Raw genomic sequence first — 72,089 nt, forward strand, 5'->3', positions numbered from 1 at the left:
AAGAACTTGATTACAAAACATCACATAAGTCTTCATAATTATAAATGGCTCATTATAGGTGCCTGCGCCGTGGACTCGGATTGCGAGTACGGAGTAACTTGTGATTTGACTACATTGATGTGCATGTGTGCAGCTGGGTACACTGGTACAACCTGTGGAACAGGTAAGCTTTCTTCAAACCTCTTACCTCTCAACTCAGGTTTTGCATCTCCCTTCGATCACCAAATAAAAGACACGGTGTAAATTAAGGGGATTGGCCTTGATTATTTCATTCCTATAACGAACCGACGAACATGCTGTCGTTAAGGTATTTCGCCTTTTTGGCCTGACGTTATTTCAATATCTCAAAAAACGGGAATGCTACTCGATTAGAAAATTAGAAGAGAAAATTAAACTTGGTATATTGACATTATATCCATCATTATTCATCATCAACATCTGGATCATTATCCTCATAGTCATTATAAATACTGTTATCTCTAAAATGATCAACATCATCGTGTTATTTTACTTCATCGTCGTCCTCATTGTCCTTAAGAGAACTTGAATACAAACCATCACATAAGTCTTCATAATGATAAATGGTTAATTATAGGTGCCTGCGCCGTGGACTCGGATTGCGAGTACGGAGGAACTTGTGATTTGACTACATTGATGTGCATGTGTGCAACTGGGTACACTGGTACAACCTGTGGAACAGGTAAGCTTTCTTCAAACCTCTTACCTCTCAACTCAGGTTTTGCATCTCCATTCCATCACCAAATAAAAGACACGGTGTAAATTTAGGACTGTGGCCTTGATTATTTCATTCCTATAACGAACTGAAAAAGAAACTCTATTTTTTATAAAACATTTTCTCGTTCACTCTTACAAAAGTGTGAATAAAGCTTAATTGTCGAACAAAAGTGCCATGGACCAGTGATGGCCTGGTGGTAGAGTCGCTGCCCGGCAAGCAGTAGATGCAGGTTCAAGTCCCGCTGGTTCAATGATTTGTTTAAACTTGTTTTTCAATACAGATCGATCAATCGATCTTATTTACTGGGTGTAAGCCACAAATATTTTTAAATAATTGAAATTTCTCCCAGAAAGCATTACATTTATAAAGGTTATTGTCCTATGGCGGACTAATAAATATTAATGAGTCAGAGAGAATCAGGAGAGCTTAGGTATTTGTTCTAGTTCATTGTGACTGTGCCATGGACCGGTGATGGCCTGGTGGTAGAGTCGCTGCCCGGCAGGCAGGAGATGCAGGTTCAAGTCCCGCTGGTTCAAAAAAAAAATTAAAACTTGTTTTTCAATACAGATCGATCAATCGATCTTATTTACTGGGTGTAAGCCACAAATATGTTTAAATAATTGAAATTTCTCCCAGAAGCATTACATTTATAAAGGTTATTGTCCTATGGCGGACTAATGAATATTAATGAGTAAGAAGGAACCAGGAGAGCTTAGGTATTCGTTCGTGACTTCATCGTGACTGTTCCATGGACCAGTAATGGCCTCGTGGTAGAGTCGATGCCTCTCTAAAATGATCAACATCCAGTGGCGGATCCAGGGGGGGGGCCGGGGTGATTTGACTACTTTGATGTGCATATGTGCAACTGGGTACACTGGTACAACCTGTGGAACAGGTAAGATTTATTCAAACCTCTTACCTCTCAACTCATGTTCTGCATCTCCATTCGATCACCAAATAAAAGACACGGTGTAAATTTAGGACAGTGGCCTTGATTTTTGCATTCCTATAACGAACTGAAGAAGAAACCCTTTTTTTAGAACATTTTCTCTTTCACACTTACAAAAGTATGAATAAAGCTTAATTGTCGAACAAAAATGCAAAGGTTAATCATTATAAATCTTCCTCGGGTCCTATCGCTATACAAACTTCATGCTGTCACCAAGGTATTTTGCCTCTTTGGCCTCACGTTATTTGAATATCTCGAAAGAAAGGTCGATACTCGATTAGAAAATTAGAACAGAAGACTTAACTTGGTATATAGACATTATATCCATCATTATTCAATATCACCATCTTCATCATCATCATCAGAGTCGTTATAAATACTGTTATCTCTAAAATGCTCAACATCATCGTGTTCTTTTACTTTATCGTCGTCCTCATTGTCTTCAAAAGAACTTGAATACAAAACATCACATAAGTCTTCATAATTATAAATGACTCATTATAGGTGCCTGCGCCGTGGACTCGGATTGCGAGTACGGAGGAACTTGTGATTTGACTACATTGATGTGCATGTGTGCAACTGGGTACACCGGTACAACCTGTGGAACAGGTAAGATTTCTTCAAACCTTTTACCTCTCAACTCAGGTTTTGCATCTCCTTTCGATCACCAAATAAAAGACACGGTGTAAATTTAGGGCAGTGGCCTTGATTATTTTATTTATATAACGAACTCAAGAAGAAACTCTTTTTTTAGAACATATTTCTCTTTCACACTTACAAAAGTGTGAATAAAAATTAATTGTCGATCAAAAAGACAAAGGTTGATTATTATAAGTCTTCCTCGGGGCCTATCGCTATACATACTTAATGCTGTCACCAAGGTATTTTGCCTCTTTGACCTGACGTTATTTCAATATCTCGAAAGACGGGAATGCTACTCGATCAGAAAATTAGAACAGAAGATTTAACTTGGTATATAGACTCTAGACATTATTATATCCATCATTATTCATTATCACCATCTTCATCATCATCATCAAAGTCGTTATACATGCTGTTATCTCTAAAATGATCAACATCATCACGTTATTTTACTTTATCGTCGTCCTCATTGTCTTTAAAAGAACTTGAATATAAACCATCACATCAGTCTTAACCATAATAAATGGCTCATTATAGGTGCCTGCGCCGTGGACTCGGATTGCGAGTACGGAGGAACTTGTGATTCGACTACATTGATGTGCATGTGTGCAACTGGGTACACTGGTACAACCTGTGGAACAGGTAAGATTTCTTCAAACCTCTTACCTCTCAACTCAGGTTTTGCATCTCCTTTCGATCACCAAATAAAAGACAAGGTGTAAATTTAGGGCAGTGGCCAAGATTATTTCATTCCTATAACGAACCGACGAACGTGCTGTCGTTAAGGTATTTTGTCTCTTTGGCCTGACGTCTTTTTAATATCTCGAAAGACGGGAATGCTACTCGATTAGAAAATTAGAACAAAAAAGTTAACTTGGTATATAGACATTATATCCATCATTATTCAATATCACCATCTTCATCATCATCATCAGAGTCGTTATGAATGATGTTATCTCTAAAATTATCAACAACATCGTGTTCTTTTACCAATATCGTCGTCCTCATTGTCTTTAAAAGAGCTTGAATACAATCCATCACATAAGTCTTAACGATAATAAATGGCTCATTATAGGTGCCTGCGCCGTGGACGCCGGGAACATAGTGTAAACATAGCATAAGAAAGTCTATAGCTCTTAAACTATTCTGCATCACAACACAATCACGTCTGGTGGATTAATCCTGTGCTGAAATATACATTTCTTTCTCCTTCCCTTTCCATGACATTAAATTATCTCTCCCAGTTCTATGACACTCGGACCACATTTTTTTCTCTTTCATGGGTGATGAAATGATTAGTAGCCAACTAGTGATGTAGAGATAGTTTCTATATCTCTAAATACTTTAACTCTAAATTTGGGAAGAAATTGAGAAATAGAGAAAGGTGTAGCCATGGTACGGAAACTGTTTTATTGTAATTTTTTCTCATTTTTATTCCATTCATAGGTATTTCAGATACAACAACTAAGGCAACAATCGTGAGTTATCAATCTCCATATCATTATATCATTCTAATTCGTATAGTGTGACGATGTTATGCAGTGCAAAATGCAAATATGAAATAATAATGACTACCATGAAAAATTACATTTTTTGACGTATCAAATAAACCAAGAAAGTAAAAACAATAACAAATTATCAAAATCATTACACACCATCCTCCAACCGTGAATAATTCGTAAAAATCAAACTTTTAATGATTTTCATGAATACTATAATAATCTAAATGACTTTATTGGACTATAGAAACTTGATTTAGTAAATGAAATATCTGTAATACTCGTTTCTCTTGAATTTCAGGGACCTACTAGTCAAGCTCCAACGTCAGGTAAAAGATTATATTCTTCTTTATAATACATGCACACAGAAGCTTGCGGACTCACACAAACACCAACCTGCATTTTTGTATAATTAGAGTAAAATCATGGAGTAAAGTGCATTTTATATCAGATTGAGACCTCCCATCGAAATCTTTAACATGGAAGCCAGTAAGTTGCCAAGTAGGCTTTAATGACCTAGGACCTAGTTGCAAACTAGAACGTAGTAAGGTTATAAAAACTTCTTGCATTAGCTGACGGAGAGCATTTCAGTTGCCAACTTGGCTGATAGGGGATTTATGAATATGGGCCTGGTCAAATCCCTAGAATAGAGAAATGTGTAATCATGGAACGAATACTGAAATATTATAATTTGTTCTCATTATATCTCATTTTATATAATGTTATCCCATTCACAGGTATTTCAGATAGGACAACGGAGGCAACAATAGTGAGTCATCAATCTTCTTATCTTTGTACAGTGTATCATTCTCATCCGAATAGAGTGATGAAATAATGCAAATATATTATTCACGTTTTAATTGTCAAATAAAAACTATATGTTTTGACATATCAAATTAAACATCAAGCTAAAGTAAAACAATACAGAACGATTACCGATATAATCAGTACATGATCTCCTCCATTGAGAACAATTTGTAAACATAAAAATAGGTAATTTTAATAATATCCACGTATGCCATGATGATCGCAATGATTTTCTTGGACTGTATAAATAAGATGAAGTAAATGAAATATATGATATTCGTTTCTCTTAAATTTCAGGAACCTTCGAGTCAAGCTCCATTGTCAGGTAAATGATAACATCCTTCTGAAGAATACATGCACACAGACGCGTGCTGGAAAACTCAAGCAATCCCCCACAAATGTTCCTACATAAATGTAATTAAAGTCAAATGAGGGATGTCAAAGTGCATATGATATCAGAATGAAGCCTCTCATCGAATTCTTCAACATGGGGGCCTTTTAGTTACCAAGTAGGCTTCATGACCTAGGACCTAAACGTAAAAACCTAGTGAGGTTTGACAAATACTTCTTTATCTAGCTAACAGGGAGTATTTTAGTTGCCAACTAGGCTTAGGAAGGCTACATAAAATACAAATACCAGTACTTCTTAAGTTCGTCTTGCTTAGTCGCACTGTATCCATGTACGAAGTTTTTATGTCAAGAATGAAACAAACAATCCTCTTTCTCTACAGTTCTTTCGACGCTTGCGATCATCGGAATATATGGGGGATCGGTACTTCTGATCGTTCTGATCGTTTTGATCGTGCTTGTCGTCGTTCTGATCTGCGGACTGAAGAAACGTCCACCACCGAGGTATGCTGCATTTATTTTGTTGGCGCCAAAGACACCTACAAAACATATTCGCACGTTTCAATTGTTGATAGACAGAGCTATTGACAATGCCTTAGGTTGACTTTCAAGAAGTCTTTGCCATCATGGGATTTCAGCTATACCTACATTTATGTGTCCTTGTACAGGGCCTTTTAAAGAGGGTGCTCCGATATGTGGAGGTGTCATGGTATAATGGTTCATTAACTTGTCATCTCTCTCAATCCAAGGGTTGAGGGGCCGAATCATAGCCAGGCACTAACGTCCTATATAGCAAGAAATTAATCCACATTGCTACCCTCCATCCAGTAAATAGATTGGTGTCCGTAACGATGGACATTCATTGTAGTTTCCTGAGACCTGTAAAGGGCATAAAGACATCGTAAGTGTTTTAAGCTCTTTGTCAAACCAGAATATTATTTTCCTTAAAGTAGAGGGTAGGGGTTAGGGGTGTAATTGGCTTTTAGGTTTGGTTTCGGATTAGCGTTAAGTTTAGTTTGTTGGGTACCGTGTTAAGGATAGAAACTCGTAGGAAATTACCGCAAGGGATACACATGGTCACCCAGAAAAATTGTCTTGTAATTATCGCGAGCTTCACCCAACTCCATCACATAATTATTTACTATTATCCCGTTTTTTTTGTTTACTTCATTTTCATTATTATGATAACCTTTCCTTTCATCCTCAAACTCCTAATATCGCTCTTACTTTTGTTTTCTTGTATTAGGAAGGTAAACCCTTCAACAGACCAGGCTGAAGTTCATGACAACCCTACCTACGTCGAGTAAGTTCTTTTAGACATACAGCTGAGAACTGGTGTCAAGCAGTGGCATTGTGAAAGGTTGAATATAGTTATTAGATGATAGTTATAGTAATGAAAATATTAATTATAATAATAACAATAATAAAAATAATAAAACAAATAATGATAATACATGTACTAATATATAATGATAATGATAACGTTAATAAGGATGCGCTTATCACTACATCTAACACGGAAATGGGTATACGGGACTACACGCACATTCGTCATAACCGTTTGGGTCGAACACCTTAGCTATTACTAGTCATCTGCTATTATTATTATCAAAAAAAAATAAAAATAAAAAAAATAAAAAAAATAAAAAAAAACGGAGTGTTGGCTCAGTCAGTAGAGCGTCCGCCGCACAACCGGGAGGTCGTGGGTTCGAACCCCGGCCGCGTCATACCAAAAGACGTTAAAAGATGGGAGTTGTTGCTACCTTGTTAGGCGTTCAACAGTAAGGGATAGAGCAACGTCGATCTGGCGCTGCTCAGTGGCTGCCGGGCTCACGATCAATTGGGCAAAAAAAAAATCCGTTTCGGTTCAATAAAATTTGGAGTGGACTATTAGGCTATTATTATTATATTATTATTATTATTATTATTATACGGGGGCACATTTCTTCTACGTGGGTATTGTTCTAGGTTGAAATAAAGAGGATTAGGAAGCTCACACATTAATCTTCGTCTTTACCGGAACTCCTAAATCTCATTAAACTTGATATAAAAGCTGAAAAGAATCGACTATTCCTTAAAGGTACTTTGTCCCCATTTGCAGGCCCCAGAAAATGAAAAGATTAAATTCCAACGGCATTTGAATGGTAATACTAATTTAGAACTTCCCTATAAAAAGGGGGCTTGAACATATCTTTAAGTGGGAAAATAACGACTATTAGTTGTCGAATCTACTTAAGAGCTATAGATCCATTAAGTAATATTCTGATTTTCAGACCATTGTACCGCATGGTCGTATGTTTTATGCTGCGCAAAGATTCAGTCAGTTTAATTTTGGCCATTACAAGAAGTGGGTTATTGATGTAGACAAATGCTCATGTACCCTTTACAGATCATGTTATGTATGTTATTACCAAGGAAGAAAAAAGCCTGTCAGTCACTCAATAGTGTCTGACAGTGAAGTCTAGCGAGTAAACAGGTTTCCTTGCATAATTTGAATATTAGGACACTGCTAACGTTTAAATTTTACAGATAGGGCATACATGAGGAATTCATAATTCCTGCTAAGTTCTACAGAATTTGACGTTGGCTGCAAAAAGGACATAGTATATTTAACATAAAATCTTTACTAATAAAAGTTTTTTTCTTCTCCATTCTGCACTTGGCCGCTCTGTAATTTAATTTAATTTAAGATAAGCAATGTCATGAAAGCTATAAATTGTTTCTTCTGAAATGAAACTGTGTACCATGTTGCATTTTGAAAGTGTATGCAGGTGTTATATCTTTATGATACGCCCTACTCAATTATAACTGGTCATTTTTCTTCGTCTCTCTTTCTCTTTCTCTACAGTGCTTAGTCTCGGCAATAAACTTCAAAATGGCGAGTGGAACGAAGAGTGAGGACATAGCTACTGGGTTATTTTAATCTCGTGCATGGGCAGATAAACTTGTCGATACTTTTGGGGAGCTCTTTTACTTTTCATAATTTGTATTTCTTTTTCCTTTTTTTGATTCTAGAAATCGTTTCGTTGCTATTAGACAATTTTTTTTAAATGTTCTTAAGTTTGAATGAAATACCTACATCTCGTGATACGGTGGTATCGATATCTTGTTATTTATTGTTTCCAAGTTAGGTTTCCGTCAATGATAACTCGGAGAAATGTTGAACTTGTTTCTTTAGATTAAGCTATTCCATCAATTTTGTTCCTGCATGTGAAATTGTTCCTAATGTTAATTTAATTTACCGGTGCATCAAGCTCGGAATAAACAAAATAGAGTAGTATGATAAGCGTATATATGTCAGATAGTGGAGAAGTTTGAAGTATTATTGATGTATTAATGAGAAATAGAAGTGGGCCTAGGATGGATCTTTAGGGGTGTGGCACATGTTATGTGTTGATAGTATTAGGATTTAGAGTTGTGTCATTCGAATTGTTTTCTATTAGATAAGTAGTCTTGGTACCAGGGGAGTGTGTTGTCTTTGATACCATAATGTTTGTAACGTGTGTATTAAAATTCTTTAATCTTAAGTATTAAAGGTCTAACTTAGGTCCATAAGTAGACATGTTCACCATTGCATAAAGTATTCTTAATATTATCATATAATTGGGGCAGGGCAAGATCGGTGGAGTAATTGTTTTCTAAAGCCCAATTGATTTCCATTTATTAGGTCGCATTTAGTTAGAAATGCAAATATTACATTGTTTATTATTTATTTCAAAATATTTTGGAATGCTCGGTTACAATGATATTAGACGGTAAATACTTAATTTTAAAGGTAAGGTCATCTTTCTTTGCAAATAGGAATAACCTTCGCAATTTTAAGCGAATTAGGAAACATTCCAGAGGATAGAGATAGAGCAAAAATATATCCAAGAGAAGGACTATCAGGCCAATAATTTTCTTAAAGCCCTACTGCACTACTTATAGCTACTTGCGGCCTCTATAAAGCAAACAATGCCTAAGTGGTGACCGACCCCCCCCCCCCCTCATGGTCCCCTTTTATTATGTTGATTAAGGGCTGATTTGATGAGATAACCACTTGTCAGTGACCATGCAGGAAGGTCTAATACCTCCTGGCCAAACTAGTGCAGATAGGCATTAAAGGCTAAAGCCAATCCAAACATAATTTGCTTTTAATAGATGCAGAAAAACAAGAGAAACAGAGCAAAAGAATTTGAATAAAAACGGATAACTAATATGGAATATATGATTTTTATTAAAAGTATGAACAACTATAGAACATAGAAAATCACTACACAAATTGCAAACTTGGTTCTCAGTTTATAACGTCTTTGCCTCACTATTTATCAATTGCTTTATATATGTTTATCCCATTAAGTTCCCTTTTTATCCCCCACAACTTGATTTCCTCATGTCTTTGCCCAGTTTATATGATTTGTTTCATATTACGTGCATGACATTTCACACAATCTTTTAGGAACTTTTAAGAATTGATACTATTTGAAACTATTGAAACTATTTTATCATTGATTTTTGGTTAAAAAGTTCATAAAAATTCACATTTTTAATGATTTTACTAAAAAATTACTTTATATTAGTGTACTGATATGTTATCGATATAAAGAAAACAATAAGTGAATAGTAATGCAATGAAGTCACAGACTCATGAGTGTGTTGTAAATTTATCTCCTGATTTTTAAAGTTTTTCATGTTATTAAAAATTCAAAACTTCCTTATTTGTTATCCGATTTTGCTCAAACTTGTTATGCTTGGTTCGTCTGATTTGTATACTTCTTTTGAAAGTAAATTATTTTTGGAGTGGACTTGCCCTTTAAGGGGATTTGTACAAATTTCGTCGTAACCGGATGGAGTTGCTAGGCTTTATTGATTAAGCTCTATCGAATGGTTCAATAAAAAAAATACTCTTTGCAAGTGGGTTAAAAAGAAATCGTTAGGTCGTGAGTTATCGCTATCAATTTTGGCAGATAGCTTAGGCCAATGTTAATAAAGTATGAATTAACAAATTTGCTGCCTCAGTAGGGTCCAATAGTTCACGGCCATTTTCAAATAATGTTGGAGTGCTCGAGTGATTAGTTTTCTTCCCTATAATTCCATTCATTATATTCCATGTTGATTATATATTCCATATTCATTAGTGGATGTAATACATGAGAAACTGATGCATTAATCAGGGTTGCATCAGTGTTGTTTTGTAGTGAAGGCAAAATGTCTACATTAAAACCACCCATTATGAAGTATATTTTATGTGTTGGACAGATAATACATTTTGTTGACCTTTATATTTCCAATTTCGATAAAAGTTGATTTGATTCCTTCAATGTGATTGGTCTCCCCTTACGTAGCAAAACAGTAAAATATGAATAAAAATCACCTTTGAATACTGAAAGTAAATACATAAACTATGGCGATATAAGGATTACAACAAATATTAGACGGCGAGTGGTATTTCCTGATGTATTTCCTAAATTTCGATACAACATTTTCTAGAGTATGATTTTGGCAATCCTGGTTATTACCAACGCTCGCGACGATGAGGGAACTTCCTTTTATTTTGGTGAAAAGTATCTCACTGAGGGTGATAGTATTGCAGAAGGAGATTAGCTGTGCAGAATGAAGGCACGTGTAGAAGTACATAGATGAAGATGAAATGAAGATGAAAAGTGAAAAGGCCTAACTAAAATTCAAAAAAGGTATTTCCTGGATGTTAACATTTTCAATAGTCTCCACTTACGTAGCAAAACAGTAAAATATGAGTATAAATCGCCTTTGAATACTGAAAGTAAATACATGAACTATAAAGATTACAAAAAATATGAGACTGCGAGTGGTATTTTCTGATGTAAAAGTCAGCATAATTGGAAAGAGGAAAAGGGCATTTTTCGAAGAAAATGAAGACGGAGGAGGAAAATAATTTGATTAGTCAAGTTAACATTTTATTCACCACTCACAATATCAAAGTGTCGAGTTAGTTATACAAAAATGGCGAGATCGATTACAAGCGAGTTTAAACCAATATGTTCTATTTAAAAGTTAAAGATTACTCGATGCATTACAGTGTAAAATACTGAGTGAGGTCTTTCTACTGGGATTGTTAATGAATTCCGATACAACATTTTCTAGAGTATGATTTTGGCAATCCTGGTTATTACCAACGCTCGTGACGATAAGGGAACTTCCTTTTATTTTGGTGAAAAGTATTTCACTGAGGGTGATAGTATTACAGAAGGAGATTAGCTGTTCAGAATAAAGGAACGTGTAGAAGTACATAGATGAAGATGAAATGAAGATGAAAAGTGAAAAGGCCTAACTAAAATTCAAAAAGGTATTTCCTGGATGTTAACATTTTCATAAGTCTCCACTTACGTAGCAAAACAGTGAAATATGAGTATAAATCGCCTTTGAATACTGAAAGTAAATACATAAACATAAAGATTACAAAAAATATGAGACTGCGAATGGTATTTCCTGATGTAAAAGTCAGCATAATTGGAAAGAGGAAAAGGGCATTTTTTTGAAGAAAAACAAAGACGGAGGAGGAAAATAATTTGATTAGTCAAGTTCACATCTTATTCACCACTCACAATTTCATAGTGTCGAATTAGTTATACAAATATGGCGAGACCGATTACAAGCGAGTTTTAACCAATATGTTCTATTTAAAAGTTAAAGATTACTCGATGCATTACAGTGTAAAATACTGAGTGAGGTCTTTCTACTGGGATTGTCAATGAATTACGATACAACATTCTCTAGAGTATGATTATGGCAGTCCTGGTTATTACCAACGCTCGCGACGATAAGGGGAACTTCCTTTATTTGGGTGAAAAGTATCTCCCTGAGGGTGATAGTACTGTAGAAGGAGATGTTAACATATTCATTGGGGCCCTCTTACGTAGCAAAACAGAAACATATGAATGTAAATCGCTTTTGAATACTGAAAGTAAATACATGAACTATGGCGATACAAGGATTTCAAAAAAATATGAGATGACGATTGGTATTTCCTGATGTAAAAGTCAGCATATTTATATTTAAATGTTCGTCTATATTGTGTGTGAAATGTGGAAAAATAAAGAATTGAAACTTGAAACAATATTTATATTTGCCTAAGACCCCCGGCCCACAAGATAACATTAACTATTTTAAACAGCCTACTAACTTATTGTCACATTATTATCTAAGTTCTCTTTGCTCACTTGTTCACTGCCCTATTGCTCTTATTCTAAAATTGTTATGAAGGTAATTTTAGACCCTACAATGTGTGAAATTTAGCCAAAACGATTACACCAATTTAGTTATTTTTTTAAATCAGTGACCGTTAATTAATCTATCAATTAATAATAACAATACACGGCCAGCTGGTTGTGTGTATTATAACGAACACGAAAAAGCCAACACACAGCCAACATCGGCATTGACTGAAATAAAACTTATAAGGCGCTATTTAGTTTTTTTCAACGGCTGGTTCAAATTTTCGAATGTTTGTGGGGCACCACAAAATCAAAAATCGTTATATTTATAGATATTTCAGCCGTCTCTAAACTGATTTAGATCGAGCAAAGATGATTTTGTATGTTCTTTCAAATTTGACACACAGTTTGTCATTATCTCACAAAAAAAATATTTTGGGTAGCGCCCCCTGCAACAAAACTCAGCTATCCCGTTAACGCTCTTTTCAAAGTGCCTAATAGTCAATGTAAAGAAATGAGCAATGCAAATCACACAAATGTAATGACTTTTGACCCACATTGATTCAGACATTGAACAAAAGAATTTTGACAATATTTTTTAAAAAGTCTGCTCTTCAGGCATGCTTGATAGCACAATTATAAGAATGGTATTATTAGACAGGGTATACATTCGATTTTGCAATAACATATGATTCAAGGTCACATAGGTTTATATCTTTTTAATTAGAAGCTACCAAAGTAGTGTATACTTTGTTTTTATACGCACTGTATGGTCGTTAGTATTTATATTTTAATACACATAGGTGCGTAACCAAAATTGTCTATGTCACATCATTTTTTCATTGAATTTTTAGTGCATAATGCTCAGCTTTTATGTTTGTGTTTGCGGTTGTTTATATAGAGATTGACCTCGTTCTCAAGATTATTGTTTAGCGTACTCGAAAAAGGATGGGTATGCGCGCGAGACTCTCTTGTACATTAAGCTTGTGTGTGAGCGGGCGCGCACGTTCTTATGGCGTCCGAACCTAAAATCAAGGACAGTGAGAATTATATAGTCCAGGCACTGGTCTAGAAAGAGGCCAGAACTTGTGAGAGGAAGAGCCAGGGAGTTGAGCAAGGAGAAAATCACAGAAAGACACACTAGGATCATTAGACCACAGAAAAAAGGAGAAGAAGATACAAGATTGAAGCAGAATAGTCGTTACTACTTAGGACAAGGAGAAGAAGAGGAAGAGGATTCTGATATAATTGACAGACCTGTCACTTTCTAGAATGATTTGGAAAAAGCGAGTTGCTATTTTCTTTTGCGTCGCTTTCATCTGTGGTGTACCAAAGCCATCAGAGGCAGATCAAAGTAAGATCATAAAAGATATTTATATTCAATTTACCGAATTTGAAATATTTACATTTTACTAAGGTTTCTGTTCTTGGCTTTCGAAGAATGATAATTTCTTTTCGGTTCTACAACACAAATTTTTACCCCCTCTATTAATTGCTATAACTTTAAGGGATTTGGTTTGGTAAGAAATTCTACCGAAAAAAAAATGTTGTGGTCATCATGATGAAAACAAAACTTACACAGGTGGAAAATATTGCCGTTATATTTCAGTTTTAATGTTTTTTTCGTAGTTGCTGAGCACCGTCCGCGATGTTACTTTCTATTCTATTTTTTTCGTTTCGTGGTCTTTTCCTAAAGGTACACACTAATTACAACATAATCATGATAATAAAAATTTAAAAATTCAATAAAAACATAATCAACGTATAATACTTACATTGTATTATAATACTAACATATGATTATAAATAATCATGAAGAAGGATTGCCACATAACTTTAGCTTAAATGCGTGATAATCCTTTATAAAAACTAAATAATACCTTCATACAAACTTGATGTTGGGTATTGGAGTAACATGATACAGTATATGATTAGATGACAGGAGATAATTGTAAATAGAGCGATAAAGGTGATGGCAACGCTGAAAAAGAAATAAAGAGAAGGCAGAAGTGAGGGGTGAAATGCGAGAATTACATATTCAGAGGACGGGGTAGAGAGGGGAGGGAGAGGGGAAAAGATAGACAGAGAGAGAGGGAGAGAAAATTCATGTAATGTTTAATTTCGTATCAGGACAATTACCCCCTGGGCAATCACCCCCCGGAAAATTACCACCCGGAAAACTACCCCCCACGGACAATTACCCCCCAGAAAATTACCCCCCGGAGAATTACCCCCCGAGGACAATTACCCCCCAAGGACAATTACCCCCCAGAAAATTACCCCCCGGAGAATTACCCCCCGAGGACAATTACCCCCCAAGGACAATTACCCCCCGGAAAATTACCCCCGAGGACAACTACCCCCCGAGGACAATTACCCCCCGAGGACAACTACCCCCGAGGACAATTACCCCCCGAGGACAACTACCCCTGAGGACAATTACCCCCCGAGGACAACTACCCCCGAGGACAATTACCCCCCGTGGACAATTCCCCCCAAGTACAACTACCCCCCTTTTCCGAGGACAACTATCCCCGATGACAAGCACCCCCGAGGAATTTGTAACACTGTGACAAATAATGCGAGCTTCTCTCCAAATTGCTCTTTATAGAAAATCTCATAAACTTTCAATTTCTATGTTATTTGTGAAGTTCATTTCAGTGTTTTCAAGTTATTCACTTCGATGTGGGGGGGGGGGGGGGTGGGAGTTGCCCAATTCCCCCGAAGTTTTGCTACCGAGTAAATAACAGAAATTACATTTTTTAAAGAAATTCAATAATACATTGCGCGCAGATGAGTACGCCTTACAGCCTTTCTCACCAACAATGGCAAAACAAAGAAATTAGGATGTAATATTTCATTTATGCATCCTCTGTCACTTTTTAAGCTGATCGTGTATTTGTCTTTGTATAATGGGCCCTCGACCATGATCCGAAATTAAGGTTTTCTTCACGTTATCTATATATTTCTGTTATCTATATATTTATGTTGTCATGCGGGAGTATGATATGCGCAGGTCGAGGGTTCGAATCACGATACCGGCACTAATATCCTTTTTCAAGATATTAACCTGCACTTGCTACTCTCCACCCAGGTGTTAAACGGGTACCCGGTAGTATGTGACCGTCATTGTTGGTCACAACGGTGTTGATTTTTATCCGTGGTTGGGGGGGGGGGGGTGATAGGTGCCAAAATAATTTCGGCGATGGATCAAAGCAACCAAGAGGTAGAAGTGTGTGGCAGGTTGCACCCCCTCCCTTACAAGTTATTAATTTTTTCAAGTCACCCTCAATAAAGATAACATTTCAGAGAATATGGGACCCATGTTTATTTTAGGGGGGCGGTAGTGAGCACGCGAAGCGCGCTCCCTAAAGGGGTGGCTGCAGGGAGGGGGGTTTTCCCCGTCCCACGCGAAGCGCGGAAGCTTTGATGTTTCATTTAATTATTAGAGAAAGAAGACGATTCGTTGTACCGTTCTCGACTCTTAATCCTTGTCTAAATTCAATTTCTTTTGACCTTTAATTAAATTATTAGAGAAAGAAGACGATTCGTTGTACCGTTTTCGACTCTTAATCCTTGTTTGAATAAAGTTCCCCTTCCTCCGCGCGTAGCGCGGAAGCTCTGACATTTCATTAAATTGATAAAGAAAGAAGACTATTCGTTGTACCATTCTCGACTCTTAATCCTTGTCTGATTTCAGTTCCCCCCTCCCGCGCGAAAGCTTTGACGTTTCATTAAGTTACTAAAGAAAAAAGACGATTCGTTGTGCCATTCTCGACTCTTAATCCTTGTCTGAATTCAGTTCCCCACCCCCCCCCCCCCCCCCCCCCCCCCCCCTCCCGCGCTAAACTTCGACGTTTCATTACATTATAAGAGAAAGATGACGGTTCGTTGTACCGTTCTTGATTCTTAATCTGTTTTCTTCCTACGTCCTCTTCCTTTTTTCTTTCTCTCTCTCTCTCTCTTTTTGGCCGGCGTTTTTTACGCGCGCCTGTATACGCGCCTGTATTATCTCTCTCTCCCACTCTCTACTTCTTTTTTTGCACTTTTGCGCTTCGCGCTTGATATTTAGCTCGTTGCTTTTTAACGCTGCGGCTTCGCATTTGGCGCACTGCATTTCTATGATGCTGTTGATTGAATAAATTGATCAATTCCTGATGAAGCCGTATGAGCGAGAATTCAATTTATTCTTGTCTCATATACGGATGTCTCATTTACGTATGTATTATGAAAATGAGATAGCAAAATGTGTATATTGATGGTCATCTTGCGAGTAATAACCATTAACTACTCTCATCGGGCTCTCATCATTAATGTTTCTCTTCCTTTTTTTTTTGACGGTGAATTGTTGGGGGGATGATTGGACAGGCCACCACCCCCCCCCCCCCCCCCCCACCTGGGATCGACACCCATGAACATAGCACTTGGCGAGTGCCTGAGTCATGCAAAATAGAATTTGGGATGAGGGAGAAACTTTTCATTTTTTAAGAGGGTACCATGACTCAAAAAGTTGAAATAACGCTGCTCAAGTGAAATGTATTTCTATGCATTTTGAGAAGCGCTTGACAATTACCTAAAACTTACATCCTTCGTGGAAATCAGCAGCCGCACTGCCGTTGTATAACTTATATGTATTAAAGGGAAGTGTTTAGTAACGAGGAAGACAACGTGCTAGTATTTGAGCGAATATGGGTTCATGAAGGGGGTCTTATAGGCTCGTAGCCATCTCTCAATGTATCAGATCGTCTTTTGCTATTGAATCCTGATTGTCCACGGGGGGGTAGTTGTCCTTGGGGGGTAATTGTCCTCGGGGGTAGTTGTCCTCGGGGGTAGTTGTCCTCGGGGGGTAATTGTCCTCGGGGGTAGTTGTCCTCGGGGGGTAATTGTCCTCGGGGGTAGTTGTCCTCGGGGGGTAGTTGTCCTCGGGGGTAGTTGTCCGGGGGGTAATTTTCCGGGGGGTAATTGTCCACGGGGGGTAGTTGTCCTCGGGGGGTAATTCTCCGGGGGGTAATTTTCCGGGGGGTAATTGTCCTTGGGGGGTAGTTGTCCTCGGGGGGTTATTCTCCGGGGGGTAATTTTCCGGGGGGTAATTGTCCTTCAGGGGTAGTTTTCCGGGGGGTAAATTTCCGGGGGGTGATTGCCCAGGGGGTAATTGTCCTAGAACCGTTTAATTTGCGTCTATATTTATCATACTGATTAAGGAGGTACTTTTTAAAGAAAAAATGAATAGAGAGAAGGGTGACTTCACTACATCTGGAAGTGAGTTTCATATGTCAGGGTCGGTATGTTTGATACATCTGTGTGCTAATAAAGTTTTTTGATTATTTAACCGGCAGTTATTAGTGTTACAGGATAGGTATGAATAAATAAACTACATATTAACCATGAAACAGTGGTTTGGGTTTGCTCTTTAGTGTGAGCCGGTGCAGAAACGTAATGCTTTCTTCTTCAAGAGAATAATTTAATCTGTCTTTTAGTTCGAAGAATTTGCCCAATTCATATTGCAATAATGTAGGGAGTATTGCCGTAATGAGTTATACAGCATAAAGAGGGTATCATTTGTTACAAATTATTCTTAAGTTTGAATCAAATACATACAGCTCGTGATACGGTGGTATCGATATTTTGTTATGTATTGTTTCCAAGTAAGGTTTCCGTCAATGATAACTCGGAGAAATGTTGAACTTGTTTCTTTTATAGATAAAGCTATTTCATCAATTTTATTCCTGCATGTGAAATCTTTCTTGTTGCTCTTAAACCAAAATGAGACCCTTTGGAGTTCATTGTTAATTTAATTTACCGGTGGATCAAGCTCGGAATGAAAACAAAAGGGAATAGTATGATGAGCGTATATCATATATGTGAGATTAGTGGAGAAGTTTGAAATATTATTGATGTAAATGAGAAAGGGAAGTGGGCCTAGTATGGATCTTTGGGATATAGAGTACCGAAGCTGTAACATCATAACACTTTCTTTTTGGAATTTCTGAATTTTGTCTTCATTTTACGAAAGAGCATCCAGAATAATGTCTAAATGTCATAAATTCAATTGGATATGTTAAGTATGGGCTGAGATATGATCATCTGAATAAATAGATTTCTTATAGGAATTCAGTGTTATATTGCTCTGGTTAAGAACATTACGAGCCAGAGCAATATAACACTGAGTTCCTGTAGGAAATGTATGTATTCAGATGGTCATATCTCAGTCAATACTTAACATATTCAATTTGTTTTCGATTTTTGGACATCTTGTTTTATGCTCTTTCGGAAAAAAGAACAAATTGAGAAATTCCAAAAATAGATTTTTGATGACGTCACACTTCATCACTCTTTATGGCGCATGTTCTCTGTTGATAGTATTATGATTGAGAGTTGTGTCCTTCGAATTGTTTTCTGTTATATAAGTAGTCCTGGAACAAGGAGAGTGGGGTGTCTCTGATACCATAATGTTGTAACTGTTGAAAAAAAAAAACTTTAATCTTAAGTATTAAAGGGCTTAGGTCCATAAATACACATGTTCATCATTGCATCAAGTATTCGTAATGGGTGGAGTGATTGTTTTCTAAAACCCTATTGATTACGATTTATTTGTTTGGCGTTCAACAATAAGGGATAGAGCAACGTCGATCTGGCGATGCTCAGTGGCTGCCGGGCTCACGATCAATTGGGCAAAAAGAATTTCCGTTTCGGTTTAATAAAATTTGGAGTGGACTATTAGGCTATTATTATTATTATTATTATTATTATTATTATTATTATTATTATTATTATATTAGAGTGTTTATTATTTGTTTCAAGATTTTGTTTTAATGCTCGGTTACAAAGATATTTGACGGTAATTACTTAATTTTAAAAGTAAGGTCGTCTTTTTTGCAAATAGAGATAACCTTCGCAATTTTAAGCGAATTAGGAAAAATTCCAGAGGATAGAGGTAGATCAAAAATATATTCAAGAGAAGTACTATCAAGCCAGTAATTTTCTTAAAGCCCTACTGCACTACTTATAGCTCATTGAGGCCTCTATAAAACAAACAATGCCTAAGCGGTGACTACCCCCCCCCCCCCTCATGGTCCCCTTTTCTTATGTTAATTAAGAGCTGATTTGATGAGATAATCACCTGTCAGTGACCATGCAGGAAGGTCTTATACCTCCTGACCAAACTAGTGCAGATGGGCATTAAAGGCTAAGTCCAATCTACAAATAATTTGCTTTTAATAGATGCAGAAAAACAAGATAAACAGAGCGAAATAATTCGAATAAAATTGGATAACTAATAAAGAATGTATAATTTGTATTAAAAGTATGAAAAAGTATTTCACTACACAAATTGCCAGCTTGGTCCTCAGTTTGTAACGTCTTTGCCTCACTATTTATCAATTGGTTTAAATATGTTTAATTTTGTTTATCCCATTAAGTTCCCTTTTTATCCCCCAAAACTTAATATATTTATGCCTTTGACCAGTTTATATGATTTTTTGCATATTGCGTGCATGACATTTCACAAAATCTTTTAGAAACTTTAAATAATTGATACTATTTTCGGAATATTTAATATTCATTATCATTGATTTTTGTTTTAAAACTTAAAAGTTTTTAAAAAATTAAAAAATTTCATGATTTTAATGAAAAAAATTCCATCATATGAGGGCACTAATATGTTATCGATATAAAGAAAATAATTATTGGATAGTTAGGCAATAAAGTAACGGACTCATGAGTGTGTTGCAAATTTATCTTGTGATTTTCAAAGCTGTTCATGTTATTACAAAAATCATAACTTCCTTTTTTAATATGAGTTATCCGATCCAAACTAGCGTTGATTAGTTTGTCTGATTTGTATGCTTCTATTGAAAGTAAATTATTTTTGGAGTGGACTTGCCCTTTAAGGGGATTCGTACACATTTCGTCGTAACCGGATGGAGTTGCTAGGCTCTGTACGGCCATGCATTATGGCTCAAGGCATGGGCACACAGAAAGTTTTCTTCTTTTGGGGTCCGGGGGGAAACTCAAAGAATTATTGATAATTTATTGCATTTTCTTTTCTTGTTTTTTATTTGTGGGAACTGCCCCCTACCCTAGCCCCCGCTGAAAAGAGTCATGGTTCAGTGACAAAGCAATGTCCTCGTAACTGCAAGGCCCCACTATCAAAACCGTGTCGTTGTGCTATATTAGTGCCCTTTTGTGGGGCATTATTCATCATTTCTGTCATTTATGACTTAAGGGCGTAGGTCCCTTAGTTGATAAGCATAGTAGCATACACATGCTTTAGCAGTCACGCAAAACAAACCCCGGCAAATTATTATTCAATAAAATCTGAGAATGTATACTGTTATCTAGATCTATTAGGAATCAATCATTTTTAGAATAATTCCATAAATTTGGGTGAAACAAAAGATAGTCCAACTTTATGAGCAACAGTGTATATTTTTTGTGTTGGACCGATACTAATTTTTGTTGCCCTTTATATTTCCGATTCTGATGAAAGTTGATTCGATTCTTTTAATGTCATTGATCTCCCCTTACGTAGCAAAACAGTAAAATATGAATAGAAATCACCTTTGAATACTGAAAGTAAATACATAAACTAAGACGATATAAGGGTTACAAAAAATATGAGACGGCGAGTGGTATTTCCTGATGTAAAAGTCAGCATAATTGGAAAAGAGACAAAGAAGAAAAACAAAAACGGACGAGCAAAATAATTTGATCAGTCAAGTTCACATTTTATTCACCACTCACGATTTCATAGTGTTGAGTTAATTATACAAAAATGGCGAGACCGATTACAATCGAGTTTTAACCAACATGTTCTTTATTTAAAAAGTAAAGATTACTCATGTCTTACAGTGTAGAATACTGAGTGAGGTCTTTCTACTGGGATTGTCAATGAATTGCGATACAACATAATCTAGAGTATGGTATTGACAGTCCTGGTTTTTACCAGTTTCCAGTATCTTATTTGGATCAACGCTCGCGTCGATAATATTTATTTTGGTGAAAAGTATCTACCTTAGGATGATAATGTCGCAGAAGGAGATTGGCTATGCAGAATGAAGAGGCACAGTACTAAAGGCACGTGTAGAAGTACATAGATGAAGATTAAAAGTGCAGATGAAAAGTAAATAACTACAATTCTAAAGAAATTTCCTGGATGTTAACATTTTCATTGGTCTCCACTTACGTAGCAAAACAGTGAAATATAAATTAAATTCGCCTTTGCATACTGAAAGTTAGTACATGAACTATGGCGATATAAAGATTACAAAAAAATATGAGACTGCAAGTGGTATTTCCTGATGTAAAAGTCAGCATAATTGGAAAAAGAAAAAAGAAAATTTTGTGAAGAAAAAAGAAGACGGAGGAGGAAATATTTTGATTAGTCAAGTTCACATCTTATTCACTGCTCACAATTTCATAGTGTCGAGTTAGTTATACAAAAGTGGCAAGACCGATTACAAGCGAGTTTTAACCAATATGTTCTATATTTAAAAAGTAAAGATTACTCATGCCTTACAGTGTACGATACTAAGTGAGGTCTTTCTACTGGGATTGTCAAGGAATTGCGATACAACATGCCTTACAGTGTAGGATATTGAGTGAGGTCTTTCTACTGGGATTGTCAATGAATTGCGATACAACATTGTCTAGAGTATATGTTATTGACAGTCCCGGGTATTACCAGTTTGCAGTATCTTAGTTGGATCAACGTTTGCGTCGATAAGGGGAACTTCCTTTTATTTTGGTGAAACGTATCTCCCTGAGGGTGATCGTATTGAAGAAGGTGATTAGATGCGCAGAATGAAGGGGCGTGTAGAAGTACATAGGTAACAATAATAATAATAATAATATTTAGCTCTTATATAGCGCTTAATATAATGTCTATCAGCGCGTTACAAATATACTGTATAACCTCGGTCATTGGATTCAGCGCTTGCCCGCACACACTGTTTGCACAATCTCCACTCCCTGGGGAGTATTCCAGCCAAGCGTTACTTGACGTTCAAAAGCTATTTGATCAACAATGACGGTCGCATCCTACCGGGTACCCATTTAACACCTGGGTGGAGAGTAGCAAGGGCAGGTTAATATCTTGCCAAGGGATATTAGTGCCGTGTCGGGTTTTGAACCCTCGACCTCCGCACATACAGTCAAGCACTCAACTACGACACTCCCACGAAAATGAAAGGTGAAAAGGCCTAACTACATTTACAAAGGAATTTCCTGAATGTTAACATTTCATTGGTCTCCACTTACGTAGCAAAACAGTAACATATAATTTGCAATCGCCTATGAATACTGAAAGTAATTACAAGAACTATGGCGATATAAGGAATACCAACAAATATGAGTTTTCGATTTGTGTAGTGATTTTCTAAGTTTTTCATGTCATCAAAGATTGATAACTTTCTTATTAGTTATTTTGCTCAAACTTGTTTTGATTGGTTCGTTTGATTTTTCTGCTTCTATTGAAAGTAAGTTATTTTTGGAGTGGAGTTGCCCTTTAACTACTGAAAGTAAATTCATGAAGTAAGGCGATATAAGGATTACCAACAAATATGAGACGGCGAGTGGTATTTCCTGATGTAAAAGTCAGCATAATTGGAAAAGGAAAAAAGTGCATATTTTGAAGAAAAAAGAAGATGGAGGAGGGAAATGATTTAATTAGTCAAGTTCACATCTTATTCACCGCTCACAATTTCATAGTGTCGAGTTAGGTAGACAAGAATTGCGAGACCGATTACAATCGAGTTTATAGCCGAAATGTTATATATTAAGAAAGTAAAAAAAAATACTCATGCCTTATAGTATAGAATACTAAGTGAGATCGTTCTAAAGTATCTCCCTGAGGGTGATAGTATTGCAGAAGGAGATTAGATGCGCAGAATGAAGGAGGTATAGTACTAAAGGCACGTGTAGAAGTACATAGATGAAGATGAAATGCAGATGAAAAGTAAATAACTAAAATTCGAAAGGAATTTCCTGGATATTGACATTTTCATTGGTCTCCACTTACGTAGCAAAACAGTAAAATATGAATGTAAATCGCCTTTAAATACTGAAAGTAAATACATGAACTATGGCGATACAAGGATTACAAAAAAATATGAGAAGGCGATTGGTATTTCCTGATGTAAAACTCAGCATCATTGCAAAAATAAAAAGTGCAGATTTTGAGGAAAAACAAAAACGGACGAGGAAAATAATTTGATCAGTCAAAGCGGATTTTATTCACCACTCACAATTTCACAGTGTCGAGTTAGTGTCGACTTAAAATATGTTTTAATAATAATTTTAACCAACATGTTCCATATTTAAAAAGTAAAGATTACGCATGCATTACAGTTTATGATAACGAGTGAGGTCTTTCTACTGGGATTGTCAATAACTTGCGATACAACATTGTCTAGAGTATGTTCATAAACGCATGACTTTACGAACGACTTGAATATGAAGTGCCAGATAGGATGCCCAAAGTGTTTCCTTATGTTTTAACAAAGTGTGACTATACCTGCAAAAATAATAATAATAATAATATAATAATAATATAATACAAAATTGTTATAATAAAAATATCATCTGCCTTAACTTAAGTTGATGCATTAAAAAACGAATGAGCATCTCATTTGGCTTCTCATATTTAAGTGCTTCGTAAATTCATGCGTAACTTTACGAACAACTTCATGAAACACAACCCCCCCCCCCCCCTGGTTATTACCAGTTTGCAGTATTTTAGCCTTATCAACGCTCGCGTTGATAAGGGGAATTTTCTTTTATTTTGGTGAAAAGTATCTCCCTGATGAAGATATTATTGCAGAAGGAGATTGGCTGTGCAGCATGAAGGAGGTATAATACTAAGGCACGTGTAGAAGTACATAGATGAAAATGTAGGAAATCGGGTCCCATGAATATATAATTCAGATCACTTGTTAAGAGGCCCTCAGCGCAATCGCCTCGGTTCTCTGGTTCGTTTTGCTCGCCAGAATTTACGGACTCCAACACAGCGCCAGGGCCATCGACAAGAGGCTAGGCAGTGACCGACTGATGACCAACCGATACCCGGGCGGCCTTCCACCGACCACCGGTTGATTTAAAAGGAATTGCCTGGTGGCCGGCTGGTGGGCGGAGCATCTGCGGGTGTCTCGTAGCCGAAATACGCTTGGTCGCCGCCGGGGCACTGTCTTAAAAAACCGTTCGCCGTCGAGCGATTTAGGTCAAAAATCGGAGACACTAGGTCAAAGGCTGCCGAGATGTCGCTGCCCGGACGCCGACCAATTTTGAACTCGCGGCCCAACGACCAATTGATATCCCAGCGACGACCGGCGGTGACCGGGCGGCGACTGCCCGGGCACCAAGCGTATTTTGGGCAGCGAGTGAAAAGTGAGCAGGCGCCGCCCGAATTTTAACTCCGCGCTAAAACTTCTGCGGCGACCAAGTGATGCCCTTAAAACAAGCGGCTATACCCGGCCGGCCGCCGAATGTTACTTCCGTTTGTATTGAATGGTAGTGGTTATTAGGCTGCTTTTTGGGGTTGTGACCATAGCATTAGGCACGTGTAGAAGTACATAGATGAAGATGAAATGAAGATGAAAAGTAAATAACTGAAATCAAAAGAAATTTCCTGGATGTTAACATTTTCATTGGTCTCCCCTTACGTAGCAAAACAGTAAAATATGAATGTAAATTGCCTTCAAATACTGAAAATATTTACATGAACTATGGCGATCAGGCGCGTACGCAGACGGGAGGGGTTTTGGGGTTAACCCCCCCCCCCCCCCCCCACAAAAAAAAAGATTAATGTGTGGGTATTGGAGGATAAAACCCTCCTCACTCAGAAAAAAATGACCTTACCCCACCCCCTCCCCTCCCACTGAATGAAATATCGGTCGGCCCAATTTTTCAATTTCCGGGACAAAAAAACAAATGTACCCACGATGTATAAAAAATAAACATGCAACAACTCTTCATGGAATGTCAAATATATATATATATATATATATGACAATAATGAATATTCAGAAATAGAACGACAGGCGCCATCATTCCATGTATTACCAATGATTACATAGTGACGAGTAAGTTATACAGAAATGGCGAAACTGGTTACAAGCAAGTATCAACCAATATGCTCCATAGTAAAACGTAATGATTACTTTCTCTTTTTTACTATTTCGCTTTTTAATCTAGTCTCTTTTCGACCTCTGTCTCTCTTCTCAATCTTTAAATGTCATTTATATTTATGCTTTTTTTTAATGTCATGACTCTCGTGTGAATTTATGTTTATTATATGACGTGTAAGGTGTTAAGAAATTATCTTGTAACTACATTGTATTTTTTTTATGTGCTGCCAGTGGAGGTCAATTTTCTATGTTTTCATTATCAGTTTCAAAACAAAAAAAGTATAGTGGCCATGGTAATATCCTATGTCAACACTTCTATTTATCCTCGTTGCAGGAACTTATATATATATACATAGGCTTTATGAATAATTTTCCATCAGCCTAGGAGGCTAAACAGCAAACTGACAATGTTAACCGAAGTGGGAATTTACCTTTTGACAAACACAATTACATCTACAATTAGGAAAGTATTTTGCACACATGAGAAATATAAATACTGAATCATTATTATATCACTATTTTCAAGAAAAAATAATAATGGTAAAATACAAATATGCATGATTGCTAGGGAAAGTGCAATAACTCTTCATGGAAGATAAATTGTATGTAATATGATAATAATGAATATTTAGAAATAGAAAAATAGGCGCCCTCATGCCATGTATAACCAATGTTGATCGATTGAATGTAAAGTAGATTAACTGTCCTTAGCTCGATAGCATTACAGTTTAGACAATGCAAGAGTTTCCAAACTCAAGGGCACTGCATTTACTATACCTAATGTCATTCATGTTTAAAGACTGAGACATAATGAATATTCGTGCTATATGTAACATGTTCTCATCATCCCTCATCTCCCCAGAACAATATATTTTCCATACCCTTCCTAATAAGTGTCCCTAATTAAAAGCGACTATTTTAAAAAGAGTATTTTTTTCTCAAATTTCCCGCAAATATTTTATCTCGTCAAATTTATCTCTTTAAGTATTATATTGAAGGTCTGTATTCATGTTCTCATTGTCCTTAATCCTCATCATGATTTTCTAATGATGGGAACAATATCGGTCTATATGTGACCTCAACAATCGTTCTTTTCTTCTTTTTTTGTGCTCGGTCGCGTTGCTCGCGCAGCAGTTAGGTACGGTGCTGAAGCTGTTTCGTATATTTCCCTTTTATTTTCCCGATTATTTAGGTTTGTTCTTTCCATTTGGATTGAACGAAGGGGACGAATTCCTACCGGCTAACGATGATGGTTCCACAACCGAGCTACCAATCTCCGTCACCTTCCCGTTCTTCGATCACGACCATACTAGTCTTTTTGTAAGTCACTCGTTGCTTGAACCAAATATTTTGTTTAAAAGAAATCTGTCGATCCCGTTACATGACATCAAATTTATGAACACATATCATAAATTAGGTTTTACAACACATTTAGTGTAACTTAACACAATCGATGTACCATGAACATGATAAAGATATCAAATCAAACAATTATGTAACTTATTTTAAGTTTTAAAAGGAAAGACATGATTTTAATAATCCCAGCGTATTTGACATCAGAGACTTGCTGCGGTTGTAACCGCTTAGGGGAGCCTTCCAAAGTTGCGTCTGTGCCGCGACGCGTCGGGGCGCAGAGCAGGATATGAGAACAAAGGAGGCGCCTTATTGCGCCCATTTGCGCCTTTTTGCGTCGGATACGAGAGGACTTCAGATGGTTCCCAGCTCATTAAAATCTGGCTATTGTTTGGAGTCTCATTGTTACGAAATTACCCCGCCGGGGCGCGCCCCGGTGAAGCACTTGACACTTGTGAATGGGAGCTTAAACTTTGAAAAGCTTTCGCGCCCTTTCGCGCCCGGTCCGGCGCATTAGTTATTCATGTATAGTGCCTGCTTGTGTGTCGCTCTCGTCTTGCGAGATTTGACTCTGTAAAGCATTACTTTGGCTACTGATTTGTTTTAATATTATTTTACGTACATGACATTGGTTACAATGTTTGTTCTGATTGTTTATTTTCCTCTCAACATCGGAGTTCTGTAGGCGTTAACGTTGGCATGATTGTTCATTATTTCATCTCCTCCTGTTCTGTTCATGATTGTGTTCAGTATATTAATTTTAATACAAATTGATTGGTTTACGACAAAAACAACTTTATTTTATACTTACCCCACTCTCTCTGACATTGTTTTCCTCGTGCATGTTTTGACACTTTATTTGATTCATATTACATTAAAATTGTGTATATTTCCTCTAGCGATGTTATCGCATGTTTTGTTTTCTTTAATTTTCGTTGCATCTTGTAAACAGTTCTGTCGTATGATCATTATAAATCGTATAATTATATCATCAGTCTGTTATTTCAATACATAGATCCTTTGAATCTTCTTAAAATTAGATAACGTATTTTTAAATCCTTGATGTTGAAAATGATACTTAATCAAGAATGTCGTAGTTTCTCCTTGAATTTGATTTAAAAAGCGTTTTATCTGTATTACGATTTTTGTTTATGCATATGATATCCGTATTGTCGGGAACATCATCAATATGTTTCGTTAGAAGGAAGACGCTCATGTTCAGAATGTTCTTTCTTTGCAAAACACTAATGTTACGAACAAAATTGAATACACTGTATCCGTATCATCGGGGATATCGCAAAACTCCCAGGGAGATTATCAATTGCAAATCAACATAGTAAATTATGCCTAAATCGTAAGAATAGAACATGCATCAAAAAAGAAGAGCGTTACCAGGAAATAATGTTTGAAATTTCACCTCGAACATATCTCAAGAAGAAATTAGTTTATTATTCTGTTCCAAAGAATTTTAACGAATATTTCTTTACGAAGAAGGGGGGGGGGGGGGGTTACAGCCGCGGCCAGTTTTAGATCTAGGTCATTGTTGAGAAGAACTGAAATACGTATATATTGTGCTTAATTGGGGCCACGTGGTATCGAAAGAGCGTAGTGCGTTCTAAAACAAATAACACAAGCCATGGCAATTCGTTCAATTGCTTCTCGTAACAGAACTGTCTCACTAGCTGTCTAAATAATGATCCATCATGCGCGTGTTGGTATCAAGTAGTAGACGGAATTTATAATGATTGCGTTGTTTTGGACCATTTTTTCTTTAGGGGTGGGGGGGGGGGGGCTAGCCCTTATTCTTCTTCTACTGGGTCATCACGAAACACAAATAGTGTTTAAATTTTCCGCAATCCCTTTAGCAGGCGCGGATTAGTTGGGGGGGGGGGAGGGGAGGGAGGGGGGGGGGGAGGGGGTAGTGAGCACAATTTTTTTTTTTTTGCTCCCGAAAATTTGAAAATCGCGCCGGCCGAAAAGTCGCTCAGTGGGGGGGGGGGGGGGGGGGGGGGGGGTAGTGAGCACATTTTTTGTGTTGGCCCTCGAAAATTTTAAAATTTGCACCCCCCTCCTCCTTGAGCGCCAGGGGGGGGGGGGGCAAACCCCAGAAAATGTAAAAAAATAACCCCCCCCCCCCCATGGATCCGCCACTGCCCTTCAGCGCCGAGGGTAGAAAAGCCTATTGAAAAGTCAGCTGGACAATAGCAATTTAATGTTGGTCGAACAATCAGGGAGAAATACTGGGCACACATGTACACAATATTAGCCCACGTCTTCAATATAACCAGGAAATCCCGATATAACTATTTAAGCACATGCTCACAATATGAATTTCAAATCTGGCTATTGTTTGGAGACTTATTGTTATAAAGGGGTACTTTTCACGCACCAAAGTCCGGCTCGTCTAGTACACACAAGTCCGGCCCGTATTGACTTTACACACCGGACTTAGGGGGCTGTTTTCAAAAGGAGGGAACATGCATATGCGTACCCTACATAACACTCAGTGGGGGGGGGGGGGGGGGGGCGCTTAACGGCGAAGCGCTCTTTGTGAATTGTGAATTTGTGAATGGGAGCTTAACTTTGAAAAGCTTTCGCGCCCGTTCCAACGCATTAGTTATTCATGTAATCCCCGCGTGTGTGTCCGCTCTCGTCTTGAAAGATTTGACTCTAAAATTTTCACTTTGGCTACTGATTTGTTTCATTAAGACATTGATTTAGATTCTTATTCTGATTGTTAATTTCCCTCCCAACATCGAAGTGTTTTAGGCGTTGACGTTGGCATGATTGTTCATTTCTGTTCATCAATGTGTTCAATACTTCAATTATATTAATTTGTCCACGAACAAAACAGAAATGATATGTATAATTGTATTCTTTCTGTATGTTTTGGCACATTATTGTTTCATATTGCATTATTTTGTTCTGTCATCCGATCAAAATAGGTCATATATCTATATCATCAATCTGTTCATTCTCATGCAAGATCGATTTAAAAAATAGAAACGTAGGTTCTCTAAATCTTCGCAAAATCAGCTATTGTATTTTAACACCGTGATTTCAAAATGATACTTATAATCAAAGACATTGTAAGATTCTGCTTGAAATAAGATTATAGGGCGTTTATAAATATGTCATACGAAACGAACAAACATCTGCAAATTAAAGATATTACAGAAATGATAATCGTATTGTCGGGAGCCTGCATTATCAAAACGTTTCGGTAGATGGAAGACGCTCTTTTTCGAAATGCACTCACCAAAATTCTGCTCGAATCATAAGGAACACTGTCTCCCTGCAAAATTATAAAACTAATTTTACGAAAAAAAAACGAATATCTGCATTATCGGGGAAATCGATATACTCCCAGAGAGATTATTATTTGCAAATAAACATTGTAAATTATGTTTGAATCGTATGGGACCTTGAAGAAAGAAGGAGTGTTTATCGGACACGATATTCGTTATTTTCACCTCGAACCATTCGAAATCGCCTATATATGTTCCAAACATGAAATTTGATTGAATATTTCTTCGCGAAGAAACTGTATTGGTGGTGGCATTTGACGTAACAATTTGTTGTCATCAATTGCTCGTGAGGTTTTGACGTTTCATATTTGTTAGCTAGCGCTAGTAAAGTCTCTTGTTTTAACGTGCACTGCATTGGTGCACTGTATTTAGTTATAAGGCCTGAACACGTCATGTTCACATTGGGTGTTATATAGCATACGGATATTATAGTACATGTAACTTTTACAAGGACATTGTTATTGCAACGCAATGACAAAAGACAGCTCATTGAGCAGCTAATAGTTGGTGCGCCCATTGTTCCGCTCATAGGCGGCTATCACCAATTACCGGGCATTATTTGTTATTGCATCATTAGTTTTCTATTTATTTATTTAGTTTTGGGGAGGGGGATATCGTATTACGAATTCATGACCCTTATGCATAATGACCATGTTCTAAAATTACAAATAGCGGTCTTCATGAATAGTTGTCCAATGAATAGCGGTCCTTATAACTAGCGAGCGGAGCCCTCCTGATGGGCCTCTGCCATTTACGTCCGGCCGTTCACTTCGCCGCCCCCCTCCCTCACACACACACACACACACACACACATAATACGCAGCCTTAATAGTGTACCTAAACAAGAATCTATAGCAAGTCGGACAATTATAGCGATCAAACAATAGCCTTGCTCGGCCGCGTGAAATCCTGCCACAGCATTCGAACTTTTCTTTTGTATTCGTTCCATAGAACTCTACTTTATCTTAAAGCGAGGTGAAATGAAAAGAGCGTCATCATGAGTAGATCTTTTGTTTGATGTTATCCTTCTTCTCCCTAGTTAAGTCAAACCTCAATTTAGGCCTATCCATAAAAGGTAGTTTCCTGTACCGTTTGCTTTTTTTTTTTTTTACCTGACTGCTACATGAAGCATATGCTCTGAATTAGGCAAACAGGGGACCGGCGGCTTTAAGACCTCTCCGAACGAAATGTAATGTTGAGTTATGCCTTACCAAAGGGCACTAGCATATCGACTTGGTTTCTAACCAGGGAGCTCCCGGTTACGAGCTGCTCTGCTCTACCACTGGGCTCAAGCGCCTCCCTCCTTTTAAAAAGATCTTTTAAAATTTGCGTTTTTTTTTTTTTTTTTTTTTTTTTGGATTAAGAATCAAAACATGTTTGGTATGTTTTTGTATCTGTGCAGTATGATTTCAAAATTTCACTTTCGCCACTTAATTATACAAATCTACGAATAAATGATTCGAATGTTAGAGCAGAACTCGATGTTTGTATTTGTGTCCCTGCCCGTTTTGCGATCATTTAGTACATATAGCGCAAAGTAGAAGTCGAATGATAAATTATCACCATGAACTGCTTAATGTTTTGTATGGCATTTCCATTTGCTGCTCAACTTTATCGCCATCAAGCTACGCTTTTTGTTTACATCTTCATGACACACATGTTTTATAATCTCGATATAGTTCCTAGACTCTTTTTTCTATTCATTCCACTTTTAAAAAGAGCTATGGAATTATTATGATTTAAAACGCATTATGGACGGGCAATTTTCGAAGGCAAATCTCTGGCGTGATATCCTGCCACAGCATTTTATGTTTTTTCCTTTAAAGCTACAGTCCCATATACGTCCCGGACCGTCCCGGACCATCCCGGACCCCATCCGGGGTGATCCGGGATTCGGTCCGTGTTGACACCGTGTTGGCACCGGGGTGGTCCTGGATGGTCCTGGATGGTCCTGGATGGTCCTGGATGGTCCTGGGCGGTCCGGGAGTCGACCCCGGATGTTTTTGACTGTCAAAAACTGCCGGGGTGGTCCGGGACGGTCCGGGACAAAAGTTTGATCCGGGGTGATCCGTGTAGCCACCGTGTTGGGTCCGGGGTCATCCGTAGTGGCGCCGGGGTGGTCCGTGTTGATCCGTGGCAGTCCGGGAGTGAGTTATTGACCGCCCAGGACCATCCAGGACCATCCAGGACCATCCAGGACCACCCCGGTGCCAACACGGTGTCAACACGGACCGAATCCCGGATCACCCCGGATGGGTTCCGGGATGGTCCGGGACGGTCCGGGACGTATATGGGACTGTAGCTTTTAAAGCATGACACTTTTTTGAACAAAACATCCCGGACCATCCCGGATCACCCCAGACCATGGTCCGGGATGGTCCGGAGTGGTCCGTGCTCGTCCGTGCTCGTCCGGCTTTATATGGGACTGGGGCTTTAGAGCGAACTTTTCTTTTGTATTCGCTCCATACAGAACTCTACTTTATCAAACAGCGAGTTGAAATGAAAAGAGCGTCATCTTGAGTAGATCTTTTGTTTGATGTTATCCTCCTTATCCCTAATAAGCAAACCTTCAATTTATTAGAACCAAGTCAAGGGAGGAGAAGAAGAAAAAAGGAGGATTTTACTGACAAATATATATATTCTTCCAAGCTCAGGCTGTGGCAACGCATAGCGTGAATATGAATGACGGGAGAGAAAGATAATTCCTTTGTCCATTATTAGGACGCTAGAATAATATCGCGATGTGGGAATTATACAAATATGTTGATAATCATTCAAATTACAAACATAACAAGCGTCCTAAACAGTAATCAATTTGCCGACTATAACCGCATACATTTATTCATTCACATCATTCGCCTTTTATTTTTTGTTGTTGGGGACAATCAAGCTCGCAATTAAACAGCCATTAATCGTACATAGTCATCTTTATTTCACATTTCATACAGTCGTCACAAAAACTAAAAGGAGGCGTATTAAACCCAACAAAAATAAAATGTGTGTTGATTGCCCCCCGAAACAAAGACGCTCCCACCAGACAAGTTCATGCTGTGCTGTAGCAATGTACATCGCAAAGCTTCCACAATGATTGGAAAGATAATACCCCGCCCGTTACGACGCAAAACGGCGCAAGAATAGATCGCGACGCGAGAAGAATACATCAAGTTTTTACAAACAATGGAATGTTTATCAGAACGAGAACCGGAGGAGGGGAAGACAGGCTTTGGCCGACAAATACTTGCTATATATCAAGTTTAAGCTGTACCGCGCATCCCGAGCGAGAACAATGACGCGAAAGATAATCTTCCATCGCCTGGTAGGGCGCAAAAGGGCGCAAGAAGAATAGAGCGGGTTTATACCAACAATAGACAGTTTCTTTTCATATGCAAGAATCAGATGAGGGTGACTATTGCGCCCCTTCGCGCCCCTTTGCGCCTCAATGCGTCTCTTGAGACGCGACTGTTCTATTCATCGCGCCCCGACGCGTCCGGGCACAGTCGCAACTTTGGAAGGCTCCCCTTAGGGCAGTCAAAGGACTAAGGCATCATCACCAACCTCTACTTTGTGTGCGTGTGTGTGTGTGTGTGTGTGTTTGTGTGTTTTGTCTGTTTATGGATAATTGGATAATTGAAGAAAAAAATGGCTGTTTTTGTTCAAAACACTATTTTATTCCTCACCTAGCAACTTGGCGCAAGTGAGATCTGGCAGTCTTGTAAAGATTGTCCGATGTTCAGTCATGCATGCAGAGATTTAAATAAAAATGGTACCTAATTGTATTGGGACGATAACTCTATCAAGACATATCATGAAACTCATGATTAAATATTCATACTTCAAACAATACAACTTTTAAAACGTGGGACATTTTTTCTGACTCACTTTGTATGTGTCCTCTGGTATCCACACCTCCTGTATTAAATCTGCGTTGTACATTTCGAGATGCCGCCGTGAGGGACCCGCACGGGCAATATTCATGTTAAATGGCCCCGGACGGCAGACGCCTGTGAGGGAGTTTTAGGGTACACGTACGGACAGGCGCGCCGGAAGCATTTTGGTATTGGGGGGGGGGGGGCAAACGTTCCAGGGGGCTCACCTTCCAGGGGCAGTGGCGTAATGAGCACAAAGGTTTGGAAGCCCCGGCAGGGGCGTCAAGGGGCCAACCCCCCGAAAGCTTAGGGTTTTTAGGCATTACATTGGGTCAGATAAGCATATTGATATACCTTATTTGCGGTTAAAATACATCCAGGTGCCTTATTTAAAGCAATTGATATGATTCGGAAGCTAAGGAGTTTCAGGTATTTAATAACGGTCAAATGAGCATTTAGGGGCCCGCCTTAGGGCCCTTGGAGGGGGTCCAGCGGGCAGAGCCCCCGAAAGCTCAGGGGTTTTAGGTATTTAATTACGGTCAGATGAGCATCCAGGGGCCCTATTTAAGGCAATTGATGTGGCCCGGAACCTAAGGGGTTTCAGGTATTTGATTACGGTCAGATGAGCACCCATGGGCCCACCTTAGGGCCTTTGGTAGCGGTCAGGGGGGGGGAGAGCCCTCGGAAGCTCAGGGGTTTTAGGTATTTCATTACGGTCAGATAAGCATATTTTGATACCTCATTTGTGACATTGGCAGGTCTCTATTTTTTTCTCTCTCTCGTTTTTTCTTTATCTCTGTAACATACTTTTTCAAAAAGTGAGGGGGGCTCGAGCCCCCGAGCCGAGCCGTTTCTTCAGGCCCTGATTTAAAGGCTTCTAAATAAGCATATTTGTCGCCCGACTGTAAATTAGGGAATTTCTAATTTTCCAACAAACGCATAAAAAGATATATAAAAGGTATCGGAAAATCATATCATTTCAGCAACATTTGTAAAGCAGTGGCATCGAATAAGAAATACCCCCCCCCCCCCCCCATCAGTAAACTAGTGTTCGGGGGCTTATGTCTTATCACCCCTATAACAAAAAAACTCACGCTTTTCCATCCTCTCACAATATTTCCACGATATGCGCGTATCGCTATAATAAAAACCTCTATTGATAAATATAGGTGGCAGGCGGAATGTTTAGGAAATTGAATTCCTGTTAACTTTCCTTTTCTTTGAATGAAATTTTATATGTGATTTAATTCCAGTTTTTATTATTGTTCTGTTCTTTTGGGTAAAAAATAAAAACCATCTTTACTCCTATACTGCATTTTTTTTGGAGGGGGGGGGGGCGTTTATTTTTTTTATTTTTTTATTAATTTTTTTTTTTTGGGGGGGGGGCAAAAATGCCCCCTGCCCAACCCCCCCCCCCCAACTTTCGGCGCCTATGCGTACTGAACCCTTGAGCACCGCAAGGCGCCAGAAAAGATTTTTCATGAGAATTGACCCCCCAAATCGTGATGGGTCCATCCGGGCACCGTCCGGAGCCCGCATGGGACCCGTAAGCTGCCCTACAAGCCCTTTACGGGCTTTCTACGGTCTCTCTTTCTCTCTCTCTCTCTTTCCTTTCTCCCTGTCTTTCCCTCAATTGCTCTGTCTTTCTTGGTCTCGATCCTCTCTTTCTCTCTTCGTCTCGATCCTCTCTTTCTCTCTCTCTCTCTCTCTCTCTCTCTCTATTTCCTCCTCCCTCTCTCTCTCTCTCTCTCTCTCTTTCTCCCTATCTTTACCCCTCTAATTCCTCAACCTAGTTTTCTTCTTGCAATTTCTCTGTCTTCCTTGGTGTCTCTCTCTCACTCTTTCTTGATTTCTCTCTCTCTTGTCCTTGATTCCCCTGTCTCTCTTAGTGTCCCTATTTCTCTTTTTCTTCCTCTTGCTCTGTCTTTCTCTTCATTCCTCTGTCTTGTTTGATCTCTCTCTCTCTATCGTTGTCCCTCTCGTTATCTTATCCTCTAGTTCTAGCTTTCATTCCTTTTTTCTTCTTGTTTTGTGAGTATGTCTCTGTCCCTCTCCTTCTCTCATCCTCTTTTTCTTCATTCCAGGGGGCCGGGGGGGGGGGGCTCGGCCCCCTTCCCTAGGAAGTTTATCTTTATTTGTTAATAAAGAAAGGCCCCCTCACCTGGTGCTCAAGGGGAGGGGTGCGATTTTAAAATTTTCGGGGGCAAAAATAAATATTCACCGGCTGGCTGTTTCGTCGCTCATTAATTTCTCACGAAGTGGGCCCTCTCTTTGGCCCCCTCCCCTGCCGTCGACTGGATCCGCCCCTGCCTCTATTCCCCTCTCTTCAAAGATGTCCTCTCTCTCTCTCTCTCTCTCTCTCTCTTTCCCTCCATATATCTCCCCCTCTCTCTCCCCCTCTCTCTCCCCCTCTCTCTCCCCCTCTCTCTCCCCCTCTCTCTCCCCCTCTCTCTCCTCCTCTCTTTCTCTCTCCGTGGTCAAGTTAGTGATGACTGGTTGATACAAAACGATCAAAATCTAAAAGTTTATTGTACAGATGATATGTTTACCGCAGGCTGTACCTCAGTGAATGATACAAGAAGCATTAGAAGGTATATCAGATATTTTGCATTAAGCTCGAGAATATTACACGATTCGGAGACGAGTGCAAATATTAGCGAGCTGAATGCACTATCTGATATATCACGAAATGAAGCCATTATTATTATTATTATTATTATTATTATTATTATTATTATTATACATTAACAATTGAACTACAGTGGAACCTAAAGGAATGAAAAGATCACTGTTTTCAAAAAAATTTATATTCTAAAAACAGTTCTATAATTAAAAATAAAGATTTAAAGTAATGAAGCTTTAGATTTAACAGCTGCTCGAGTATTTCATCTACAAAAATAATTTTTAAAATATGAAAAGTGTCTCTTACTATACGCGCCTTGTAAGATTTGAGAATAAAGCTGAATATACAAAGTCTCAAAAAGAATATTTCAGAAAGTAGAAGTTTCAGCTCAAAGGTATTTGGAGTGCTTACGTCAATCTAAGCATATTTATGACTTCGGATATAGAAAGAGTCATTTAACAAAAATAAATACATGATAAGAATGAGCACGGAAGAAGGCAAAATGTAAGGTATTGTACTGTTTATGTAATGTCAACGAATCTAAAATTCAAATTGTTTTAAAATAACATATACTAATTTCAATGATGTTTTGTTTTGTCTTCTTTTTGTTAATTTCTGTCTGTTGTACTTTTGTATAATTCGCCCTATAAATCAGTTCTAAATGAAACAGAAAAATGCAGTAAACACAGGACACAACTTAAATTACCCACCTTATTGTTGTAAAAGGAATCTTTTCCCTTTTCATTTGTTTTCTTGTTTCAAAATTTGACCTGTTAATGGCACTCTGTTTTGCGTTTCAGCCACTTAACAACGATAATTCATTGAAGGTTTTGTACAGAATTGCTTTTGTATTTAGTTTAGATTATGAAGTTATTTGAACTATCATACCACGTACGCATTGATTTATCTTATGTTTAGAATTCAGCAAAGATCAATTTCACACAATTATCTGAAATTATTTACACTTTAAATCATCTTTTGTCTTAAATTCTCATCGATCTTCGTCAACTTAATTAATTGACGAATTGATTACTTCCAAAATGACAGTCAAAAGATCGAAAGGCACAATATTAATATATCATCAGGTAAACAAATATACACCGGTAATTGGATATATTCCACTACACTTCAGGCAACTAGAAAAAGGCTACTTATTTTCAAGGTTATAGGGATACTGAATCAACATACAAACAAACGGTTTGTATCTATATCGAAGTAAAATAAATTTTTCTTCAATTTATTTTATTACAATTTAAAATGTTCTTGTTTGGTCCTCTGAATTAACATTTTGATGATTTATAAAGCAGTTAGGGAATATCAGCCCATTTAGTTTAAATGCAGTATGCATAACTTTTCGTCTACAAGTTGGCTGGTTACATATTTTTCGCACTGTGACATTCAGCTGTTTTATGCTGTTAATGTTATTTGTTGTTGATATCTTTGTTCTTTTCACAGATCTTTCTGTGCAGTCATCAAGAGTATTCAATTGAAGCCCAGCCGCTTAATAAATAGTAACAAAAAGGGTTCTCTATTTCCCAAGTTGGGTGGAATGATGGGTGAGGGGGGTTTTAGCTTCACGTGATGAAAAGAGGACACTTATTTTACTTTCATACCACATATTTTTGTATAATATAGTTTGCTATGTTATATCATGTAAGGATAACATGTTTGTTTTTCTTGACTTTATGCGTAGCTATCAAAAAAGATCAGCCATTATTTTAGCTTTGTTTTCTTCATCTGCTATATTTTAATTACCAATTGAGGAAATTAGATAAGAATTGATGTAAAATTATAATCACTGTATCACGGCTAACAATCGAAACCACTCTCTTCAGAATAATAAAAAGTGTGTGAGGATGAACTACTTTTTCTCTGGATATCCGTGTGTCTCAGAGTAGGCTTGAATTTTATTTATCAAAAATATAGTTATGGCTTGTTATTCCGAATATAAACATCTACATATCCGAGTAGTTTTATTAATAAGAAACATTTTTTTAACGCATTTAAGCGACCATTTCGCCAGACCTGATGGGTGCAGCAGCTGCTTGTTAGTTGTGCGAGTAAGAGGGAGCCTAGTTCGACGGAGCAGCAGGAGCTTGGTTGTACGGGGCAACAGGAGCCTGGTTGTAGGGGGCACCAGGAGCCTGGTTGTACAGGACAGCAGGAGCTTGGTTGTAGGGAGCTGGAGCAACAGGCTGGCCAGCAGGGGGATACGCCTGCTGAACGTTGTGTCCGGGAGGGAGCTGAGCAATTCCCGCCGGCTGAGTGTACTGGTCTGCGTAGAGACAATGAAAATTCAAGGAATTAGTAGTATAATTTTCCTCTTACATCAATAAATCACGATAACTAAATTGATTGTATAGTGCAGAGTAACATTAAAATTCAAAGAAAGTGAAAGGAAGTTCAATCAAGTTATCGATAATGAAGCGTATTCATAAAAAATAAGCACATTCATTTCAGAATATTAACCATAACTGTGAAGTATTATCATTCAAACTTGCAAAATTGTCGCCAACTTTGTGTAGATGTATGTGGACAAGTCCGAGGTTTTGTTTCCGATACGCTACCGACCACATTTCAACGATAATAGTATACCTCAAGTTTGTCACACGTTGAACAATATTCTAGTTGGGATCTGACAATAAATCAAGTAGAATTAATAATTTATGTGTTTATTACGGGGTTTTGTTAATACCATAAAGTTTAATGAGAAATGGAACAGAGAAGTACACTTGCTAACATTTCACCAACAATCTAGCATTTAAAGATAATAAGATGTACCAATTTAGGTATAATAAAACATCCCCCAATCCTTAGCTCTGATATTGCTAGTATCACAGTCTATACTTCCTACCGTTTCCTTTCTATATCAACTAGTTAATGGAAATACCATGTTTGTTACCAAGTAACTATAGATTGAAGTTGAAACAAAAACACAAACAATCGTTATATACATACCGGTTGTCACAACCATCGGAATGTTCTGGTGGGTGTACTGCAAAGGAAATTGAAACAAGTACAAATAAATGTTAGATACAAACCAAATGAAATAAACAATGATAATAGCAATAGACCTGTTCTTCTTTTGTATAGTTTACAATACATGTGATCAACTAATACTCTGTTGGACAGCATTATTCTGGCTTCGCATCCTGTTGCTGTAGTGCATATCATGTAATCATGGCAATGAATACATGTTATCAGGTACCCATTACTTCAGCTGGATTGAGAGTAGCAAATGTATATTGCCACATGCCATTGGTGCAGGGGAATCATATCAATTTGCAAATGATGTCCTTTGACAGTATTAAATGTCTGCTGTGCCTTGCGAGGGCTCGTACCTACGACCTTCGTGGGTTCGTAGTTCCAGTGAAGTCATATTACTTGTCCGACTGCTATACTGAAGCCAAGCATATTATAATGATAACTAGAAACAAAAAACAAATCACTAGGACATTATTGTTTTAATCAATCTACATGTGTAACTTTTTAATAAGGTCTTGTTAAATATCTGGTTAAAGGAGCGTCTCTGCAAAGTTTTTGACGGAACGGGTTTTAAGGGGATGATGTTGACTAAAATTGAAAAATTGCTGGAATATACTGACATGCAGAGCAAAACAACAACAACAAATCTCGGTCATTCAAAGTCTTTTGAAATTTGCATACAGCCTTAAATAATTTTAGTAGGGGTGGCAACACTTCCGCGCCACCTCGACCTTTGCTCACGATTGATGTTTCTTTCTATAGGGAGCTTTTGTTAAACCAAAGTTGCTAAAATGTACCTGTAATGGAAATTAACTGGAAACAGCTACAAATATAAGTGGTTGTATTTCCCTTGTGACAATGGATTCCAACATCTTAGCGTAGATTTTCCACTCTAAAGGAAAGGAAAAATAACATGACTCTCCACAAAAGAGAGTGGATGTCCACCCCTGTATATTTAGGGGTGATAGTACAAATAACTCACCACAGTGGTGGTTGTTGGTGAAGACGAGTGACAACAGGCCATGCCACCACAACAGAAGGCTGAAGCCACAATGGCTACCACCATCTCGATCAGGCCAAAGATGGCCAACAGTGAGTCAGATGCGATGCCTCCTTCCTGTTTTCGAATTCGAATAGTCATTTGTTTTAATTTCGTTTATATATTTATCTTCCCATTCATTTATTCATTTATCATTTTTTTACCTATTATTTACGTATATTTTCATTGTTTTATTTAGCTATTATTCCATTCATCCATTCATTCATTCATCCATTCAGTACATATATTCATATACACTGTTGGTCATAATGGTGGAATAATTTGTTTTAACCCAATTTATAGGTTGATTTTAACAATGATTTATTCCTATTAGATCTAGATAATAGTATACATTCTCAGATTTTATTGAATAATAATTTGCGAGTATTTGTTTTGCGTGACTGCTAAAGCATATGTGTGCTATTATGCTAATTAACTAGGGGACCTACGTCCTTAAGTCATAACTGACAGTAATGAGGATTAATGCCTCACAAAAGGGCACTAATATAGCTGATCGACACAGTTTTTATTCTGGGGCCTCACAGTTACGAGGCCATTGCTTAGCCACTGAATCATGACACAGCGGAGGCTATATAGGGTACGTCGCCGCCCCCGCAAATACAAAAAAAGGAACAAAGAAAATGCAATAAATTATCAATAATTTTTTTGCATTTTCCCCCGGTCCACACCGTTATAAATTCCTCTGTAGGGTAATGCATTATGGATCAAGGCATGCCCACATAGTGGATTTTGTTATCCTAGGGGTCGGGGCAACTTGCAATGAATTATGGAAAATGTATTACATTTTCTTTCTTTTTTTTGTATTTGTGGTGGCGGCGACGTACCCTAGCCCCCGTTGCGTACAGTCATGATTCAGTGGCTAAGCAATGGCCTCGTTACTGTGAGCCCCTAGGATCAAAACCGTGTCGATAATAAAGGCACTTTATTAGTGCCCTTTTATGAGGCATTAATCCTCATTACTGTCAGTTATGACTTAAGGACGTAGGCTCCCTAGTTGATGAGCATAGTAGCATACACATGATTTAGCAGTCACGCAAAACAAACACTCACAAAATATTATTCAATAAAATCTGAGAATGTATACTTTATCTAGATCTATGAGCAATAAATCATTGTTAAAATCTTTCCATAAATCGGGGTCAAAAAAATTATTCCACCATTATGGCCAACAGTGTATAAACAATTATTTATTCATATTTATGCATTCATGTATTGAATCAATTCTTCATAATAACAAATTTGAAACACTTGAAATTTAAGAAAATCTATAAATGCATATGGAAACATATACAATAGCCAATGGAAATCATAATAACATTTAATTTAGATTGTAATACTGACAAGTGGAGGGAAGGATGATGGAAGAAATTATTTTTAAAAACCAGGCCAATAAAAAACGAACGTGTTTATATAAAAGCATTTATTCAGTTAATGATAATACTGTTTTAAAATATTGATAAGAATTGAAAAGCACAAAAGACGAAAAGCATTCGAAACTGATGGGGTAAAGGGACATAAAACATTTAATCTAAAGAATCATAGAGATAGATCAGTAATGTTCTGATAGGAACTTTGTCTATCAAGAATAAACCATACTGCAACAATCATTTCATGGAAGGTCGTATTAAAGAGAAATGCATTCCAGCATGCAGTCTGTATACATACCACTATTCCTCGATCACTGTCGCCATAGTTATAGTAATAGGGATAGTTACTGGTCAATACTGCCCCAATGGCACCAACAATCATTTGAGCAAAGGCAACATTTGCTGTGATGATACACATCGTAAGATAGCCGATGATCTAAGAAAACAACATTTTTAGAAATAAATTGTTAACGAAAAAAAACAACAGCAAAACAAATGAATAAAGTTTATGTTAATAGCGGAACCGATGTATTATTTCATTGTTGTAACATGTGTAGTTGCCTATACTGTTGAGTGACACTATCATTTCCTCAGCTAAAATCGATTTAACAAGTCTTTAACTGGCCTTGGAATACATTTATTGTGTTTACACAGTGATCCGCCTCGAGGGTTGAAGCCGGGTTGAAGCCGCGAGGCGTGTAGCCTTTTGACAAGGCCTCGTGACTCTGGCTATTTCCCACCCCAATCAGATGAGATGAGTCTAGAGACCCGGGATGAACGAGCGATCGAGTGGCTTTAGCCGCGAGGCCTTTTGATTCTAGCTTTTACTGCTCTGCATGAACTATTCATGACTTTGGATTTATTGACCAATCAGAATGACCATCTCCCAGTTGATTTCGTTCGTGATTAGATCAATATCAAAACATGTAAGAAAAGTTAAAAGACGTAAACTAGTTTTGCTTATGAGATGAACATATACATGATTAATACAATATAACATATCCAAATCTATTTTACATGCAAAATTACAATAAAATAGGAAGAATTTGATGACTTGAGCTAACAATTGTAAGTGAGATAATTAGGCTTTCGCTGTATATAAAATAAACCAGTCCAACTCGTTTCGGTATTCGTACTACGTAGAGTTTAATGTGAACGTAATGAAAACTACATGCCGACGTCACGCGATGATATGTTCGGTGAGTGGACGCTACCATTTCGGTAGAGAATTCTAGTCGGAAACAATGGTTAACATAAGAAATCCAAACCATATTACTAAAGGCTACTTGGCTGGGCCACTCGCTCTGGCGTTCACTCGGGTTTTCGCGATAAGTCTCTTTAGGCTACGAGGCGTGTTTATGTCATGTAAACGGGATTCCAGTGCCGGGTTCAACACGCCTCGCGGCTTCAACCCGGCTTTAAACCTCGAGGCGGATCACTGTGTAAACACGGTAATTGATTGTGTGGGTGCGCAGTGCTTGGGTGTGCGGGTGCGTGTGCGTATGTGTGTGCGGTATATGTTTTTTCGCTGTATACATAATTATTATGAGTCCTCGAAATCACAAGAAACGCATACATGTAAAGGGGTTATGGGTACTGAATACATATTTATAAAAGAGACTAAACTAGTTATACAAAAATATACATACCACGCAAGTGTTCTTCTGCTTTGAACATATTCCTAAGATACCGGTAGGAATGTAGAACTAGGTGAGGAAATAAATAACAGCCATTAAAATCAAAATTACAAAAGTCAACTGAATTTTGATATATATATATATATATGCAAAATAACCCATGTTTTTTCTCTCTTAAATAGTTGCACTTATATTAACACGTATTGCTAACAGTAAACAATTTTTTTTTTGGCCTCTGTCACTTTTTATGCCTCTCCATAATTACAGTTTTGCTGAAATAAGATAAATATTTTTACAAAATTGCAAAGCATTTTTTTTGGTAGCGTGCACTGTGTATTATGCTCTAAACAGACACCAATATAATTACAGTTTAGTACTGATTTGAGAATTAGCTAAATGAAATATAGTCTAGTTTTGATATTTTTTTCTTTCTCAAACCAATCTTGTTTAAAGGTATTGCATAGTTATCGAATCTGTCTGTATAAAACCTCATGCCAAATTAAAGGGATAGTTAAGTTTTGTTGCAGAAGGCGCTTAACAAAAAAAAATGTGAGTTAATGAAAAACTGAGTGTCAAATTTGAAAGAACATACAATTTAAATGACAAAATCATCTTTGATCAAAATAGGTTCAGAGACGGCTGAAATATCCATACATATAACGAATTATAATACTTGTGTACCACCACAAATATTAGATAATTTGAAAAAGCCGTTGTGAAACCGAAATAGCGCCTTTTACTTCGTATTTCAGCCAATACCGATGTTGGCTTTTTTGTTGGCATTTTTGTGTTGGTTATATTCGCAAAACCAGCCGGCCCATGTATTGTTATTTTTAAATAAATAATTAATTAACGGTCACCGTATTTTTTTTTAAAGAGAAGGTTGAGTTCTGGGAAGAGGTGAAAAATAATTTGTGAGCATTACTCATTCTCATTATGCAAGTGTGGAAGAACATCAGATAAGACATGTTCCCTGAAAAGCATTGCTCTTCAAATGCCTTCACATTCTAAATATGCATGTAACATCGTAAAATCGGGGGGGCGGCTTTTTACGCCACGTGTTCGTGTAGTCCCATATACATCTTTCTGTGTACAGTGTTTGTAACTTTACCAAGACTTGGCCAAATTTCTTATCAATTTGATGATTCCAGAACCTTGCAATACACACAAATTCTTATATGCTAAATGATCAACTTTTTCTGGTCGGTTCCACACCGTTTCTTTCACAATGCAATCGCATGACCAGAACTCAACTTCACTTTAAGTGGAGTTGAATTTGTATGATCGCATCGACGAAATTTCACACATTTTGGGGTCTAAAATTACATTCATAGCAATTTTAGGCATACAGCCTTAAATAAATTTAGTAGGGGTGGCAAAGAGTTCTAAAAGAGCACTATAAATAATATATAGATAAAATAAGAGCTATAATTATGCACTTTGAAGGCATTTGCGGTTTGAAAACAGTACTCAACTATCCCTTTAAGTTAAATCTGCAAATCAGAATCGACTGGTTCGAAAGTGTTCTCGGCCTCAAAAGTGATTCATCAAATTTTAATTCATTCAGTTTATTAGAAAATTTATTTGAAATAATTTCAGGAAATATGAAAGATTACAGAATTGTCAAATGCGATTAATGTGTACAATGACAGAAGAGTAACAGAAAGAAGGAGTTTCGACAGGGTTGTTATGAACATTTACTAATTTCATCAAACTTTGGTAACATTTTTAAATTTTCATTTTCAGAAGAAAATTTTCTTAGACCTTAACTGAACGTAAACATGTGGGGCAAGATGCGAAGGTCCAAGAAAGCACATGTCTGTATTTAATACGCATAATATAGGCCTAAAATGTATTACAGTAAACCTCATACATGTGTACTTACAAACAAATGCAATAGGAATGTCAGGAAAGAGAGGAGAAAACAAAGATATATAATTACAGGAGACGTTTAAAATCGACTAAATGACGAAATGCACGCTCATGCAGTGTGGATTGGACTACACTATTGTACAGTGGGTATACAAAATTGTACCTAAATTCGGTAATTCTATTTCATGATGAAGAGCAATATGTTTTTTTATGTAATTCATAATATTTCTGCCAAGAGCGATTAAGCACCAGGGTCTTTAAAAAGTTTTGCTCATTACGCGTGACTGTAAAATGGCGCAGCGGACAAGTGAGCACTTTTCTTTATACGCACTGTTTGTCCCATAGCAATAATGCGTGGTGGTGGGATTGTGCAATAAGTCGTTGAAATTAATGTTCGCACATTTTACAGGGAATAATTGCCTTATGTTGATTTTTGTCGAGTTCTGGCAATCATGTATGGAAACAATTGGATACTCCAAAGAATAAAAATAAAAATGGCGACTTACCAGAACACTTGCCCAAATTCCCATGGCAACATAGCCTGCTGGGGTGCCAATAACAAACTCGGTAATGGCGACGACGATGCTCCCGATGCTGAGGGACAAATGTAGCAAACCAGTCGCTCTCCCGGCAGATCCGTTAAACTTCTGCGACACGCCACTCGTCGAGTTAGGGTTCTGCACCGTATTGGCATAGCTGACTGGAGCGGGCTGGTGGACGTAGACAGTCTGGCCCGGAACTCCGGGCTGGGTGGGATGAGACGTGGCCTGCATATCAGGGGTAACTTGCTGTGTAGGGTAAGAAGGTTTCGTAAAGACCGAACATGAGTTTTGAAGACCAATAGTAGGGATAAAACTTCACTTATGTTTGCAATTTGAGGACTGTATAGTGTTCCCTTGGACTACCACCTCCTCACAACATTGACACGTGAGAAAGGAGGCGCCAATTGAGTGATTGATTAATTGAACTTTCTTTATTACTTTTTTGAAACATGCATTCCAAATAGCAGCCAAAGACTGAAACAAATTGAAATTACAAAAAAAATATATTAATTACATTAGAATACAATACATTTAAAATTGAAATACAGTTATATGCATAGTAACATACAAAGTAGGAATAAAATTGCACCTCAAAAATTAACACGGGAAGGGAAAAACACTGGGAAATGAAAAGGACAGACGACATCAGGTTTAGATAGAAGAAGAGGGAGAAATTTAGGTGAAGTTATCAAAATAATTTGACCCAGAACAATTATAATTTAGATTTATTGGCAGTAAGGTTTTGAGACATTATTGGATCAACATTGGCATTTTAAATAACGAAATAATTTCAACAAATGATTAGACATACTAATTGGAACACAAGGACATTGCAAGATAGCGAATACAAGCATGGTTAATCGATAAGTATTGCAATATATGAGTCCTGTATTCATCCAGTAGGACAACTTAAACAACTTAAACAATAACTATCCGTACTCCGTGCAACTACCCCCAAAACAATAGACCTACCTCTAGAATAATTGATTTAATCACCCTAAGAAGTTAATCACCGGATCACTACCCTCTAGTTTGTTTGTCCAAGGAGGACATGTGATATATTTTAAAGCGAGACTGCACTACATGCAGTACATTCTTATGTTAATTGAGAGCTGATTTGATGAGATAACCAAATGGCAGTGACCATGCAGGGAGGTCTAATCCCTGAAATTACTTATGTCATTATTTAAGTAGGCTGTACAAATGTTTTACTTGAGTATTTAGTTGATATAAGAAAATATTTGGAAGCAAATGAATAGAATGATTTTTAATGATTGTTGATATCCCCTCTATCTCTGAAGTGACCTATTTTAATAAAGGATAAGTACTAACAACATAAATCTGCAACATAAAAAAAAATCATCACTACCACACAAAGGATTAACGCTCCTATGCGGAAATGTCGACGAAAACTGACATGTTACCTCATCTCTAATTAAGGCATATGGCGTCATATATAACGACCTGCCATCGTAGGATGACTGTATGCATCCATAATGGCGTGCACAAGTGCACTCGAGTGTACTACGACGAGAAATGTACATTAAATGCAATGTTTGTTCAACAAGTTGAATAAAAAATATTGTGCACCGTTCAAGGTAATTACTTATCTCGTTTGTTTATCTGTCCATTTTAAAAAAACAAGAAATATATTTCAGTAGCCTACGAAAAAATGAACACCCATCGCCTAGGGCATAAATAAGATGTTAGTAAAATATGCATGTTCATCCAATTATCGTACAATAGGAGGTGAAAGGTCATTATGGCACGATTTTTCTACGCTATGATTCGCATGAGCTATAATGATATCATCCTTCGATCGTGTTAAAATAACGCATGAGAGCCATTTATGTTTGTGTGCAAATGTGGCGGCCTCGCAGACTTTAATTCACCTTTATATTAACAATATATCATTTATAATAAGTCGAGTTTGTTGTTTGTACACTTGTGTGAAGTACAAAAAGCGAAACTGTGTGACACTTATACAATGGAAGATTTAACAATTCGTGATGGCGACAAAAAAGATGACGCATATGATTTACCTGCATACAATGTGTAACCGTAGGTTTTTAAGGCGGTGAAGGGCCTTGCACACCGCCACATATCAATTTTTAAAAAAATAGACGATTGTGTTCTTTTCAAGTTCTTTCATCTGCTGCTCATAATCGGTCTTTCAAAGGATGTTTATCTTTTTTTCGTATTCATTTTGATTTTATTATTCTTGTTATATTTTCTGTGAGTTCTTTTCATATCATTTCGCTTGAATGTATCGTTATATTTAAACGTCTATTCACGGCATTCAATGCTGAAAAGCAGCTACTTTCTCGATGAAGAATGGTTCTAAGACAAAATTTAACCCCAAGAAGTCATCTTAAATTGACCAGCTACAAACATTTCAGTGCTCTTATTATTGTACTCCTTTTCTTTGTTCATTTAAGAATGTCAAACAACTTGATTTGGTGAATAAATAATAGTAAATAATATACATTTCTGAAGCGTTGCTTTTGACCAAAAAAGCCTTTCAAAGCGCCTACATAACTATTTATACCTTCATAGATTATAAGTTATAGATTACAGGCTATACAATGCCAAGTCCAAGCTTTAGTAAATGAATTATTAACATATGTACATGATTATACAAACTTCGTAGGTGTGAGTTCACAGGAGCTAGTACTTTATAGTGGGCATGGTTGAAGATTAATGATCTCCGGTTCAGGATATTGTGTAAACAGGAAAGATTAATTTTAAAGACCAAGATGTAAACAAATCCCCGTAATTCTATATACTTATCTGTAACCACGGGGACGTTACTACCATTCATACACGATATCGATATATATTTAACAAACATTGATTTCCAATCAATATAAACAACATATTTTTTTTTCGTAATGAGTTGAGAGGTAAACAGAGCAAGCAAAAAATTAATTCGTGTACAGTACGAAAAATGGGAAATGTCTTTTGCTAAATGGAAATCTCTCGTACAAAAATAAACCCAACACTACCCAATGAAAAGATGGCCGAAATGATGCTAATATGACTCTGTACTGAATAATTTTAATGAAATGTCACATAACGGATTGCCATTCAGTCTAGTACCAGCATTTTAAACAGTCATAATGGAGTGAGTATTGTTTTCGGCACTATTTAATGCTTATATTGTCCCAAATCTTCATAATAATCTGGAATACATGAGTATACTATTTCAATTTGTAATTGTATAGGTTTCAAGATTTGCAAGCCTACCCTACAATATGACACTTTTGAACTTTCCATCAAATATTACAAATAATTCGCGACGACCTTTCATAAGTACTATAATATAGAAGTAATCTTGTTTTCAACTCATTGGAAGTGAATATACTATACAAGAGAACGGAATAAGTATTGTTGTTTATAGTATCACAAGTTGTATGATTTTCATTTACAATCAACAACAAATTTCAACACGTAATACACATTTCGGTTTTGATCCTCTCTTGCTCATAGCTAGTTTGTCTCTTGATCGATAATCCCTACTTTCTTAGAATTTCTCCGTGATCAGAGTCATATCAAAGGATACAACCACACAAACTGCATCCTCACCATTAACACCTCTGTGTCCCAAATATGCACCCATCAACAAAATGACGACTTAAAGTAAAATTAGACATGATTTATGATCTCATGATTTGAATCATATCAGCGGTAAGATAATACTATATAGCATTCAATAAATTATTCCTGTCAAAACAAACTCAAATATAAATTTTGCTGGAACTATCGCGCTAACGGAGGAAAAACAAATTAGACTTACCTTGATTGTCTGTTTAAAATGTCTGCCTCAAACCAAGTCCTGTTACGATGCTGTAAAATCGCACGCACTGCAGTAGATATTATAATACTGCGTGTGGTATTTACAATAGAAAAATGGATCCCGGTTTTGTATGGAGTGATGAATGGGAGTAATGACAAATACACATTGGACGGATGATCAGTGTAGCGGGCGCTCCACTTGCCTTAACCCTAAAAAGGCCGGGCTATTTGAGGTCTTAGTACGGCCGGGGATGGGGGCCATTATGCCCCCCCCCCCTTAAGATTTTGGCCGTGAAGCGGCCGATCCCCGCGAAAATGTGCACGCATGTCAAGTGAAGTGTATAAAATTAATTTGATAATTTAAATTTTTTGAAAAATTTACTTATTTGCATATTTATGGTAATTTATGCGAATAAGGTCATTAAATCACATTTTTACCAATAAATCATATATTATTTATATTTAAGCATTCTTTTTCACTACATATATTCATTAGACCATTTGGAATAAAAAGACGACAATTTTGTTTGGAAGAGCCAGCGTATTTCTTATGTTATCTATTGTTTTGATAATTTCTTATGTATTTCATTGTTTTTTTAACCTATGTATTTTATTTATTATTTCATTTCTTACTACAATTCAATTACAATACAATTTTGACTCCCAAAACAACGACCTAAACTTATAACAAACCCCAATAACCAATTTTTAGGAAAAATTACATTTACATGTTTTGTACACAAATCACAAAAATGAGCGATTTTCGGGCTGACATGCAAAGACAAAAGGTCACGTGACCTTGTAACTGTTGGTCAGATTTTCAATTTTGTTTTAAAGATGCGCAAGACTCGAAAAAAAAAAAAGTCAGCGAGCGGCGGGGAGCCATCCATATGCGTTCCCGAGCAATCGGAAAAATCGTGGAGGGCCTTTTTAGGGTTAAATTTGACTTTAATAACATATTCAATTATGATTCCAAATAAATCATAAAAATCCCCATTTGGTTTGATTTCAAAATTCGAAAGTACAGGTAATTTAATTGTATACCACTTCATCAATGTTCGTGTATATGTATGAAGTGTTGCAAACGATGATCTTCTCCACACCCCACCCACCCCATCCCCTTCTCCCTCTCTCTCTCTCCCTCTCTCTATCTCTCTCTCTCTCTTTCTCTCCTTCTTTCTTGTCTCTATTCCTCTGTCTTTATTGGTCTCTCACTCTCTCTTTGACTCTATTATTCTCTTGTCCTCTATTTCTACATACCATGCCTCTATTTCTCTTGACATGTGTTTGTTGGTGTGTGTTTGCGTGTGTGCGTGTGTGTGTGTGTGTGTATGTGTGTGTGTATATATCCGTACGAGCTGATTAATTTGTCTTCTTTTAAACTCCATTTAATACCGTTCTACTTTTTCAATTTTCCTCATGAATTGGCTAAAACAATACTTACTACCGCCTTCACTATATGTCTCCCCATTTCTTTGTTTTCGTTCCGTGCTTTTCCTCTCATTCTCTCTATGATATTCCAGCCTTGTCACTAAAATCTACTACTAATTGCTTTCATATTAATGTTGATGCAGGTCAACAATAACGGTGTCATCTCGTTCTTGGAAAGAGTTTCTCAATATACCCCTTATCCGTTTCCACTCGCTGACGGCCGACGACTTTTGACTCCATTCTGGGCTGATGTTGACACGCGTAATGGCGGAACTTTATCCTATCGACAAGTCTTACGATTCACCCAAAACGACGGCATATTCCTCGAAGCTGATGAAGTGATAAGAGCATCATTTGTTGACATGAGAGACTTTGTGTCGTCATGGATGTACATCGCGACCTGGGACAGCGTAGCTTTCTTTGGTGCTTTTGATACCTCCATCGTAAGTAAACTGGCTTGATCGATAGTTCGCCGCTGAACCTATTTATCATCTGTCGCCACTGTATTATGGATTTCGGGTTCTTTCTCGTGTTATGGCGATGTGATAACAAAAGAACCGACGAAATTCTACGAGAATAAAACATAGTCGGCATTTCTTATAGAATCTTGCATTAACTTAAGGACATTGGCCTTTTTGAAAGACCCGTCAGCGAATTTGCATACATGATAAAAGGATAACAGCAGATATCAGACCCAAGTGCAAACCTCTTAGAAATAAAACTGAACAAACATGCGACAATTTGTAAACACTACTTGACTGATTATGCATTTTAGTCCGTTAAACAATCCATGTTTTCGCCCTTTTTCACTTTAATTGGTACGTCTTTATCTATCACTGAAATTACTAAAAGTTGAGAGTCATTTAATTCACCATCCTGCCGTGTTATCCGTTTTGTGTCATCAAATATTATACAAATAGTGAATGGCCATGAGTGCAATGGTACAAGATTTTGCACGAGGTGAAAGATAAGAGACGCTATATTCAACGAGGCGCAGCCGAGTTGAATACAGCATCTCATCTTTCACCGAATGCAAAATCTTGTTCCATTGCACGAATAAAGGCAATTCACTATTTGTTTTATACAACACCTTTTATGTTAATAGGCTTAAAAACCTTGCTTCAGAGGATCAATTTGGAATAATTATTCAGTACATGCAAATTTTTTTTCTTCAGTTTATACCCATACGTTGACTTATATATTTTTATATTTGGATGTATAGTTTACTTGATTGATCATTGCAGTTTTTTCACTTCTTCACTTTCTTTCTCCTCTCTTGCTCCCTGTTCTTGTCTATTCAAGTTTATGTTGTTTCCCCTTTTTCTTGTAATGATTTATTTCTAATATGATATACCTGAATGATTTGTAATGTTTTTTGTATTAATGATCTTCATGTATTTCTATTCATAATTTATCAATTTCACTGTACTGAATTTAATAATGTTCATAATTATGTTGAAAATGTATGTATTATTATCAATCCAACCCTTGGTTGCTATGAATGAATAAAATAAATAAAAATAAAAAAGTATTGGGGGCCTAAATCTCAACGATTTTTTTTTAATTCATGAAATTGCCGATAGTGAGCGCGCACTATTAAGCAGGCAGCAAACCATGCGCATACCATGCGCCGCGCGTACAAAGATATATGTTTATTTTGATGCGGAGTGCAATGTCGATTGATTATTTGGTACCATTGCACGGCGACGTCACTTACCTCACCATATATTGTGTACATCGTTAGTGACGTCAGCGTGCAATGTTGCGAAAGGATCAAACGAAATTACACGACTGGAGAATGATGCCGTTCGGCAGTACTTATGGCGAATGTCATGTGATCAATAATTGACCAATTAGGTTGATTGGAGGATTGTTGGTCACATGATATTCAATAGATGTTATATTGCACGGGCGTGCATTTTTGGTTATATGCAGACTGCGTACCTCTCTGCCGTGCGCGTATCCCTGCGTGTATCTGACGCGAAGGCAATCTGAATGTAATCGAGAAGGCTTGACTCCAACTTTAATTTAATTTTGATATAAGGAGTAAAGCATAATTTGTTGATTAACGTTCTGTTAGATCTTTTTCGATGTTGTTTAAAAAAAATAATGAATGTTTTTCATTCGTGTAATAGTGCGAATATATTCGTTGAAAGATTAGCGTTAATTCTATTCAACTCATGAAAATATTCGCACTCTCGTTCCATTATGGAACATCTGGATGAAAATGATATACTTGTAAAGTATCAACATGGTTTCCGCAGAAAGCATTCTACCGAATCCCAACTCATCACTACGGTGGAAAAACTATCCAGATAACAACCATCAAACAGACGTAATGATTTTGGACTTCTCCAAGGCCTTCGACAAGGTTGCTCATCAACGGCTTTTAAGTTAGCTGAAATACTACAGAATTCGTGATGTGACCCTAAGCTGGATATCAACTTGGTTAACTACCATGACGCAACGACTGGTTGTTGATGGAGAGGCTTCAACGTCGGTTCATGTCACATCAGGAGTGCCTCAGGACACTTTTCTAGGTCCTCTTATGTTCCTCTTATTAATAAATGATATTGGTGCCGAGGTCGATTCTATCATCAATTATTTGCGGACGATTGCCTTTTGATGCGGAGAATAACATCTATAGATGACACGATAAAACTTCAATCAGATATGACAGACTCTTGGAGTGGGCTGATCGTTGGCAAATGCAATTCAACGCCAAAAAAATGCTACTCAATGCGAATTCACAGAAAGAGGCATCCCATAATGCACACGTATACTATGAGGGGAGATGATCTTCTAGGTGTGGCCAGCAAAGCATATCTTGGAATCGAGCTACATGAGCGTCTAAGTTGGAAATCGCACGTAGATGCGGTCACAAACAAGGCCTCGAGTACCCTTTGATTCATTCGGAGGAATCTTGGAAGACAATGTCCAAGAGAAGTGAAAAAAACTGGCATACTCTCTCGTACGGTCCCAGCTAGAGTATGCTTCGGTAGTATGGGACCCCAACAAGCGGAATCAGATAGACCAACTAGAGTAGGTCCTAACACGTGCACTTCGTTTCATTTGTGGAAACTACCAGCGTGATGCAAGTTTAACATCCATGCGAGAACAACTTAATCTCCCAAAACTTGAAGAAAGAAAAAAACGGGCATGTTTGTCAATGTTCTAGAAGATAGCAATTAAACGAAATTGCAATACCAATACCGGATTACAGAGGCAGCGAACTACAAGGAGGAGTCAACAACAACAATATATGAGAATAGGCTCTTCGATGGACACTTTCAAATTTAGTTATTTCCCCAGGACACATAAGGTCTGGGACGAGCTACCTCAAATCATCGTTGAACTGCCTTCTTTGGAGCAGTTCAAGGTGGCTATTGAAACAATTTAGTTCCCTTTTCAGGAACTAGTGTACCGCATAGAGCTGTATATAACAACTCTATGATTTACCCTCATCTAGATGCTGAACAGGCGTTGGTGAGTATCACCATAAAAGTAGAAGTAGAAGTATTGAACTCATAACCATTCATTATTTGTATAATATTATATCAAGATATAGATTTTGATAATGTTGATATCTACTTCAGAGGAATTCCTTTCAAGCTGTGATGGTGACAGATGGCGGACACTCCTTCGCCATCTTTAATTACGGTGATATCAACTGGACAACAGGAGCTGCCAGTGGTGGTAATCGTGATAAAGGTGTTGGTGGTATCCCAGCTCAGGTAAATCATTATGACGTTTGGTTTATACCTCCTTCTTCTTATAAACGAGGAACACGATTGTGTTTATGATAACGAGCTCATGTATTACAGTATCCCCCCCCCCCCATTTCTATGAAATAATACATCAGTCATACCCCTAAATTGACTCCTAGGCATCATTTGGTGTAATGTAATTTGGTCAGTTTGGTGTCGGTTGTGACTCTGGTATTATGGTCTAAATTTCCTTTCCATGATTTTGTTTTTAGTTTAGTCGGGAATGCAAAAGGCTGACGTGAACTGTGCAGTCACAAAGATTAAAGGGTGATGCTTCGGTGCAAGTAATGATGCACTGCTGGAAAATAAGACCCGTTCATATGCTATGCTGGATGTATCGATAACAGGGATTAAACAAACACTTTATAATCGTTACCTTAAAAAGAGAACATAATCAAAAATCAAAGCTAGTGTAGATTTTGATCGATAACGTAAAATCGAATTCTAAATCCGTTTGGTCTGTTTCCAACCATACAAAGAAAAGCAGTTTCGCAGTACCTTAGAGTCAGTCAAATTTGTCAAATTTGTTTCTCGCCAACTAATAGATAGAAAAAACCACTCTGACGACTTTCTCTCTTTCTCTTAGTTTTGTTAGGGGGAACAAACACTGAAAAGGGCAATATGACATGGAATGAGACAAGTTACATTAGTTCGGAAGTATTGCTTCAAATGTCACATTTTTGCCTCTTAGGTTGGATTCAACGCTGGTGACGGAGTGACCTTTTACAGTGTCCCTGGATCTCAAACAGCAGCCGTCGCCGATATCGAAACGACATCGAATATCGGTGTACCTGGAAGATGGGTGTTCAGGACAGACAACTCCAAAATCGAAGGACTAGAATGTACAACCTCCGGTGTGTAAACAATCATTAACATTCCTGCGATTTCTGACGAAATTATCATCATCATCATAACTGTCCTTTTACAAGGGGTTATTTACTTTCGGGTCATGATGACACTCCTTCTCTCCTCTTCTTCTTGTCTCGAGCACACTCCCCCATTTGAACCAACCTTACTGCTTTCTTTCTTCACCATTTCTTTCCAAGAAATCTTCGGTCTTCCTTTGCCCCTTGTGCCATCCTCTTCCATATCCCACGCTCTTTTCACACGTTCATCGTTCTCTTTCCTCAACTCACGATCGATTCATCTCAATCGATTCCTCTTTACCACTTCCACCTCAGTTTATCCCAGATCCAGCCATTCCATGTACTCATTTGTGTTTTTGCTATCGGATCGCTTCACACCAAACATCAATAAAGCTAGATATCGTTCCTTTGTTTCTTTTTATATCAGCACGTTATATTCCCTTTGATATATTCATTGTGATAATAATAAAATTGGTGAAAATGAACTACTTTGCTTCGGTCAATTAGAAGATATCTAAAAAAATCATATGTAGTCATCTCTTGATTTATAATTAAAAAACCTGATCGAATGACAAGGTATTGTGTAGGGGGGTCGTAGGCAAGAGAGTGTGTATGGTTCGTATGTGGGTGCTACGTGTGTGTCCCCCTCTCTTCTCTCTCTCTCTTTCTCTCTCACTCTCTACCCGTATGAACTTAAAGTGACTCGGTAACATTGTTGACGGTTGATGAAAAAACTGCGCTATTATTGTATGAAATGTTACTTTTTTATATTCCTTCTACCGTACTTACCTCTAATATGCAAGAAAAGCCTAAAAAGCCTCCCAACTTTGACTTTTTTAAACTGTTTTCCATGAAGAAAAAAACAGGCTTTTTAAAATCTTCCAACACTTAAATGTTTCGAATTGTATATAGGGCGAATTCACTGCTTTTTGACGATGCACATTCACCTTAACATTTAAATGAATTAAAATAATGTAGAAGGGAGAATTCTGAAATCGATCAGATCAGTTTTCCCCAATTTGTATCATTAATAATGGTCTGTTTTCACTTAAACTTCCAGATTATCTTTAAATGTACATCTAGCACTGAAGTCACTACCTAAGAACCATTTTCTCTCATCTGAACAATATTACCAAGTCCCTTTAAGTACACTGAGCAGCATAATTTTAGTGTGCCACGCCCTCGTTCATACCATTTCGTTAACCAGAGGTTGGTTTTCCTCCTGACAGGTGACATTTCCTTGTTCCCATTGGTTGGTTCAATGTTTGGTGGAACTCAGGTTCTCATCAACGGACCGTGCTTTAATTCAACCAACCTGATTATCTGTGATTTCGACGGATTCGAGACTTCTGGAAGACTTTTGGAAGACGAGGTCGCCCTTTGCGTTTCGCCGACTTTCTACAAAGTTGGACAGATTACCCTGCGCGTATCTCTAGACGACGGACTCACGTTTGATTTCACAGGATTGTTCACAATTAGTAAGTTCATATGAATAGCATATTTTGTATAAAGCTATAACAAGTTCACATTAAAGGTAATACAAAGTTTTGGGAAAATTTGAAAATTGGGTGGATAGTGATTCTTTACAATTTTGATATATTTGGATGCCCCTGTGGATGTATTGTATAAAAAAATTAGCCCCTGAAACACTTCTGTTTTCGAGAAAAAATGAATATAAAAATGTACCGGTGCTCCCGGTAATTTTTGATAAATTTCAAATAGCGCCAATGGCCGTACAATCGTAGCTGCGACCATGAAAATCTCAGAATATGTAGTTGGGATATATAATTTTCTAACGGGAATAGCTAATCGGTCGATTTCAGTCAAGAAACATTGTTTCATAGCTAAATTAATATCTTGACCTTGAGTGGGAGCTATACAACATAAAGAGTTTATTATTTATAATTTCATAACTTTAAACTCGAATTCAACCGCGACAACGATCAATGTATACTGTAGGAACGCATATGCTTCTAATATGTTAATTTGAACCAAATTCATGACCCCATACCAAAACTTTGTAATACCTTTAAGCTGTCATCACTCATCAGGTCAGAATCGTTGGCTTATGCTATAGCTATGCATTACAAGAAATCATGCCGAAATTCTTAAAAATGATAGTTCATGAAGAAATAAATGATACGTTCATGATGTTCTAAATCTTATTCCAACCAATAAACAACTGTTCATGGCTATTAATTTTGCTTGCTTCTTCATTTGTTGGCATCGGTTCTAGGACACCTACCCCTGGACATACACCCCATGATAACCAACCCCAGTAAACAACCCCCTAGGATGACTGCCCCCGGGACAAATACCCCTGGACAACTACCCTCAGACAACCACCCCTAGGACAAATACTCCCGGACATCTACCCAGGGACGACAACCCCCTAGGGCGACTACCCCCGGGACAACTACCCCTTAATAGACAACTACCCCTAGGACAAATACTCCAGGACAATTACGCCCTAGGACAACTACCCTCCGGGCAACTATTCCCGGACATCTACCCCAGACTGGGGTAGTTGTCCCGGTGCGGTAGTCGTCCTAGAGGGTTGTTGCCCTAGGATAAGTTGTCCTAGGAGAAAGTTGTCACAGGGGGTAGGTGTTCGGATACGGTTGACATCATCTTTCTCGAATAATGCCTAAATATTCATATTCAAGGGCTAAAACATAAACATATAACTTCAGTGCTTTAAAGTGCTTTGATAGGAGGTTGAGACTAGAGAGTTACTTGAGCATAAGTCTGAAATATTAAATAGATTGCCGCGTTATCATATTTTCGTACCTTGATATCATTCACAACATTGCCGTATGTACAAGTTCGTCAACATCCCATTGAAACGAGGGTTGATTGCAAATATAGACGTTTCAAAGAATTGCCGACGAACTTGTATTTACGAATATATCGTGAAACGATGCCTAGAATATCTATACACTGACCTTTTCCCCCTACAGTCAGTGTCGAGGACGTTCCTGACGGTGTATTTTCCTCAGTAACGGAAAGCAACCAAAAAGAATCCGACTTCGAGATCACGTGGAACACAGATGCCCTCGAAAGCGTGGACGAAGTTGACGTCGTTGTCTACGGCTACCGAGAGGACGATTACGTGGAGTTTAGTGGACCGTTGGTCATAGTCGCACAGGGAGTTGACTATCATGTCGGTTACCACAGCGTTTCAGGGTTACTAGACCCTGAAATACACTTCGACGTCGGTGTTATTGGCGTCATTGAATCTAATGGTCAAGGGGAGAAGTAAGAATTAAATCCAATTTGATATCTTTTCCTTAAAATCCAGTTTGAGTTTATCTATCATTCTTGATAATTCATATAACGGGCATTGATTATATTCAACGTCGGCACTATTTATCTATCTTTAGACGATTATTTTGACTTTAAAATTATTTTTGAACTGATTCATTGATTAAAAACATACATTCTAAGTAGCAACCGACGGCTGAAACAAAAATTGAATATCAAAGTATTGAAAATTACATTAAAGGTAATACAAATTGTTGAGAAATTTTGCCTGGATAGTGATTCTTTACAATTTCAATATATTTGGATGAGCATATTGAAATCATATGCGATTCTACAATATTCAGTGATCGTTGTCGCGGTTGGAATCCAGTCTAAAAAGATGACATTGTAAATAATTAAAGGTAATACAAATTTTGGGGAAATTCTAAAAAAAAATGGGTGGATAGTGATTCGTTACACTTATGATATAATTGGATGCCCCTGTTGATGTATTATGAGCACTAGAAAATTTAGCCCCTAAAACACTTCTGCTTTTGAAAAAAAATGAATATCAAACTTTACCGGTGCTTCCAGTAAATTGTACGGCCGTAGGCGCTACTTTAAATTTGTCAAAATCTCCCGGGAGCACCGGTAAATTTTTATATTGAATTTATCTCGAAAGCAGAAGAGTTTTAGGGGCTAAATTTTCCAGTGTTTTATAATAAATCAACAGGGGCATCCAATTATATCATAAGTGTAACGAATCACTATCCACCCATTTTTTTCAGAATTTCCCCAAACTTTGTATTACCTTTAATTATTTACAATGTCATCTTTTTAGACTGGATTCCAACCGCGACAACGATCACTAAATATTGTAGGATCGCATATGTTTTCAATATGCTCATTTCAACCAATTCAATGACCCCATACCAAAAGTTTGTATTACCTTTAAACAATTGATATTGGATAAATAAAATACGGTTATATGAACAGTAATATATAAAGTAGGAATAACATTACGAACACACAAACCAACAACGAAATGGAAAAAGACAGGGAAATGAAAAAGTAAGACAAGACAAAGCTTGAAATATAAGAAAATGGAAAAAAAACATGCTTGGATAAATATTGCAATTTCCAATAACAACATAATTTTAACCAATGATGAGATATTTTAATTGGAATGCATAATTAGTGCATTTTAACATTGTTTGCATCACCTTCTGATGGTGCCTTGTTTGACGTTTAAAAAACGCTACCAATTGAATTACGTCTATATCATAGGGAGGGAGACAGCATTTTATCAAAGAAATAAAACATCATCTTAAAAACAAATAATACACATCATTTTGTTCGGGCATTAGTATAATTACCCACACTCGGTACCTTCGAAACAGTTCAAACAGCTTCGGCTATCGCATCGGGCGTGCTAGACTGTTCCAAAGGTACCTTGTGTGAGTAATTTTTACTAATGCCCTCGCTGCTGTGCACTATTTGTACAATATTTCCTTGGTTCCCTAATCGTTATTTTCTCGGGTTCTTCTAGTTCTAACCGGGCTGCCCTCTGGAGCAAGGTCCATGTTCTACAGTGGCACAACGGCGATGACGTAATAAATTGGTGCAACGATTGGACTGAAAGAGAATTTTGGTCTATTTTTTCCTTTCTGTCCGTCACGCACCCTTGCCCATGTACACTTGACCAGGCCCAAATCGACATAGGGAGATTTAGTCCGCATCCGCTGTGTGATATTGGCATCTCGTCGCCTAGCAACTGCATCCATAAACCTGGGGCGATACACTGCGTACAAACAAACACACCGAGGTATATATTTAATTATTAATGTGGAAGAGCTAGCTTTTCCATACTCTATTGGCATGATTAATAATAACCATTACGAATCCACTTACAACTCTTATAAAGCACTTCACCAATTACAACTTGACCGACCGAAGCGCTTAAAGTACCTGGGGGGTGTTTCACAAAGATTCTAAGTAGAACTTAACTCTAAGTTGGACTTAAATATTATGGAGAGCCATTTTGTAGCCTCATAATGAAATATATTAAAAAGCAAAAATCCATGTATTTTAGATTTTTCATAAATTCCATATCAAGAACATGAAATCTCCCATGGTAATAGAAAATATGAATGATTGAAATCTACATTTTATGCCTTTTAAACTAACTTTTACTAAATATTTCCAAGGATGCTAATGGCTTTCCATAATTGTTAAGTCTAACTTAGAGATAAGTTCAACTTAAATTCTTTGTGAAACACCCCCCTGGATTCAATTACAGTCCTGCATGTCAATGTGCACACACTCCACTTCATTTGGGAGCATTCCAGCCAGACGTATTTTTTAGGAAACCCACATGCTAATAATAAACTGATTTCACTTGTTATATATGACATTAATAGTTTTTGTACCATTTTCATTTCTTAGTATATTAATCTTTTCATACAATAAAATAAAGTATTATCTATTTAAGGCTTTCAAGTGGTACAGTGAATCGGTGTATTCCATTTTTCTGGCGCAGTACCCGGATGACTGACCAATATTGTTTTTGTATTGCTCAGTCATCCGAGAATTTCAACTACCGATATCTAACACACAAAAGTCATATTTACCGAGGTAAGCCCGAAAAAACATTTTCGCTAGTCAGCCTGATAAAGATGATAATAATAATATTATATGGCGTTGTTTCGTCTGAAACAAGAATATATTGCTCTCGCTATGACAATATTGGACTCGTCTCCGACTCGTTCAACATTGTCATAGCTCGAACAATATATTCATCTATTATCATATACTTATTATCTATATAAGGGTTTCAAGTTGTACAATAAATCAGTGTATTCAATTCTTTAGCGCACTACCCGGGTTACTGACCAATATTGTTCTCGTATTGCTCAGTCATCCGGGAACTTCAACTAACAATACCGATAACACACACACAAACAAAATCCATATTTACCCAGGTAAGTCAGGTTTAGTTTTTTTCGCTAGTCAGCTTGATATATATAATACTAATAATATGTTATGGCTTTGTTTTCGTGTGATACGAGAATATATTGCTCTCGCTATGACCATATTGGACTCGTCTCAGACTCGTTCAATATTAGGGACTTTTAGATTTACACGACGAGAGCGTGGACTGCCGCGTGTGACATTGAGTTAATGCACTGGGCTGTGCCCGGTAGTGCCTTACAAGGACGTCACGTTACACTAAAATGATGTCACACGTTGGGGTCCACGTTCTCGTCGTGTAAATCTAAAAGTCCCTATTGTCAAAGTTCGAGCAATATATTCTTGTATCACTCTCCAAGCCATCCAATATTTTATAAGTATGACATGTCCTAATATCAAAATGTTAGAAATGAACAAGGTATGTACAGATTTTAAGATGGATATCCTGCATGGGGGAAAGTAAATGTCAACGTCTGCTTTGTTTGTTTTTCAGCTCACTAGGAGGGGGACAGGAGTGTTGCTATGGTGATGATGGAATGATCATTAATATCGTTGATAGTCTGGGAGGGGGCTTCAACCATCGTTACCACCATGGTGGCGTCACCCCATATGGGGCACCTAAGAAGGTATGATCATTTTTGTATGAATATGCATTTGGTGTGACTCTATGTCAAACAGGAAGAGGAAGAAAGGGAGAGAGTTATACAAAGCGACGTAGAGAACAATTCAACCACACACACCCACCGACGCACACGCACACGCACACACACACACAAACATAGGCAGTATTATTTCTGCTCGGAGTTTGAGATAACAAGCAAAAATCTAACAAATATTGATCCTCCGTGCAAGAATAAATTGTTTTATAAATTCCCGCCCTCCAGTAATGATTTTTTCGTTTTACTTTAACCCTAATCCCATGGGGGGGGGGGGCTTTTAGGCCCCCCCCCCCCCCTCTGTCGTTTTTTTCGCCATGCATCTAGACCGATTACAATTTCACGTTGAAACTTCATGACTTTTTTCTCTCAAGTTTCCTGCATATTTTGATATATAATACACCCCGGTCGGACATGTAGAACTGATTTTAGAGGTCGATAATCGCTTGACCGTCACAAAAAACTGCAGATTTTGTACACGTTTCTATGTGATTCATACATCCAATGCCATGTAAACCCAGATCTGTTATAATTGTTACATTGAATTATAATTTTGATTATTTTTTTGTTTTTTGTTTATTTCAAACACTTCAGAGACAAATTCTTCTAAAATAAACAAAAACAAAAACAAATCAAAACAATAAAATACATGAGAATAAAAACAATGAAATACAAAAGAAATAAAGAAATATCCTGATTCTCGAGCTATATTTTGCATAATTTATGCAAATTACTGATATATATATTACCAAAAAACATGGATATGAATGAACAACATTATTTGAAAGTATTTTTACAGAAAACCTGAATAAATCCTGTCATTTCTCCTGATTTCAAAAGATAATCCCAATTTTTTACCAAAATTCGTCAAAAATTTGCATATTCAAAATTTGAATAAATTATAAATAAAAAAATAAAAGTCTTTTTTTTTTTTAAAACATTTTTATTCTACCCTACTTGTTTTACGACTGTGCCAATTTTCAAGTCAATTGGTACATTATTTGCCGAGATCCGAGGGGGAGCCAAAAAGGCCCCCCCCCCCCCCCCCCCCCCCCAATGGACTCAAGTGATCAAAATAACCCAATGGGATTAGGGGTAAGAAACGTTATTCGTCAAAACATGTGCATCCATAAAATGTGCCGATGCGTAAAGAGAAAGCACGAGTAATTACGTCATAAAGAGATAATTTTAAAAAGGCAGAAAATAAAGAAGAAAGTGCGCAGGGAAAAGGTAAGACGTAATAATACGTCATAAAGAAAGCAAGTGGAGGCAGAAAAGGAAAGCACAAAACAGAGGACCTGAATTAACAGGTCAGTGAAGTGGGAAGAAAACATACAGAGGGAGAGAGAAAGAAAAAAAGAAGAATAGAGAGAAGAGGGAAAGAGAGAAAAAGTGAAGATATAAGACAAACGTTTAGAACGGGGAAATTAATGAAAAATGACATTGAGTCCATCCGTCTGCAAGCAGCCCAGCCGATAATGATTTGTTCTCCCCGGAGCTTACGATGAACATCTTTACTAAAATAGCATCTAACAGCTCCATAAACATTACATACTTAACATATATCATACATAAGTATAAATAATATATAAATGTTAAAAATTACCTATATTTCCCGTGGAAATAATACATTGCGAGAGTGGTCGCGTAGCTTAAATCAAAGTTCCCGATGCAGCTGTCCTCCCTTTTGGTAATTCTTGCACAATTCACTTGCTTAGAAAGTCGATGCCTTGACCACTATACCACGGAGACGGGTCAGTGGCTTCGACGACGACAGATTCAATTCACCGACAGATTAACGAATTTTCAACCTTCTTTAAATAAATTCCAGTGTTGGGGGCAGGTGCGTTTCGAGCGATTAGAATCCGCATGCCTCAGCTGGATCAAAGCAAATGCTTTGAGATACATGTATAAGTTTGAATAATTGTTAAGAAATATAAACCAATACAACAACTTTGAAAACTCCACGAGAGTTGCCAAAGCTGTTGCATAGGTATGATGCGAAAGAAAATGAGAAAATGGTTCATCATTTTATTGTTAGAAATCGTCTTTCAGACATTCGAGCAAAACTATAGGTCGACAAGGAAATCGACCAAATATCAGACAGCGATCAACTTCGTTGATCATTTCTACCTAATCGACAAATCAATACATCTGAATGAGTGATTGTAAGTTAATCTTTCTATATCGACTATGGTTTATAGTTGTTTATTATATATGTAACATGAAAGCTGGGTATCAGCTTTAATAATAAACACGTTCATGTTATTACCATTTTGTTGTTTTTATTACCCGCTAAACTCGTTCGTTATTGTTTGAACGTTATAAATGTTATTACATGACTCCATCTATTCAGGTACCATATATGTCGCACTACTTCGTCGACATCTTGCCCTGGACCTACTGCTGTACTTACGGTGGACCAGATGAGTGCACAAATTTTGCTCGCCGACGGCCTTCTCAAACTTGCAACAACTACGTTCCGCCTGCTCTAGGTATTTTTGTTGTGCATCAGTTTTATCGATCTCCGCATAACCACGATGAGATTTCTTCAACCATTCAACAGTTAGACATACTCATTGGAGCATTTTTGGAAATATATTTGTGTGTTACCATAAAAGTTTGTTCACATAAGACGCGGTAAACATCTGCAAAAAGGGCTCATGTTTATTCCATTACAAACAACTTAAACGTAAACCTTAACACGTAAACCTTAAAGCATTAATTACCTGTGTCATAAAGGGTAAATAGTTAATAAGGAAGTTAGGGCAGCGTCGAGTTCACATTTTGTTCTTGAAGAAGAAGTAATGATGAACTGTGCCACTCAACTTTCAGTGACAGATCTGCTTTGGTTGAATGATTAACATTTTAAAATGAAAATAAAAAAGATTATAATAAATGGTTTAGTATTGTATGATAAGAACCCCCCTCCCACACCCCACCCCTCCCCACCACCACCACAAACACAGACACGCACACACCATGCACCATACACCATACACCATGCTTAAGAGCATGAAAGTAATATTATGTTTAGTGAATTTCAATAGATTCTTGCTCAAAAAATCATCCCTGACAACCTCACAAAACCTCTTCCCCCTTCAATAACTACATTTTCTCCTTTTCTCCTCTCTCTTTCTCCCATCCCCTCTATTTATTCCTCCCTCCCCCTCCCTTTGTCACAACACAGCATTGGGTAGTGGCGATCCACATATTTCAACTCTTGACTCGACCACGTACACTTTCAACGGCCACGGTGAATTTACTCTGCTGAACGCACTGAATGACATCTTCATCTTACAAGCAAGAGCGGCTCCTCTCGTTGGTAAAACACATATTCCATTTATTGTTTTAGTTAGTCTTCAGTTTTAATACATGTACTTGTCACGTCGATGTCATTCCAATTTTACTTCCGTCTGCGATTTTAGTCAGACACAATAACATTTTAATTCCTGATAGACTTTTACGGATTTTTTGACAGCATTTCAAAAACAAAAATTAGGTAATTCAGGGCTCTTGAAATTGACCAGAGCTTCTTAAAAGCTATTTTTTAAAGCATACATGGAAAGTGCATGTAAAAACTTCGGGATTTAATGTTTTAACCTTTAGAGGTTCTTTAAATAACAACATTCAGATTTTGCTTGAGAACCCTGTACATAAGTTCCTCGAAAAAAAAACTATTTTGGGTTCTAAATATGAGACATATAGGAACCCTATTGCTTTTATTTTGAACCGAATTTGGTTTAAAGTATTGCATCCGTTAGTTGAACAAATGTTCATATCATTTTTTTTTACTGTATCTTCCATTGCAGGAACGTCTGATGCAACGGTGTTTGTTGCCATGGCAGTACGATTTGGTGATAGTGATGTCATTCATGTTCAAACCAATGAACGCAGGGTTCTTGATGTTTATGTCCGACTAGCCGGGGATGGACAAAACTTCACAAGGATTGAATTCGATCAGGCTTCTCGATGGTCATATTCAGGTATCAGAAGTTATAAACACAATGTTATTCTATATTGCTTACATTGCTTAGAGCATATCACGTCTATCAAATAAACCTCTTTTTTTTTGGTTTATGTCATGCGGTAAGAATTATGTTAATTCAGATATGAATCCTACAAATTTGTACCCTCTTCTTCCTACCAAGAAGATGCTGAGAAAGCAGTTCATTTTCTGTAGGGGATACGTGACCAAGAGATCGATGTCAGTTCAACAGTTGAAAGACTTGGTAATGAGGAATATCACACCACTGAAAATTAAGATGTATCTTCGAACTAAGAATCTCCAAGCTTTAGGAATATTTTTTTCAATCACAGACCACTGAGCAATCTCACAATGTGCAGAACTATAATGTTCTGGATCCTTAAATCTGTTTTTACTCTAATATTTTGCTTTAAATACCAATTATTTTACGATAAGCTAGTCAATACCAGGCATAGTTCTTTTGTGTCCATCATTTTGCTTCTATTCGCTTTTCTAGGGGTCTCGGTAACCGGTCGCAACATTACCTCAGATGGAATCATTGTATCTTTTGACGGAGGGGTAGGGCTAAATATAAAAGCATTCGAAGGAGCAATGAGCATTTTTCTCGTAGCTCCAGACTCCTTCCTGGGTCTGACGCAAGGGTTGATGGGAACGTGGAATGGTAATGCCAGTGACGATTTCCTAACTCCTCAGGGATCTATCCTCTCACCTGATCTGACTACTGAGCAGTTGCACTACCAGTTTGGACTATTATGTAATATCAAATTCATTGCTTCCAAACATTTTCCTCTCACTATATGTTAATATTGTTTATAATTATCTTTTCTTCATTATATTTTGGATTGCTATTAACAATAATGATCATGCATCTAAACAGTTTAAGACACAGTTTAAGTGTTTAGCTGGGACGTCTGAAAGTTATTCGTTTATAGTCTTCATTGTCCGTCCTAGATAGCATTGTAACAGAGAGCAAGCAAATGTGAGGGTACTAAGTATATAGTTCAGTTCTGGTCTTGTGATTACATTTTGAAAGTAATCATCTAGAAGTTATTTGGAAAGGTTGCTTATGAAGTATAGAGGTAATAGCGTCCACTATAATTATACAAACTTCACATGCACTGCACTCCAAAATTGGCATTTGGGACTACACATATATATTTCACAATATTGTTTGCTTTAACTTTTCATTAATTCAGATTCAGATTCAGATTCAGATTAATTTTATTGGTCCATTAGCAATCCTTTTCGAGTGTGTCCGTTTTTATTAAACGTATGATACTGTTAAAAATGACCATTAAAACAAAGGTTAAAACAGCTCACAAATTATTTCATCACCTCGTTTTGAAACGCTTGCTTGGATTTGTCTCATAAAAGAAGTTGGCCACAACAAATGGTGTTGAGTGCAGGGGTCACGGGCACAGAACTGTAAAATACGTAGAACGCTCATCCCCATTCGCAATGCACAGATCGACATGCGGTCGTTGAATGTGCTGGGAGATTCGCATTGAGTACACACGCCGCCATTTTGCTAAGTCCTCGATCTTGTCAGCTCATAAATTTAAACAATTTCAGCCTGGCCTGTCGTTGACAAAAAAAAAGCGGCTAACACAACAAGATGACTAACGAAGAGGGCGGATGTCACATACGAGCGCTGGCAACATTTTTCAAACCACTATGAGCCTTCTACGTATATTTACAGTTCTTTGGTCACGGACCACTTGCTTCATCTGGCATGTAGTTCCATTATGTGAATAAGTAAGTTCCGACAAAAGTATGCAACCAATTCAAGCCAGTTTAAACAATTGGTATATTCATTAGCCGCTTACCATAAAGCCTCCTGACCGGAGCGAGTGAGGACTAGCGAGAGCGGCCGAAGTGCAATTGAAACTCGCTATGTTGCCCTTCTCCAACGTAAATAGACACGACACGCAGCGCGATTACAATGTTATAAGACATACAAATAATTTGCACTTTCTCTGTACTTTTGCCGGAACAAGGAAAGTGCATATTATTTGTATGTATTTTAATTGTTGAGAGATTAAGCAACCTATGGTCACAACCTCAAAATGTAGCGTGCTCGGCGGCCGGGCGGCGAGTTTTTAACCAATTTCGCCTGGGAATCGAGCGGAGGTCGCCTGGAAACTGCTTCTTTTAGGGCATCGCTCCGCCAAAAATACACTCGGTGCCCGGGCGTTCACCGCCCGTCCACCGACCTAATCGAACGTTCGCCGTCGAGCGATTCAGGTCAAAGGCTGCAGAGCGGTTGCCTCCCGAACGCCGGTGAGAGATCAGTCAGTCACTGGGCTGCGAGTTCAAAATCGGTCGGCAGCCTTTGACCTAGCGGCTTTTGGTGCCCCGCCGATCACCGGCCGCCCGCCGGGCAATTTCTTAAAAATAAGCCGGTGGCTGATGGAAGACCGCTCGGGGATCGGTGGGTCATTCGTCGATCACTGCCAGGACGCCGCCCGTACCCCGATTTCGCCCAGTTTTTTTCTTCCTTAAAAATCGCTGGGCGATGCCTTAATTCTAGCGGCGACCGAGCAGGCTACAAATCGGTCGGTCGCCGCTCTGATTTGTGACCATTGCTTAATTCCCGGGAACTCCAATGCTGGAAAGAAACGCTTTTTTTTTTAAACTTCACTTTTTCATTCAAAAATGCTTATTTGTTCTATGCACGTGAGCCAGATGGAGCGGATGATACAACGTTTCTATATCTAAGAGAAATCGGCCTTCTCCTTATTACTAGGGGGTGCAAAACCATCCCCTCCAAAATTATTAGATGATTAATTAGATATCCTCCATAGCGTATGTGCTTCCGATTTTGAACACGCATGTTTGTCTTAGAATAATAATTGTCTGCATTCTTGGTCATTCCCTTTTACTTCAACACAGGGGAAATCGGTGCCGCAAAATCAGTGTTCTATTACGAACCGGGCAAGGACCACGAATTTCATACCAACCGCCATTACATTCCTGTCTTTGAGCCTGTCGCCAACCCTTCTGTAGACCAGAGCCTTGTGGTAGAAGTCTGCGGTACGAACCCGTTCTGTATCTTCGACTACCAGACAACGGGGTCGCAGAGTTTTGCACAGAATACCGTGAAGTCCCTCGTGCAGTATCAGCAGGCAGTTGACAACAGAGCATCGTTCGGTAAATTACAATTTCGTACCAGTTGCTCATAAAACCTCATTTTATTGCACCAATCACATTCCTCCATGCATTACGACAGAGCTTCTAGGTACAGACGCAACTTCTTGACGCAAGGTTATCACAACCTACTGCAAGATTGCCAGTTGCGCATGAGGCGTCATATCGTTCTCGTCATTACCTGCTCTAACCATCCTTAACCAAGAAAAGAAACGGCCATTTATCAGTAATTCGAAGCAGGGTTTAAACTACTGTAAACAATATTATTTTTCTGAATTCCGCGATTTGCATATTTTCTCAAATTTATCAACGCGCGAAAATATTGCCACCTGATCTTTCAGGAGCGCGAAATTATCAGCATAACATTATGTGCTTGCGCTCTTTCTATCGCCGACGCCATTTGCATGTCCATACTCACTGAGCATTCTACACAGCGCGCGCGTATTAGTGTGTAGCAGCGATTGCACTTGCACCGGTGATTCTACTTTCTGCGATAGCAAGTGGGGAAGTTCTTATTTTTCAAAAGTCTTTCACTCGTTTGTAGCCCTTGTGTGTGTATACTTTCGTGTACTGAGTCTGTGAGTGTGTATGTGTTGGCGTGAGTGAGTTTGTGAATACGTCATGCCTATTCATTGTGTCTTTTTTGCGAAAGCAACGGCTCGGGAAAATGTTGTTTAGCCTGTCATTTCCGAAAATATATGTACGCGAAATATCAGCTTATACAAATAATATTTTTGTTATGATTTCACTCTCACAAAGCATGTCAAAGATCGCACCAATCAATAACGATGTCTTCCGTCAGCAAAATAAAATTAAGTGTGCAACTACACATAGCAGCATTACGAGGACCCCACAAAATATCTGAGTGAATTATCGGTCGGTTGTTTCGCCGCTAAATATGTTCTCACGAATTGGGCCCCCTCCCCTGCCGCCGGCTGGATCCGCCCCTGGTATGAGGTCCATCACGTTTACCGTTACCGGATAGACCTTATGCATTGTAAGAGTGTGTGCAACGGGCTTTACTAATTTACCACCATTCAATACACACTCACTCGCTGGGCAAACCAATTGATACGGTTTGTTTCCTCATGTGCAACTCGCCTTATATCTATTGCTCATAATTACCTATGTCATAGATTATTCTGTTTAAGGTAATATATTTACGCGAGTGAATAACGCCTCGTATTGCTGGCTGCACACGAAGCGGTAATGCCCTTGGATCACTTATAGATAAATGCACAGGACAGACCCGGACTCGATTATATTGCACAGACGCGTCGTTTTCAGCTCGGGTTTGACTCAGCGTTGATGGAGCCCTAGTTTTGAGGAAATATTTGACTGTATCCCTTGTTCAGTTTTTAAGTTTGTTTTTTTTAATCTCGATCATATGCAAATTTTGTTGATATGCCTAATGACAAGCTTGTACCTTTATTCACTTCGTTCATATTTTGTTTTTATTATCTTATCTTAAGTGAGTTGCCCAAGTCTTCCCGCCCCTGCTAAAGGAAGAGCCATCGTGGCGACCTACAAGGCAGGGGGCGTGGCCAGATTCGTGTGCGATGCCAGCTTCGAACTGAGTCATGTGGTCAACTTAACCTGCCAATCAAATGGTACTTGGAGTCATGGCGATATCCCGACATGCATGGGTGATGCATCCGGGCAGACAAAGACTACGCCCTCTAGGACAGGGACGCCACTTGGTAAGAATTTAGTCTTACCTTTTAAAGGACATAGATGTGCAATTTTTTTTTAATAGCAAATGCTGTTTTATCTGTCAGCCTCCCCCTCCCCATCCCTCTCCCCCATCCCAATAGAAAAAGGGTGTTTGCAGTTGTTTGTTTGGCGAAATATTAATGTAGCGTAGCTAATAAGATGTTAGGGTATAAAATATGTTTTCAGTTAAACAATTTGAATTCACACTATTGAGGACTTTAAACATAATTACACTGATATGGAATTTCGTGCCAGGTTTCAAAGTCTCCAACAGCAGGAATTCATGCATTGAAGTAACATAATATTTAATTGAGGCTTTATTTTTTAGAATAGTTCTTCCTGCTCTATGTTGGAGCTGTTGTAAATAATTTAAATATCTTTATAATATAAAGACTGCCATAGTATGTTCCCATAATAATAATGAGGAGGTAGAATAACATTTTTTGTATGTTAGTTTTAAATTTTTAGTTTCTTCAATTAAGTTATACATTAAATAATGGGGTTTGTTTTTCCTTATACCGTCTTACAGATAAAATACAAATTTTAGAACTTCTTAAGTTCTTCTTGCTTAACTGTACTTAGTGTATCTATGCATCAAGTTTTTTAGTCAAGAATTAGGTAAATAA

At 37.7% G+C, this 72,089-nt stretch overlaps 3 protein-coding genes across 3 annotated transcripts in view; 2 read left to right on the forward strand and 1 right to left on the reverse strand.

Annotated features, from left to right (window-relative positions):
• LOC105445537 (multiple epidermal growth factor-like domains protein 6) overlaps positions 1-9,470 on the forward strand; it is a 19,547-nt gene extending 10,077 nt beyond the window's left edge. The window contains exons 11-20 of the mRNA XM_030979661.1: positions 59-163; positions 596-700; positions 2,190-2,294; positions 3,774-3,805; positions 4,128-4,155; positions 4,564-4,595; positions 4,931-4,958; positions 5,365-5,485; positions 6,228-6,284; positions 7,830-9,470. Coding sequence (XP_030835521.1) covers positions 59-163; positions 596-700; positions 2,190-2,294; positions 3,774-3,805; positions 4,128-4,155; positions 4,564-4,595; positions 4,931-4,958; positions 5,365-5,485; positions 6,228-6,284; positions 7,830-7,836 — 620 coding nt within the window. The 3' untranslated portion in view covers positions 7,837-9,470. The remainder of the gene's footprint in view (positions 1-58; positions 164-595; positions 701-2,189; positions 2,295-3,773; positions 3,806-4,127; positions 4,156-4,563; positions 4,596-4,930; positions 4,959-5,364; positions 5,486-6,227; positions 6,285-7,829) is intronic.
• Positions 9,471-36,929: 27,459 nt separating this feature from the next.
• LOC105444046 lies at positions 36,930-49,801 on the reverse strand. The gene is made up of 7 exons (XM_011677812.2): positions 49,684-49,801; positions 45,852-46,133; positions 43,486-43,542; positions 42,135-42,272; positions 40,392-40,526; positions 39,383-39,419; positions 36,930-38,699 (listed from the first exon to the last, which is right to left on the reverse strand). Exons 2-7 carry the CDS (start codon positions 46,116-46,118, stop codon positions 38,497-38,499), a joined length of 837 nt encoding a protein of 278 aa, XP_011676114.2. The 5' UTR covers positions 46,119-46,133; positions 49,684-49,801; the 3' UTR covers positions 36,930-38,496.
• A 1,443-nt stretch (positions 49,802-51,244) lies between these two features.
• LOC105444081 lies at positions 51,245-72,081 on the forward strand. Its single transcript, XM_030979123.1, has 13 exons — positions 51,245-51,556; positions 54,704-54,847; positions 55,572-55,734; positions 56,976-57,224; positions 58,707-59,004; positions 62,453-62,585; positions 64,972-65,110; positions 65,806-65,940; positions 66,428-66,601; positions 67,100-67,357; positions 69,496-69,753; positions 71,223-71,450; positions 72,071-72,081. The coding sequence occupies exons 1-13, from the start codon at positions 51,245-51,247 to the stop codon at positions 72,079-72,081; spliced, it is 2,502 nt and encodes an 833-aa protein (XP_030834983.1).
• The last annotated feature ends 8 nt before the right edge of the window (positions 72,082-72,089 follow it).

This window comes from Strongylocentrotus purpuratus, unplaced genomic scaffold (assembly GCF_000002235.5).
Source record: "Strongylocentrotus purpuratus isolate Spur 01 unplaced genomic scaffold, Spur_5.0 spur5_scaffold_10, whole genome shotgun sequence".
Classification (NCBI taxonomy): Eukaryota; Metazoa; Echinodermata; class Echinoidea; order Camarodonta; family Strongylocentrotidae; genus Strongylocentrotus; species Strongylocentrotus purpuratus.

Excerpts from the sequence above, each read along its gene's own strand:
- LOC105444046 (XM_011677812.2), bottom strand. The coding sequence starts at position 46,118 with ATGCAGGCCACGTCTCATCCCACCCAGCCCGGAGTTCCGGGCCAGACT. Across the intron at positions 42,273-43,485 it reads AGCAGAAGAACACTTGCGTG|ATCATCGGCTATCTTACGAT; the intron begins GTATGTATATTT and ends TTGTTTTCTTAG. Across the intron at positions 40,527-42,134 it reads ACAGTGATCGAGGAATAGTG|GAAGGAGGCATCGCATCTGA; the intron begins GTATGTATACAG and ends ATTCGAAAACAG.
- LOC105444081 (XM_030979123.1), top strand. The coding sequence starts at position 51,245 with ATGTTGATGCAGGTCAACAATAACGGTGTCATCTCGTTCTTGGAAAGA. Across the intron at positions 57,225-58,706 it reads CACAGGATTGTTCACAATTA|TCAGTGTCGAGGACGTTCCT; the intron begins GTAAGTTCATAT and ends TTCCCCCTACAG. Across the intron at positions 69,754-71,222 it reads TGACAACAGAGCATCGTTCG|TGAGTTGCCCAAGTCTTCCC; the intron begins GTAAATTACAAT and ends TCTTATCTTAAG.